Genomic DNA, 72,089 nt, shown 5'->3' with positions numbered 1-72,089 from the left:
TGCTGGTTCAAAGGGCCAAAAGGTTTACTCCTGCACCCATTTTCTGGGTTTCTGGGTTTCTACGAGTCAACTGTTCAAGACTCATTCCAAGGATTTCACAGACTTTATGGTGACCATGTTGATGGAAGAACCACTCTTTACATGAGGCCACAAATTTAGAGGTGACCAGAGGAATGCAAGAGAGCCCCTTAAAGAGAGGCCGGTGCTCTAGTGATATTTATGTCTCATCCACATGCTCTGAAGATGATCTGTACATTTATTACATCATTGGTTGTGGACCTTACCCTGCATAATCAAAACAGCAATAACAATCAAACAATCACAAGGTAAAATAAAACATTGCTCTGCACAAATTGGCTGATGCATTCCTTATGATATACAGTGACTAAGCAATGTCTGGGGAGGAAGATTGCAACCATCACATGGTCCGCCCTGTTTCAACGAATGTAATCAGTCAAATAAGATCAAATAGAACAAGTTGTCCTACAACTTTAGACTGTGCAACTTTAGGCTGTACAACTTAAGAAGAAGCAATGACTACTAGTCTTTGGCAACAAAACAAACGGCTGGAGGAACTCAGCTGGTCAGGCAGCACCTGTGGAGGGAAATAAACAGATGGCTTTTTGGATTGGGGCCCTCCATGAATTAGAGGGGTGATAGCTGGTAGAAAGAGTTTAGGGGAAGAGTTGGAGCAAGAGGTGGCAAGTGACAGGTGGATCCAGGTGAGGCGGGTTCAATGGCAGGTGAGCCAGGCAGGGGAGAGAAAGGTGATGAGGCTGGAGGTGATGAGTGGAATTCATTGCCACAGATGCTGTGGAGGCCAAGTCAATGGATATTTTTAAGGCAGAGATAGTTAGATTCTTGATTAGTACGGTTGTCAGGGATTATGGTGAGAAGGCAGGAGAATGGGGTTAGGAGGGAGAGATGGATCAGCCATGATTGAATGACAGAGTAGACTTGATGGGCCAAATGGCCTAATTCTGCACCTATCACATGAACATGAGTGGAGAAGACACAAGGGTGTGAAGACAGGAAGTTGATTAAAAAAAAGATGGTAGGGAATGAAATTTAGAACCAGAGGAAAGGATGGTGGTGGAGGTGAGAGAGTGACTACTTGGTTCACTCACCTCTGCGCATCCACCCTTCCCCTCCCTCCTCCCCAGACACTTTCCCCTGCACCCGCAGAAGATACATCACCTGTCCCTACACCCTCTCCTTCACCTCTATTCAGGAATCCGGACAGCCTTTCTAGGTGAGACAAATGTTAACACATGTAGAAACAAGGAACCGCAGATGCTGGTTTGCGAAAGAAGATTGCAAAGTACTGGAGTAACTCTTCACCATTATCTGCGATATTACTATACTGACCCCAACATCACCCACCCATATTCTCCAGAGATGTTGCCTGACCTGCTGAGTTAATCCAAGTTCAAGTTCAAGAGAGTTTATTGCCATGTGTCCCAGATAGGACAATGAAATTCTTGCTTTGTTTCGGCACAACAGAATATTGTAGGCATAAATAAATACAGAACAGATCAGTGTGTCCATACACCATTGAATATATATATATATACTAGACCAAGTGCAGACCCGTTGGGTCTGTACCCCCAACGTGCGGTTGTGGGGGGGGGAGGTGGCATGCAGCGTCACACACACTAACTATCCCCCCCCCCCCCCGCACTCACGCTAATTACCCCCCTTGATATTATATTAATATTATTAATTTGCTCCTTTTATCCCATAAACAACCTATCTACTGACGCATAGGCCCCGACTTGCAGTCACACCTAGAGAGGGGGGTGGGGGGGAGGTGGGGGGGGGGGGGGGGGTGGGGGAGGAGGGGAGGAGAGAGAGAGGGTGAGGGGGAGAGAGAGGGGGGTGATGCGAGGGGAGTGAGGGGGAGAGGTGGGAGCAGGGAGGGGGAGGGAGGGTGGGGAGAGGAGGGGAGAGGGGGGGGAGAGGGGGCAGGGGAGAGAAGAGGGGGGGAGAGGAGAGGGGTGGGAGATAAGAGGGGGGGAGAGGAGAGGGGGGGAGAGGAGAGGGGGGGAGAGGAGAGGGGGGAGAGGAGAGGGGGGGGGAGGAGAGGGGGGGAGAGAGGAGAGGGGGGGGGAGAGGAGAGGGGGGGGGAGAGGAGGGGGGGGAGAGGAGAGGGGGGAGAGGAGAGGGGGGGAGAGGAGAGGGGGAGAGGAGAGGGCGGAGAGGAGAGCAAGGGGGGGGAGGGAGGGTGGGAGAGGAGAGGGGGGGAGAGGAGAGGGGGGAGAGGAGGGGGGGGAGGAGGGGGGGAGAGGAGAGGGGGGGGGGAAGAGGAGAGGGGGGGAGAGGAGAGGAGAGGGGGGGGAGAGGAAAGGGGGGGAGAACCTAAAAAAACATTTTAGAACCAAAAAAGACACATTCTGCAAGCATTGTAGAACCAAAAGAGACACTTTTTGCAAATATTTTAGAACCAATAAACACTTTTTGCAAACATTTTAGAACCGATAGACACATTCTGCAAGCGTTTTAGAACCACTAAGGACACTTACATTTGAGTAGACATGTGTTCATTGTTATTCACAGCTCAGAGAAACGTGACCCTCTGCCTTCCTCCAGCTTGCAGACACTGATTGAGGCACACCACTTCCTGGTTTTATAGTCCCTCCCCCCTGCCGCCAGCAGGGGCAGCAGAGAGAATGGGGAATTTTGTAAAATCATTAATATCTCTGTCATTTTTCATCGACGGGAAAAATCCTCGGCACACATACGGCGGAGGGGGGCTCTGAGCAAGGTGGCCAAAAATGACGGCCGAAGGTGTCGGCGTTCCCTCGGAAATCGCAGCACAGATGGCCAAAACCGGTCAAGAACAGACTTTTAGTAATATAGATATAGCACTTGTCTATAGTCTGAAGAAGGGTTTCGGCTCGAAGCGTTGCCTTTTTCCTTCGCTCCATAGATGCTGCTGCACCCGCTGAGTTTCTCCAACTTTTTTGTGTACCTTCGATTTTCCAGCATCTGCAGTTCCTTCTTAAACACTATATATATAGCACGTTGTGTCCTTTTGCGTATTGACTATATATGCAGTTCTTTGTTTCTACCTCTTTTCATTGAGTCCGAGGTAGGGTCCCAACCTGAAACATCACCTATCTAACTTTTCCAGAGGTGTTGCCTGACCCGCTGAGCTTCTCCAGCACTTTATGTATTTTTTGGTAAACCAGCATCTGCAGTTCCTTGCAGCTACAGACAACTCCTTAGCCACCTCGGGAACTGAAGCCTATCTTTCCCAAACTACTCTTTCAATCATGACCCGATCATTTAATTTATTCAGAAGAAGCGTATTGGCCCGAAATGTCGCCTGTCCATTCCCTCCATAGATGCTGCCTGACCTGCTGAGTCACTCCAGCACTTGGCATTTTGCTGATTTATTTCATTGCTGTTTCCTCTTCTCTGATCTGTTGCCTCCTTTGCCAATGAGCAAGTATTGTGAGGTATAATCTAGAGATTATCGTCACCAATTGTTTTAATTTAACAGCACTCCAGATACTTTTGTTTAGCAGGAACCCCTACCACCACCACCTTCCTTTCTTTCTTATTTTAGTGAAATAAAAAGATTTTATAAAGTGTTAATTCTGTTTATTCTTCTCTTCACAAGTGCAATCTGAGAAGAACGTTTCCATCATTTTGTGTTATTTTTTCTTTTAGAAATCTTTGATTTACTGACACATCTTTTCACACATACACGTTTCAGTTGATCAGTCATACCAGAACAACACAGTATTTCATTGACAGTTAACTGACTTGCAAGAATTAAGCTTGAATTTCATCTTAACTTGCTTTAGTTTAATTTAGAGATACAGTGTAGAAATAGGCCCTTCGGCCCACCGAATCCATGCCGGTGAGCGATCACTAGTTCTATCTTAGACACTAGGGACAATTTACAAAAGCCAATTAACCTACAAACCTGCACGTCTTTGGAATGTGAGAGGTAACTGGAGCACCCGGAAAAAACCCACACGGTCAAGGGAGAACATACAAATTCCATACGGACAACACCTATAGTCAGGATCAAACCCGTGTCTCTGGTTTCTCCCCATATCCCTTGATTCCGTTGGCCCTAAGAGCTTTATTTAACTCTCTCTTGAATACATTGAATACAATACTCTCCGATTCAAAGCCACAACACTACATCTGAGCCAATACTGATACCTACAAATACCTTTGAAGTGCAACTTCAGCTCAAAGTGAAATATGTAGTGACTATTAAAAGAGACAGAAGGTAATAGAACAGACAAGACTAATGTTAGTATTTTTAATATGTAGGAAGGAACTGCAGATGCTGACTTAAACCAAAGATAGACACAAAAGGCTGGAGTAGCGCAGCGGGTGTTCAGCATGGACGAGTTGGGCCGAAGGGCTTGTTTCTGTGCTTTATGACTCTACGAATCTAAAAAACAATCATAAACCAATTGTATTAGTTGATAAGCATCAATCAAGAAGTGCATGGAATATAACAGGCTGCACTACTTTGCTTTATCTTGGTCCTATGCCCTTTGATTCATTCAATCCCATCAGTTGAGCCTGGCCCATTAAAAGAAGTTAACACTGATACTGGCAAACCTGTGGAAGAAGTAATGCAGAGTAAACACATGCACTCTCCCATCCTAGAAACATAGAAACATAGAAAATAGGTGTAGGAGTAGGCCATTTGGCCCTTCCAGCCTGCACCGCCATTCAATATGACCATGGCTGATCATCCAACTCAGTATCCTGTACCTGCCTTCTCTCCATACACTCTGATCCCTTTAGCCACAAGGGCCACATCTAACTCTCTCTTAAATATAGCCAATGAACTGGCCTCAACTACCTTCTGTGGCAGAGAGTTCCAGAGATGCACCACTCTCTGTGTGAAAAATGTTTTTCTCATCTCGGTCATAAAGGATTTCCCCTTTATCTTTAAACTGTGACCCCTTGTCCTGGACTTCCCCAACATCGGGAACAATCTTCCTGCATCTAGCCTGTCCAACCCCTTAAGAATTTTGTAAGTTTCTATAAGATCCCCTCTCAATCTTCTAAATTCTAGCGAGTACAAGCCGAGTCTATCCAGTCTTTCTTCATATGAAAGTCCTGACATCCCAGAAATCAGTCCGGTGAACCTTCTCTGTACTCCCTCTATGGCAAGAATGTCTTTCCTCAGATTTGGAGACCACAACTGTACCCAATACTCCAGGTGTGGTCTCACCAAGACCCTGTCAAGATCATGTCAAGACCTCGATTGGACCCCCAAAATAGATACATAAGCACATGAATATGCAGGGAATGGAGGGATATGTATCACATGAGGACAGTGGCAGAGGCCCGTGTCCGATCATGACCACGGGTTACTGCCTGTACGGAGTTTCTCTGTTCTCCCCGTGACCACGTGGGTTTTTTCGGGTGCTCCAGGTTCCTCCCACATTCCAAAGATGTACAGGTATGTAGGTTAATTGTAAATTGTCCCTCGTGTGTGGGATAGTGCTAGTGCACGGGGTGATTGCTGGTTCGCGCAGACTCGATGGGCTGAAGGGCCTATTTCTGCGTTGCATCTTTGAAGAACTACAGAAGGAAGCTGTTTAATTTGGCATCATGTTTGGCATCATCATAAGTGGACTTTGATCAGGTATATTCCCCAGGTCAAAATGTAGGCTGTGTGTATCAAAATCAAATTTCCTATTGCCGAGATTTATTTTTAAATCTAACAGATCAAAGAAAATAATTTTACAATCTAAATACAATATAACCATCTGTAAACATTTCTTGAAAAGGTCAAGAAACCCTTGGCTCATTCTACTTCCATGGCATTTTATCAGTTAAGAATTGCGGAAGGATAAATACCTGAGAAAAGGAAATCAAAGGGCAGTCACGGTGGGGCAGCGGTAGAGTTGCTGCCTTACAGCGAATGCAGCGCCGGAGAACAAGGTTCGATCCCGACTACGGGTGCTGTCTGTTCGGAGTTTGTACATTCTCCCCATGACCTGCGTGGGTTTTCTCCAAGATCTTCGGCTTCCTCCCACACTCCAAAGACGTACAGGTTTGTAGGTTAATTGGTTTGGTAAATGTAAAAATAAATCGTCTCTAGTGGATGTAGGATAGTGCCGGTGGGCCGAAGGGCCTGTTTCCGCGCTGTATCTCTAAATTAAACTAAACTAAACAAAGCTCATATACACAGAATTATATTGAGATGTAGTTAGAACAGAAAAATGATCTGCAACAAAATTACACTGCTGCCTGTGTTCCATATTGGTTGATAATCCAATTAAATTGAATCTTGCAGTATTGCAGTGTTTTTTTTTTGCAGTTTTCAAGGGAAGGAGAATTAAATGAGTGTTGTAAACTGGTCAGGGATAAGTTACAAAAGGGGATTTCTGTCATAAAGGAAACCAGTACACAAAAGGTGAAAAGCTCCATGCAATCAGTTAAGCAATCAAGGGCCATAAATCTGGCATAGCACTGCAGCAGAGTTATACCCTACTGTAGCAGACACCCAGGTTTGATCAAGACTGCTGGTGCTGTCTGTATGGAGTTTGCATGGGTGCTCTTGTTTCTTCCCACATTCCAAAGACATACAGGTTTGTGGGTTAATTGGCTTCGGTAAAGATTGTAAATTGCCCTCATGTTTAGGATAGTGTATGGGGTTCGCTGGTTGGCGTGGACTCAGTCCATGCCGACCAGCAATCACCTTAGTATGTGGGAGTGTGGGAGGAAATCGGAATACCCTCAGAGAACCCACGCAGTCACTGGGAGAAGGTACAAACTCAGCAGAGACAGCACCCGCAGTCAGGATCTAATCTGGGTCTCTGGTACTGTAAGGCAGCATCTCTACCACTGTGCCGCCCCCTTGATGGCACAGTTGAGGGAGAGTAAGATGTGTAGAGAAGTAAAGGGACTTGGATGTCTTGTTGAACAGATCTACAAGATCCTGTGTACATTTACAAGGAGCATATATAGAAGGCAAAATAGAGACTATCTACCAGAGTGATACTGGGACATAATGAAATTAAATAATGAGGAAAGGCTTTCTTTTGTTCCCTTAAGTTTGAGATGTGCTTCAATCTAGTCAAGCATTAAGAATGTTTTATTGTCATACAGTATACAAATGAAATTCTTACTTGTAGCAGCACAACAGAATATGTAAATATAGTACACAATATTCACTGGAATTTAGAAGGATGATAAGGTATCTTATAGAAACATATAACATTCTTAAAGGAGTGGACAGGCTAGATGCAGAAAAAATGTTCCCGATGTTGGGGGAGTCCAGAACCAGGGTTCACAGTTTAAGAATAAGGGGTAGGCCATTTAGGACTGAGATGAGGAAAAACTTTGTCACCCAGAGTTGCGAATCTGTGGAATTCTCTGCCACAAAAGGCAGTGGAGGGTAATTCACTAGATGTTTTCAAGAGAGAGTTAGATTTAGTTCTTAGGGCTAAAGGAATGAAGGGGTATGGGAAAATAGCAGGAACGGGGAACTCATTTTGAATGATCAGCCATGATCATATTGAAAGGCGGTGCTGGTTCGAAGGGCCGAATGGCCTACTCCTGCACCTATTTTTCCACGTTTCTATGTTTCAATGTAATTATCCAGAAAAAAAAAGTTTAATGTGTATGTGTACCCATACTCACAAATACATATATATATAGATTATATATATACACACACGCACACATACATACACACAAAAAAAAATAATAGTGCAATAATAGCAATAGTCTATGTTGTTCAGAGATTATTTGAGGTTGTTGTGTTTTATAGTCGAATGGTTGGAGAGAAGAAGCTGTTCCTGAACCTGGACGTTGGTTTTCAGGCTAGAAAAGTACGTAAAGTATTTGAGAGGATTGATACACAAACCCGCTCATGAGGGAGTTATTCACCTCATTGTGCCTTCATCAGCTCGTTGATCAGCTACGAGTTTAACCCTACATTCTTGATTCTTTCCAATACTTTACGGGGTTTCACTTTAAATAATCACCCATTACCCGTATGAAACCCACGTCAGTTTCCACCACCCATTCAGAAAATGCACTTTAGAACAAAATAATATTCTGCGGAAAATTTGTTTCCCCCTCCCCCTCTGGCTTATCACTGATGACCTCGAACTTCTGTCCTTAAGTTACTGATCGTTCTGCCATTTCTTTTCTTATTTACTCTTTTAAAACTCGTCCTCGTTTTAAACACCTTTATCAAACCTTTCCTTAAACATCTCTGCTCCAAGAACAATCATAGAGACCGTAAAGACAAGGACCTTTGAATTATCTTTAATCTGATTTTATCTTGCATTATCTGATGCATCATCGCACTTAATTGGACTTTATCTTGCACTAGGGATGCATCATTGCACCCACCTTGTTTGTCGTCTTCATTTCTGCCATACTTCACCTCATTGATGAAGAGCAGCCACAGGGGATCCCAATCCTCTACAGAACTGACGGTGGGCTCTTCGACCTTAAGCAGTAACACCGCCATCATGGAGCTTCAGTACGCGAACGAGTGCGCCATTGCAGCACACTCTGCAGAAGACCTCCAGGGCATCCTGAATGCCTTTGCCAAGGCATACAGAGCCATGGGCCTAGCCTTAAATATCAAGAAGACCCAGGTCCTACATCAACCTCCACCCAACCAGCCAAAAAAATCAAACTCGTGGTAAGTTCATCACGAGAATTTTTTTACTCGTGGACATCTTTCACAGTGTTGAAAAAACTTCACGAGTTACCGCGTTTCCCGAGCACCTGCCATTAGCATTACGAGCCTCTACAATACAATACAATACAATACAATTCAATTTATTGTCATTTGACCCCTTGAGGTCCAAACGAAATGCCGTTTCTGCAGCCATACATTACAAACAAATAGACCCAAGACACAACATATTTTACATAAACATCCATCACATTGCTGTGATGGAAGGCCAAAAAAAACTTTCTCTCCACTGCACTCCCCCCCCCCCCCGATGTCAGAGTCAAAGTCAAAGCCCCCGGCGGGCGATGGCGATTGTCCCGTGGCCATTTAAGCCACGCCGGGTGATGCAAGGCCGCACACCGGGTTCTTGATGTTAGAGCCCCCGGCGTGCGCTCGCAAACTCCCGCGGCCATTCCAAGCCGCGCGGGGCGGTGCTGTAAGGCCCCGCTCCAGGAGCTCTTCAATCCCGCAACTCGGGCGGGAGAAGTCGCCGTTGCGGGAGCCCTGAAAAGCGGACTCCCTCCAGGGACCCGCGGGCTCCCGGTGCCTCCGTCCGCCAAACCCGCAGTTGCAGCCACCGAATCTCCGGGGGTCGGGCCGCAGCAGCGTCCACCACAGCTCCACCCTCTCCGGACTCGGCCAGCTCCGCGACGGTGAGGTGAGTAGTTGGCACCAGAGTCCCCGGTCTTCCTGTTGGAGGCCGCTCCTCGTTGCAACCCCAACGACAACGGAGACCCGACAAAGTAAAGGTCGGGTCTCCCGTGCAGGGAGAGATTTAAAAGTTACCCCCAACCCCCCCACATCACCCCCACCCCCCCACACACATACCCCAACAAAAATAACAAAAACTACATTAAAACATAGACATAAAATAATAAAAACGCAGACGGACTGCAGAGGCCGCTGCAGACGAGAGTCGCGCCGCCTACCGCTCTATGAGACGTCCACAAGCTCCTACGTACCTGCTACGTACCTGCTACTTACATTCTCCGAGTTCGAATCAGGGGAAAACTCGGGAGAACTCTTGAATTACCTCGTACATTGGGACAGGGGCTTAACTGTGCCTCTCAAACTTTTATATCAGCCAAGGCTCCGTGGGGGAGGACCACAGTCTAAGGTCCTGCCGCTGCTGGACATGGGGGGCAGGGTGTGGTGGAGACACCCCTCAAACATAAGGGAAGGGATTCCATGATAGTGGGCCACATGAGTGGCAAGGGGGGGGGGGGAGGGGGGGGAGAAATTTGTAAAATCTGGGTAATTTGTGTAAACAGTATTGAATGTTTGTATAGCCTCCGAGAATGTCGGATACATTTTTTGCACAGTCCCTGTATTGTATATATTTATTACTGGAATAAAGTCTATTTTGAAATTAAGGGAAAAAAATATCCGTGGTGTACGACTACAACTCTATGGGGCGGCACAGTGGTGTAGCGGTAGATTGTTGCCTTACTATTGGTACTAACTTTGGATGGTCAGCCATGATCATGTTGAATGCGGTGCTGGTTCGAAGGGCCAAAAGGTCTACTCCTGCACCCAATTTCTGGGTTTCTGGGTTTCTATGAGTCACCTGTTCAAGACTCATTCCAGAGATTTCACAGATTTATGGTGACCATGTTGATGGAAGAACCACTCTTTACATAAGGCCACAAATTTAGAGGTGACCAGAAGAATGCAAGAGAGCCCCTTAAAGAGAGGCCGGTGCTCTAGTGATATTTATGTCTCATCCACATGCTCTGAAGATGATCTGTACATTTCTTACATCATTGGTTGTGGACCTTACCCTGCATAATCAAAACAGCAATAAAAATCAAACAATCACAAGGTAAAATAAAATATTGCTCTGCACAAATTGGCTGATGCATTCCTTATGATATACAGTGAGTAAGCAATGTCTGGGGAGGAAGATTGCAACCATCACATGGTCCGCCCTGTTTCAAAGAATGCAATCATTCAAATAAGATCAAATAGAACAAGTTGTCCTACAACTTTAGAATGTGCAACTTTAGGCTGTAAAACTTAAGAAGAAGCAATGACTACTAGTCTTTGGCAACAAAACAAACGGCTGGAGGAACTCAGCTGGTCAGGCAGCACCTGTGGAGGGAAATAAACAGATGGCTTTTTGGATTGGGGCCCTCCATGAATTAGAGGGGTGATAGCTGGTAGAAAGAGTTTAGGGGAAGAGTTGGAGCAAGAGGTGGCAAGTGACAGGTGGATCCAGGTGAGGCGGGTTCAATGGCAGGTGAGCCAGGCAGGGGAGAGAAAGGTGATGAGCGTAACCGAGGCTGGAGGTGATGAGTGGAATTCATTGCCACAGATGCTGTGGAGGCCAAGTCAATGGATATTTTTAAGGCAGAGATAGTTAGATTCTTGATTAGTACGGTTGTCAGGGATTATGGTGAGAAGGCAGGAGAATGGGGTTAGGAGGGAGAGATGGATCAGCCATGATTGAATGACAGAGTAGACTTGATGGGCCAAATGGCCTAATTCTGCACCTATCACATGAACATGAGTGGAGAAGACACAAAGGGTGTGAAGACAGGAAGTTGATTAAAAAAAAGATGGTAGGGAATGAAATTTAGAACCAGAGGAAAGGATGGTGGTGGAGGTGAGAGAGTGACTACTTGGTTCACTCACCTCTGCGCATCCACCCTTCCCCTCCCTCCTCCCCAGACACTTTCCCCTGCACCCGCAGAAGATACATCACCTGTCCCTACACCCTCTCCTTCACCTCTATTCAGGAATCCGGACAGCCTTTCTAGGTGAGACAAATGTTAACACATGTAGAAACAAGGAACCGCAGATGCTGGTTTGCGAAAGAAGTTGCAAAGTACTGGAGTAACTCTTCACCATTATCTGCGATATTACTATACTGACCCCAACATCACCCACCCATATTCTCCAGAGATGTTGCCTGACCTGCTGAGTTACTCCAAGTTCAAGTTCAAGAGAGTTTATTGCCATGTGTCCCAGATAGGACAATGAAATTCTTGCTTTGTTTCGGCACAACAGAATATTGTAGGCATAAATAAATACAGAACAGATCAGTGTGTCCATACACCATTGAATATATATATATATACTAGACCAAGTGCAGACCCGTTGGGTCTGTTCCCCCAACGTGCGGTTGTGGGGGGGGAGGTGGCATGCAGCGTCACACACACTAACTATCCCCCCCCCCCCCCCCGCACTCACGCTAATCACCCCCCTTGATATTATATTAATATTATTAATTTGCTCCTTTTATCCCATAAACAACCTATCTACTGACGCATAGCCCCCAACTTGCAGTCACACCTAGAGAGAGGGGGGGGGGGGAAGGTGGTGGAGGAGGGGAGGAGAGAGAGAGGGTGAGAGTGAGGGGGAGAGAGAGGGGGTGCTGCGAGGGGGGTGAGGGGGAGAGGTGGGGAGCAGGGAGGGGGAGGGAGGGTGGGGAGAGAAGAGGGGGGGAGAGGAGAGGGGGGGAAGAGGAGAGGGGGAGAGGAGAGGGGGGAGAGGAGAGGGGGTGGAGGAGGGGGGGAGAGGAGAGGGGGGGAGAGGAGAGGGGGGAAGAGGAGAGGGGGGGGAAGAGGAGAGGGGGGGGGGGGGAGAGGAGAGGGGGGGAGAGGAGAGGGGGGAAGAGGAGAGGGGGGGGAAGAGGAGAGGGGGGGGGGGAGAGGAGAGGAGAGGGGGAGGGAGAGGAAAGGGGGGGAGGACCTAAAAAAACATTTTTGAACCAAAAAAGACACATTCTGCAAGCATTGTAGAACCAAAAGAGACACTTTTTGCAAATATTTTAGAACCAATAAAAACTTTTTGCAAACATTTTAGAACCGATAGACACATTCTGCAAGCGTTTTAGAACCACTAAGGACACTTACATTTGAGTAGACATGTGTTCATTGTTATTCACAGCTCAGAGAAATGTGACCCTCTGCCTTCCTCCAGCTTGCAGACACTGATTGAGGCACACCACTTCCTGGTTTTATAGTCCCTCCCCCCTGCCGCCAGCAGGGGCAGCAGAGAGAATGGGGAATTTTGTAAAATCATTAATATCTCTGTCATTTTTCATCGACGGGAAAAATCCTCGGCACACATACAGCGGAGAGGGGCTCTGAGCAAGGCGGCCAAAAATGACGGCCGAAGGTGTCGGCGTTCCCTCGGAAATCGCAGCACAGATGGCCAAAACCGGTCAAGAACAGACTTTTAGTAATATAGATATAGCACTTGTCTATAGTCTGAAGAAGGGTTTCGGCTCAAAGCATTGCCTTTTTCCTTCGCTCCATAGATGCTGCTGCACCCGCTGATTTTCACCAACTTTTTTGTGTACCTTCGATTTTCCAGCATCTGCAGTTCCTTCTTAAACACTATATATATAGCACGTTGTGTCCTTTTGCGTATTGACTATATATGCAGTTCTTTGTTTCTACCTCTTTTCATTGAGTCCGAGGTAGGGTCCCAACCTGAAACATCACCTATCTAACTTTTCCAGAGGTGTTGCCTGACCCGCTGAGCTTCTCCAGCACTTTATGTATTTTTTGGTAAACCAGCATCTGCAGTTCCTTGCAGCTACAGACAACTCCTTAGCCACCTCGGGAACTGAAGCCTATCTTTCCCAAACTACTCTTTCAATCATGACCCGATCATTTAATTTATTCAGAAGAAGCGTATTGGCCCGAAATGTCGCCTGTCCATTCCCTCCATAGATGCTGCCTGACCTGCTGAGTCACTCCAGCACTTGGCATTTTGCTGATTTATTTCATTGCTGTTTCCTCTTCTCTGATCTGTTGCCTCCTTTGCCAACGAGCAAGTATTGTGAGGTATAATCTAGAGATTATCGTCACCAATTGTTTTAATTTAACAGCACTCCAGATACTTTTGTTTAGCAGGAACCCCTACCACCACCACCTTCCTTTCTTTCTTATTTTAGTGAAATAAAAAGATCTTATAACGTGTTAATTCTGTTTATTCTTCTCTTCACAAGTGCAATCTGAGAAGAACGTTTCCATCATTTTGTGTTATTTTTTCTTTTAGAAATCTTTGATTTACTGACACATCTTTTCACACATACACGTTTCAGTTGATCAGTCATACCAGAACAACACAGTATTTCATTGACAGTTAACTGACTTGCAAGAATTAAGCTTGAATTTCATCTTAACTTGCTTTAGTTTAATTTAGAGATACAGTGTAGAAATAGGCCCTTCGGCCCACCGAATCCATGCCGGTGAGCGATCACTAGTTCTATCTTAGACACTAGGGACAATTTACAAAAGCCAATTAACCTACAAACCTGCACGTCTTTGGAATGTGAGAGGTAACTGGAGCACCCGGAGAAAACCCACACGGTCAAGGGAGAACATACATATTCCATACGGACAACACCTATAGTCAGGATCAAACCCGTGTCTCTGGTTTCTCCCCATATCCCTTGATTCCGTTGGCCCTAAGAGCTTTATTTAACTCTCTCTTGAATACATTGAATACAATACTCTCCGATTCAAAGCCACAACACTACATCTGAGCCAATACTGATACCTACAAATACCTTTGAAGTGCAACTTCAGCTCAAAGTGAAATATGTAGTGACTATTAAAAAAGACAGAAGGTAATAGAACAGACAAGACTAATGTTAGTATTTTTAATATGTAGGTAGGAACTGCAGATGCTGACTTAAACCAAAGATAGACACAAAAGGCTGGAGTAGCTCAGCGGGAGTTCAGCATGGACGAGTTGGGCCGAAGGGCTTGTTTCCGTGCTTTATGACTCTACGAATCTAAAAAACAATCATAAACCAATTGTATTAGTTGATAAGCATCAATCAAGAAGTACATGGAATATAACTGGCTGCACTACTTTGCTTTATCTTGGTCCTATGCCCTTTGATTCATTCAATCCCATCAGTTGAGCCTGGCCCATTAAAAGAAGTTAACACTGATACTGGCAAACCTGTGGAAGAAGTAATGCAGAGTAAACACATGCACTCTCCCATCCTAGAAACATAGAAACATAGAAAATAGGTGCAGGAGTAGGCCATTTGGCCCTTCCAGCCTGCACCGCCATTCAATATGACCATGGCTGATCATCCAACTCAGTATCCTGTACCTGCCTTCTCTCCATACACTCTGATCCCTTTAGCCACAAGGGCCACATCTAACTCCCTCTTAAATATAGCCAATGAACTGGCCTCAACTACCTTCTGTGGCAGAGAGTTCCAGAGATGCACCACTCACTGTGTGAAAAATGTTTTTCTCATCTCGGTCATAAAGGATTTCCCCCTTATCCTTAAACTGTGACCCCTTGTCCTGGACTTCCCCAACTTCGGGAACAATCTTCCTGCATCTAGCCTGTCCAACCCCTTAAGAATTTTGTAAGTTTCTATATGATCCCCCCTCAATCTTCTAAATTCTAGCGAGTACAAGCCGAGTCTATCCAGTCTTTCTTCATATGAAAGTCCTGACATCCCAGAAATCAGTCTGGTGAACCTTCTCTGTACTCCCTCTATGGCAATAATGTCTTTCCTCAGATTTGGAGACCACAACTGTACCCAATACTCCAGGTGTGGTTTCACCAAGACCCTGTCAAGATCATGTCAAGACCTCGATTGGACCCCCAAAATAGATACATAAGCACATGAATATGCAGGGAATGGAGGGATATGTATCACATGAGGACAGTGACAGAGGCCCGTGTCCGATCATGACCACGGGTTACTGCCTGTACGGAGTTTCTCTGTTCTCCCCGTGACCACGTGGGTTTTTTTCGGGTGCTCCAGGTTCCTCCCACATTCCAAAGATGTACAGGTATGTAGGTTAATTGTAAATTGTCCCTCGTGTGTGGGATAGTGCTAGTGCACGGGGTGATTGCTGGTTCGCGCAGACTCGATGGGCTGAAGGGCCTATTTCTGCGTTGCATCTTTGAAGAACTACAGAAGGAAGCTGTTTAATTTGGCATCATGTTTGGCATCATCATAAGTGGACTTTGATCAGGTATATTCCCCAGGTCAAAATGTAGGCTGTGTGTATCAAAATCAAATTTCCTATTGCCGAGATTTATTTTTAAATCTAACAGATCAAAGAAAATAATTTTACAATCTAAATACAATATAACCATCTGTAAACATTTCTTGAAAAGGTCAAGAAACCCTTGGCTCATTCTACTTCCATGGCATTTTATCAGTTAAGAATTGCGGAAGGATAAATACCTGAGAAAAGGAAATCAAAGGGCAGTCACGGTGGGGCAGCGGTTAGAGTTGCTGCCTTACAGCGAATGCAGCGCCGGAGAACAAGGTTCGATCCCGACTACGGGTGCTGTCTGTTCGGAGTTTGTACATTCTCCCCATGACCTGCGTGGGTTTTCTCCAAATCTTCGGCTTCCTCCCACACTCCAAAGACGTACAGGTTTGTAGGTTAATTGGTTTGGTAAATGTAAAAATAAATCGTCTCTAGTGGATGTAGGATAGTGCCGGTGGGCCGAAGGGCCTGTTTCCGCGCTGTATCTCTAAATTAAACTAAACTAAACAAAGCTCATATACACAGAATTATATTGAGATGTAGTTAGAACAGAAAAATGATCTGCAACAAAATTACACTGCTGCCTGTGTTCCATATTGGTTGATAATCCAATTAAATTGAATCTTGCAGTATTGCAGTGTTTTTTTTTGCAGTTTTCAAGGGAAGGAGAATTAAATGAGTGTTGTAAACTGGTCAGGGATAAGTTACAAAAGGGGATTTCTGTCATAAAGGAAACCAGTACACAAAAGGTGAAAAGCTCCATGCAATCAGTTAAGCAATCAAGGGCCATAAATCTGGCATAGCACTGCAGCAGAGTTATACCCTACTGTAGCAGACACCCAGGTTTGATCAAGACTGCTGGTGCTGTCTGTATGGAGTTTGCATGGGTGCTCTTGTTTCTTCCCACATTCCAAAGACATACAGGTTTGTGGGTTAATTGGCTTCGGTAAAGATTGTAAATTGCCCTCATGTTTAGGATAGTGTATGGGGTTCGCTGGTTGGCGTGGACTCAGTCCATGCCGACCAGCAATCACCTTAGTATGTGGGAGTGTGGGAGGAAATCGGAATACCCTCAGAGAACCCACGCAGTCACTGGGAGAAGGTACAAACTCAGCAGAGAAAGCACCCGCAGTCAGGATCTAATCTGGGTCTCTGGCTACTGTAAGGCAGCATCTCTACCACTGTGCCTCCCCCTTGATGGCACAGTTGAGGGAGAGTAAGATGTGTAGAGAAGTAAAGGGACTTGGATGTCTTGTTGAACAGATCTACAAGATCCTGTGTACATTTACAAGGAGCATATATAGAAGGCAAAATAGAGACTATCTACCAGAGTGATACTGGGACATAATGAAATTAAATAATGAGGAAAGGCTTTCTTTTGTTCCCTTAAGTTTGAGATGTGCTTCAATCTAGTCAAGCATTAAGAATGTTTTATTGTCATACAGTATACAAATGAAATTCTTACTTGTAGCAGCACAACAGAATATGTAAATATAGTACACAATATTCACTGGAATTTAGAAGGATGATAAGGTATCTTATAGAAACATATAACATTCTTAAAGGAGTGGACAGGCTAGATGCAGAAAAAATGTTCCCGATGTTGGGGGAGTCCAGAACCAGGGTTCACAGTTTAAGAATAAGGGGTAGGCCATTTAGGACTGAGATGAGGAAAAACTTTGTCACCCAGAGTTGTCAATCTGTGGAATTCTCTGCCACAAAAGGCAGTGGAGGGTAATTCACTAGATGTTTTCAAGAGAGAGTTAGATTTAGTTCTTAGGGCTAAAGGAATGAAGGGGTATGGGAAAATAGCAGGAACGGGGAACTCATTTTGGATGATCAGCCATGATCATATTGAAAGGCGGTGCTGGTTCGAGGGGCCGAATGGCCTACTCCTGCACCTATTTTTCCACGTTTCTATGTTTCAATGTAATTATCCAGACTCACAAATACATATATATATAGATTATATCTATATATATATATACACACACGCACACATACATACACACAAAAAAATAATAGTGCAATAATAGCAATAGCCTATGTTGTTCAGAGCTTATTTGAGGTTGTTGTGTTTTATAGTCGAATGGTTGGAGAGAAGAAGCTGTTCCTGAACCTGGACGTTGGTTTTCAGGCTAGAAAAGTACGTAAAGTATTTGAGAGGATTGATACACAAAACCGCTCATGAGGGAGTTATTCACCTCATTGTGCCTTCATCAGCTCATTGATCAGCTACGAGTTTAACCCTACATTCTTGATTCTTTCCAATACTTTACGGGGTTTCACTTTAAATAATCACCCATTACCCTTATGAAACCCACGTCAGTTTCCACCACCCATTCAGAAAATGCGCTTTAGAACAAAATAATATTCTGCGGAAAATTTGTTTCCCCCTCCCCCTCTGGCTTATCACTGATGACCTCGAACTTCTGTTCTTAAGTTACTGATCGTTCTGCCATTTTTTTTCTTATTTACTCTTTTAAAACTCGTCCTCGTTTTAAACACCTTTATCAAACCTTTCCTTAAACATCTCTGCTCCAAGAACAATAATAGAGACCGTAAAGACAAGGACCTTTGAATTATCTTTAATCTGATTTTATCTTGCATTATCTGATGCATCATCGCACTTAATTGGACTTTATCTTGCACTAGGGATGCATCATCGCACCCACCTTGTTTGTCGTCTTCATTTCTGCCATACTTCATCTCATTGATGAAGAGCAGCCACAGGGGATCCCAATCCTCTACAGAACTGACGGTGGGCTCTTCGACCTTAAGCAGTAACACCGCCATCATGGAGCTTCAGTACGCGAACGAGTGCGCCATTGCAGCACACTCTGCAGAAGACCTCCAGGGCATCCTGAATGCCTTTGCCAAGGCATACAGAGCCATGGGCCTAGCCTTAAATATCAAGAAGACCCAGGTCCTACATCAACCTCCACCCAACCAGCCGTCTACCCAGCCCACTATAAAACTGGGCGACACCACTCTTGAAAATGTTGACCATCCCCCAGCCTTGGCAGTATTCTTTCCTCAAAAGCTGACATCGACTCTGAGGTCAACCATCGCCTGAGTTGTGCCAGCGGAGCCTACTCCAGACTCAGGGGAAGAGACTTTGAAGACCGAGACCTAAAGGCTCAAACATAACTGCTGGTCTACAGAGCGAATGTCCTCTCCACCCCGTTGTATGGAGCCGAGTCATGGACCACCTACAGCAGGCACCTGAGAGCCCTGGAACAATATCATCAAAGATCCTTACGAAAGATTCTGAGCTGGGAGGACAAACGCACCAACATCAGCGTTTTGGAGGAAGCCAACATGACCAGCATCACCACCACAATAATAATAATAATAATAATAATGGATGGGATTTATATAGCGCCTTTCTAATACTCAAGGCGCTTTACATCGCATTATTCATTCACTCCTCAGTCACACTTGGTGGTGGTAAGCTACTTCTGTAGCCACAGCTGCCCTGGGGCAGACTGACGGAAGCGTGGCTGCCAATCTGCGCCTGCGGCCCCTCCGACCACCACCAATCACTCACACACATTCTCACACAGGCAAAGGTGGGTTAAGTGTCTTGCCCAAGGACACAACGACAGTATGCACTCCAAGCGGGATTCGAACCGGCTACCTTCCGGTTGCCAGCCGAACACTTAGCCCATTGTGCCATCTGTCGTCTGCAGCACCAACTTCGATGGACTGGCCATGTCATCCACATGCCCGACACACGTCTCCCTAAACAAATCCTGTACTCTCAATTGAAGGAAGCCCCCGGCGGGCCAAAGAAACGCTTCAAGGACAATATCAAGAACAGTTTGAAGAAATTCCACATCACATCGAGCAACTGGGAGAACATTGCACTGGACAGGCATTCCTGGAGGGAATCCGTGCAGGAAGGAGCTGCACGTTACGAAATAGAACTACGCTGTGTCGCTGAGACAAAGCGACAGCATCGTAAGGAGAGAGAGAAGGGGGCTCGAAGACCACCAACTACCGCTAGTCTCCACTGCCCACGTTGCACCAAGGTGTGTGGATCACGGATCGGCCTCTACAGACATCTGCAGACCTACAAGTAGCCAACCCTATGGAGAGGAGAGGACAGTCATACTCGTTCAGAGTGACCGCTGACGATGTACTCTTTATCCTGTATCTGTATACTGCGGACGGCTTGATTGTAATCATGTATAGTCTTTTCATCGACTGAAAAGCTTTTTGCCGTACCTCGGTACATGTGACAATACTAAACTGAACAGTGGAGATTTCGCACCCCACAGCCTTTCCTCACCCTGTCCCACCTATATCCCTCTCTCTGACTTTACATTTCACTCCTCTTTTGCTCGTCTTCTCTCCTTATCTGGCACCCTGTTGACCTCTTGTCTCTTTTGTATTCTTTTGTCCCCTTTTCATCTCTAGTCACCTATCACTTGTGTAGGAAGGAACTGCAGTTGCTGGTTTAATTCGAAGAGAGGTACAAAAAGCTGGAGTAACTCAGCGGGAAAGGCAGCATCTCTGAAGAAGGGTCTCGACCCGAAACATCACCCATTCCTTCTCTCTGGAGATGCTGCCTGTCCCGATGAGTTACCCCAGCTTTTTGTATCCACCTATCACTTGCCAGGCTTTGTCCCATCTTCACCTCTTTTCCAGCTTTCTCCCCCCTACTACAATCAATCTGATCCAAAACAAATCGCGACTCAAAACATCACCTATCAGCGTCTTCCAGAGACCCCTTGGCCACCAATAAACCATTCTACATTTTCTTGAACAGCTTCTGCTTTGATCTGTCATTTTCACACCTTGCTCTTCCACATCACTACTTTCCCTCCCCCCTGACTCTCAGTCTGAAGAAGGGTCTTGTCCCAAAATGTCACCCATTCCTTCTGCCTGCCTGTCCCGCTGAGTAGTGACAGCATTTTGTGTCTATTTTCAATGCTACCTGATCTGCTGAGTTACCTCAGCACTTTGTGTTCTACTGTGGTCAAGAGTTTATGATCCTATCTGTTGGTATTTTTCTCTCATTCATTATCTAAAGTACTGGAGGGTGAATAATTACTTAATGCTACTCAGTGCTTTGTTAACCAAAATAATTCACAGAGCTAACCAGTATCTCTACTGTCCATCTCGTACCAGGCAAACAGGAACATTTGGTTCTGAGCACTGTTGTAACATACACATAGTGACCAACTTGACGTATCATACAATTCTTAAAGGAGTATACAACCAGTATTATATAAACCACCTACTATGCACCATGCACCATTATAGTTCTCTTGTCTTGGCAGGGAACTTATTCAACACCTAATACCTTTGGTTCAGGCTCAATGTAGTTTCTGTACATAGGTTCTCTAATTTCTTGTATTTGCAGTTGTATAGGGCTCTGGTAAGACCACATCTGGAGTATTGCGTACAGTTTTGGTCTCCTAATTTGAGGAAGGACATCCTTGTGATTGAGGCAGTGCAGCGTAGGTTCACGAGATTGATCCCTGGGATGGCGGGACTGTCATATGAGGAAAGATTGTAAAGACTAGGCTTGTATTCACTGGAGTTTAGAAGGATGAGGGGCTATCTTATAGAAACATATCAAATTATAAAAAGGACTGGCCAAGCTAGATGCAGGAAAAAATGGTCCCAATGTTGGGCGAGTCCAGAACCAGGGGCCACAGTCTTAGAATAAAGGGGAGGCCATTTAAGACTGAGGTGAGAAAAAAAGCTTTTCACCCAGAGAGTTGTGAATTCCCTCCATCTCCCTGCTTGGGCATGTACCTGCCGAAATGCCATTTAAATGTTTCCATAGCTTATGCTCCTACCATCAGTCCTGGCAGCGCGTTCCAGGCATCTACCACTCTCTCTACAAAATTCTTGCCACGAAAATCTCCTTTAAACTTTCCCCCCTCTCACTTTAAACCTATTCCCCTAGTTTTTGACATTAACACCCTGGGTAAAAGACTTTGACTTAAATTTTATACATTTCTATCAGGTCACATTCAGCCTCAAATGTGTGAAAGCAAACAATCTTCCACGCATAAACCTTTTCACCCAGAGAGTTGTGAGTTTATGGAATTCCCTGCCACAGAGGGCAGTGGAGGCAAAATTATTGGATGGATTTAAGAGAGTTAGATAGAGCTCTAGGGGCTCGTGGAATCAAGGGATATGGGGAGAAGGCAGGCACAGATTATTGATTGGGGACGATCAGCCATGATCACAATGAATGCTGGCTCGAAGGGCCGAATGGCCTCCTCCTGCACCTATTCTCTATGTTTCTAATCCAAGTTAGTCCAATCATTCCTTATAGCCAACACCCTCTAATACAGGAAGCATTCTAATTAAACTCTTCTGCACCTTTTTCAAGATTGGTTCTATGATATCCCACTTTTGCATCAACTACCTACACACTAGGGGCAATTTTACAGAGGCCAATTAAACCTGCAAACCTGCATGTCTTTGGGATGCAGGAGGAAACCAGTGCACCCGGAGAAAACCCACAGTCACAGGGAGAACATGCAAACTCCACACAGACAGCACCCGTGATCCAGATCTAAACCGGGTGGTCTCTGGCACTGTGAGGCAGCAGCTCTACAAGCTGCGCCACAATGCCGCCCTTGCAAGCCTTCACACCACTACACATCTTTGCGCACAAAATTGTGAAAGTGTAATAATGGGTTTGGCAGCCAAATGAACAGAATAACAACATTTTGGCAAACTATTTTTTTTATTGCTGGTCATTTTTCGAAGTTAATTGCACATGGCATTTAGCTCTCACTGACCGTGACTCCACCAAATACAAGTCCCACAGTCACCACCATGGGGAATGATTGTGGTTCAGTACATTGGCAATACATCAAACCTGTTTAAAAGCAGTGCTGCTGTCTTTCCAATTAACATGTGCCCATGAATGTGAATAAAAATACATGACGAACAATGAAATGGTTGTCATTCAAGACCATAATGCCATATGCAATTTCATGCACAGCCTATATACAACAACATGAAATGGAAATTAAAATTACAATCATAAATATAGTACATGATGTGATCGTCACACCTTCCACACATAAGGGTCACTACACCCCCTTCTGGCCTGTAACAAGTATTTTCATCTGTAATCTACCAAACAGATACATGGTATCTAATTTACAGTGAAAAAATAATTTGCTTTGTGATTGACACATTTTATACTTGGTCACAGATTAGAGAATAATCTAAATGCTTCTGAACACAGCATTAAAACATTGAAATTAAAGTTAGGGCTTTATACAACAATCTTCAGACTTGGTGAAATGTTATTCTCTTTAGACTGTGTTTTGATTCATACGTTGTACTGTGGACATATTTCATTATAATACATATCAGTAATGTTATCTTGCTTTTGTGTGGTTCATTGCAATTATCTGTGAAGAAAATACATAAGCCAACATAATCATCGTGGTGAAGATAGACACAACATTCTGGAGTAACTCAGCAGGTCGGGCAGCATCTTTGGAGAAAATGGATAGGCGACGTTTCGGGTGGGGCCCCTTCTTCAGACCGACTCGAAACGTTGCCCATCCATTTTCTCTCGAGATGCTGCCTGACCCGTTGCGTTACTCCAGCATTTTGTGTCCATCTTTGGTATAAACCAGTTCATTTTTATTACATATTTAATCGTGATGGCCTTTGATTTCCACTCCTGTGTGGAATAAAGATAAAAATAACTTCCTGCACATCAATAAGTTTGGTGACTTTTCCACTTGCAAAATTGCAAAGCTTTCTCCTGGTACACATATTGCATTGTGGCATGTTGGAGCATCAGTGATAGCCAATTACTTAGCAGCATAAAGTGTCTTGTTATACTGTTGAATAGAATTAAGCTTTGAGTCGCACCAATGCAATAGTTTAAAAGCACAGTAATATATAGAAATGTAATTGCCTGGTAGCATGTAGAAACATAGAAAATAGGTGCAGGAGTAGGCCATTCGGCCCTTCGAGCCTGCACCGCCATTCAATATGATCATGGCTGATCATCTAAATCAATATCCCATACCTGCCTTCTCTCCATACCCCCTGATCCCTTTAGCCACAAGGGCCACATCTAACTCCCTCTTAAAACTAGCCAATGAACTGGCCTCAACTACCTTCTGTGGCAGAGAGTTCCAGAGATTCACCACTCTCTGTGTGAAAAAGGTTCTTCTCATCTCGGTCCTAAAAGACTTCCCTCTTTTCCTTAAACTGTGACCCCTTGTTCTGGAGTCAATGTCAATTAGTCTGTTAGGTCCAAGCTTTCAATTTTCTTATTAGCCATAACTAGGATGGTGAATCTGTGGAATTCATTGCCACAGAAGACTATTGAGGCTGTCAATTGATATTTTTAAGGTGGAGATTGACAGGTTCTTACTTAGTATGGGTGTCAGGGGTTATGGGGAGAAGGCAGGAGAATGGGGTTGGGAGGGAAAGATAGATCAGAGTAGACAGAGTAGACTTGACGGGCCAAATTACCCAATCTGCTCCTGTCACCTATGAACTTATGATCGAGTTCGTGAATCAGACCAACATAATATTGACAAGGGACAAATTGGCTTTGTTTCCTGGAAAAAATGAGGCACAAAAGGTCACACTTGAGAAGAAATCAGAGGAGCAAACAAGGTCTGTTTTCCACATGCTGCCCCCCCCTCAACCTCCCCTCTGCCCCTTGTACATTTTCATGCCATTATTTAAGAAATAGATGAAGAAATAAGAAATAATCCTCCAGGACAAGGGGTCACAGCTTAAGGATAAGGGGGAAATCCTTTAAAACCGAGATGAGAAGAACTTTTTTCACACAGAGAGTGGTGAATCTCTGGAACTCTCTGCCACAGAGGGGTCGAGGCCAGTTCATTGGCTATATTTAAGAGGGAGTTAGATGTGGCGCTTGTGGCTAAGGGGATCAGAGGGTATGGAGAGAAGGCAGGTACGGGATACTGAGTTGGATGATCAGCCATGATCATATGAAGTATTTTCAGCTAAATCAGTGATATTTGTTAAATAGGTGCACATTAATGTTAAAAAAATATGGAAGTATTAATGGAGGGAAAATATCAGAGAATGGAGGATGAACAGGAGAATGGAACTAGGCAATGTTTCGGGTCGAGACCCTTCTTCAGACTGAAGAAGGGTCTCGACCCAAAACTTTTCCTATTTCCTTTGCTCCATAGATGCTGCCTCACCCGCTGAGTTTCTCCAGCATTTTTGTCTACTTTCGATTTTCTAGCAGTTCCTTCTTAAACAGGAGAATGGAACTAATTGGTTTGTTCTTATAAAAAGCTGTAGAGGAACAATGTGGCTAATTGTTTTCTCTTGTGATGCATGATTCTATGCAATTCCCTCAGGCTATTTTGTTATGTTACACAATAATGCTGAGATATATATCTTTCTGCAAGTTAATGGCACCGTTTCTCAGTTCACTACCTCCACCAATATAATCCCTTCAATAATCGAAGCTTCCTCTGCGTTTTTTGTTCCTGTTTCGATTTTAGTGGGGGAATTTGTTTCCCCGAGGACGACTCAGCAAGTCGGTCTGTTGGCCGAAATTTCAGCATCAAAGATTCCTCTTTGAAACCACTGCTCAATTCTTGCGGCCTTGCTTTATATGTGCTGCGTTTGACTTCCTGGGGAACATTGCATATAACGTTTGCAATACACCGTCATTCTGCGTAACTTCTGTGTGGTCCAATAGCGTTTTGATCGACGAACCTTTAACGTGTTTGACACCAGTAGCCATGGAGATAATAGAATCATTTTCTTCATAAATCTGGTCAGTTGTTGGTTGGGGCAGGAACAATGCAACCGGATAAATACCAGGGACTAAATGTTACGTTCTGCTTATTGACCTCGCAATATTTTCAACGTGAATTCATATCCAAGGAACATGGCTGCACTCATAGGGAATCCCCGGATAGCATTCACAGCTGTTCCTCTGAAAAATACCTAGCAAATAAAACAAACATTAATATAGAAGTAAATTCCCACGCACAGTAATTGTCACATCTGCATGACATCTATTTACTTGGTTATTTTCAATGATGACTATGCATTCTTGTATTTGCAATATCTCCATCCAAGATAACTAACTACCTGCTCCATAAGGTTGCCTGTCCATTCCCTCCACAGATGCTGCCTGATCCATTGAGTTACTCCAGAACTTTGTGTTTTACTCAAGATTTCAGCGCCTGAGTTCTTTGTATGGTATGGTCTGGTATTTATTTGACACACGGACCGAGGCACAGCGAAATTCATTTTTGTATACAGTTCAGTACAAGTATCACTATATATAAGCACTTCGATGCATATAATAGATAAGCATGTCAGATACAGTACAAGTGTATAGCAGTAGTACACTGAGACAGTGTACCAAGTCACCAGTTTGGCACCATTTTTAAGTTCCTTTGTGCTCCATAATGAAGCCATCAACAGAAAGCTGGGATCGCCTTCCCTGATACCTCTCTGTTCTGGGCTTACACTTGGCGACAAGCAGTATTTCACTGATGCAGTGGACTGCAAATTTGTTCCTTGGCCACAATAATTCTCATATTGTACTGAGTGGTCCAACTTAGCATGCCAAAGTAATGTGTGCTCCTTAATTTTGATTGGATATAGAGTTATACAGTGTGGAAACAGGCCCTACGGTCCAACGTTTTTATAACACCCAAAATAAAAAGCAGACAACTTGCTGTCCAACAACACTGTTGGAGGCTGTGTGGGAGTACGGAGGCAGACCACTCGCTTATTTTCTGGAACTAAAGATAAGGCCATACTGGGAAAATGTTAATGCAGTTGTAAAAAATATCTTGGGCTATAAAATCGCAAATACTTGCCCTGTGATGTATCTGGGGCGTATTAAAGATATTGTAAAAATAGAAGATACATATTTGATTAAAGTTTTGCTTGCAGCAAGTAAGAAGGCCATTACCAGGCAGTGGCTTAATGAAAAAAGTCCAAAGCAGGAACAGTGGTTAGAAATTGTGCGAGACATCTTTAATATGGAGAAATTGACATATTCCTTGAGAGTCAAGGAGAATTCATTTGAGAAGATCTGGGAAAAATGGACCGTTTATTTGAGCCATGACACCAATTAGATAAATGCCGAGCTAGATATGGGAAGATTGCGTTATATAGAACTAGATGGTATGTTTGTATGAATATTGAATTATCTCCAGATAACTGATCAATGTAATGTTTTTTCTTTTTTAATTTTGTAAGTGAACCACACGGTCTTATTCCAATTTTTTATTCATTTACTTCTCTTTTTTTTCCCCTATCTACTTCTTTTTTTATTTTGATTGCTGTTTTTCTTATTTTGTTTTATTTATGGTGATGGTGTTGCACTGTTTTGTATATATCTCTGAAAAATCTATAAAAATGTAAGTGAAAAAAAACAACAAAGTAATGTGTGCACCTTAATTTTGATTGGATATAGAGTTATACAGTGTGGAAACAGGCCCTTCGGTCCAACTTGCCCGTGCCAAGCAACATGTCCCATCTATGCTAGTCCAACCTGTTTGCATTTGGCCCATATCCCTTTAAACCTATCCATATCCCTTTAAACCTATCCATAAAAGTTTCTTAAACATTGTGATAGTACCTGCCTGAGCTACCTCTCTGGCAGCTCTTTCCATAGATCCACCAGCCTTCATGTCAAAAAATTGCCACTTGGGATTCTATTAAATCTTGGCCCTCTCACCTTAAACCTATGTCCTCTGGTTCTTCATCCCCTTACTCTGGGTAAAATACTGTGTGTTTACCCTATCTAATCCTCTCATGATCTTATACACCTTTACAAGATCACCCCTCATCCTACTGTGCTCCAAGGAATAATGTCCTAGCCTACTCAACCTCTCTGCACTCTTTCCAGTTTAACAAGAAAATCTTTGTCTTAAATGTACTTAACGTACATTAACGTACTTAATGTACTAAATGTCATCGTTTTTTTTAATTAATTCTCCTCTGTTGCGGGAATCTTTATTTATCCCCTAACCTTTCACCCACAAAACATGACATTGGAGCTCTGATAGAAAGAGATGATATGAGCCACCAGTTCCCTTAAATAGTGCCAGCACTCAATGTAGAGATTAACATGACGTGATGATAACATTCATTATTGATCCTTGAACTGGGCCAACATATTTGGTGCATATATTTATTTTAAAAGGATCATTTACCTCCCCTTTATATCAAACAATTACAAGATAAGAACAGCAAATTCCCAAAATTGGTGCCAGTTCTGCACATTTATTTTTTTTATTTATTTTTTTTTAAATTTTATTAGAAGCAGACATATTATGAAGTATAGTTACATATTATAGTAAAAAGACTTTTCATATACATCAGTCATACATTATTAAAATTTTCAATTATCAATTACTTCTGCTTCCAGTGTTTTTATTTTTTATAGAAAGAGAGAGAAAGAGAGGGTAGAAAGTTACAAATTTAAAAAAACAGAAAAACAGAGGAGGTGGAATGGGTTACCTGTAATACGTCAATGGAGATAGGTTCGTAGATTATAAAGTATAGCTTTTCATCTGATCCTGAGTTCAAGTTTCAGTTGGGTCCTCGTGCTGTGCCAATCTATCCCTTCAGATAGTTAATGAATGGAGCCCAGATTTTATCGAAAATATCTTGTTTGTCCATTAAGACAAGTCTAATTCTTTCTAAGTATAGGGTCTCCGACATTTCCGTAATTCCACCTATTAATTGTGGGGGTTGTAGGGCCTTTCCAAAATTTTAATATTAATTTTTTCCGATTATTATACTGTAGTCGAGGAGAATTTATTTGGTTGTTGTGAGTGTTAAACTTTGTTCTGATATTCCAAGTATTATTAATTTTGTGTTTAGGTCCAGTTTTGTATTAATAACTTCTGAAGTTATTTAAAAAATATCAGTCCAGAAATGTTTAAGTTTTATACAGTTTGCAAACGTATGTGTTAAATTAGCATCTAGATGTAGACATTTATCACAAATAGGAGAGATTTGTGGGAAGATTCTATTTAGTTTTATTTAGAGTAGTGAAGTCTATGTAAGACCTTGAATTGTATTAAAGTATGTCTGGCATTTAATGAACATTGATGTATTTGTTGTAAACTTTCGTCCCACATATCTTTCGAAATAGGGTGACCTATTTCATTTTCCCATTTGCATCTATATGGTTCGGTCGGTGGTACCCTCGTTGTTTATTAGGGTGTTATAACTATAAGCTATTAGTTTTTCAGGATTAGGATGCCTTGTTCAAACATTCATCAAGAATTTCTGATTCCCTACTCCTGTAGACTTGTGTATCTAGAGTAACTTGAAATGAAAGAAAAGTGCCTTTCCCATAAAGATGTCCAATATTTTTGATTCCATAATTTTTCCATTGTGTGAAACCTTTGTCCATAAAGGATGATTTGAATAAAGGATTATTTACAATGGGAAGGCATAGTGGTATATTATTCAATTTTAAATCTTTTTTTATTTGTTTCCAAATTCGCATTCCACTATGTATTATGGGGTTTTCTTTATAGGTTTTTTTGTGCAGTTTTGTGGGGGCAAATATGATCGGACCTATTTCAAAAGGTAGACAGTCTTCCTTTTCCATCATTAACCAATCTGGTTGTCGATCCATTTCTTCCAGCCAGAAATTCATGTTTTTAATATGGACTGCCCAAAAATAAAATAAGAAATTTGGCAAAGCCAAACCTCCATTTATCTTTGACTTACATAAATGTTTTTTACTTATTCTATGATTCTTATAATCCCAGACAAAACTTGTAACAATGGAGTCGACATTTTTGAAAAAAGTTTTTGGAATATATATTAATTGAAATAGGTACTGCAGTTGCGGTAAAAAAATCATTTTTATAGCGTTAATTCTCCCAAGCATAGAAATGGGGAGTGTTTTCCAGTATTGAATATTCTTATGTAGTTTATTCAGTAAGGGTGGGAAATTTAGTTTAAATAAAGAGGTATATGTCTTAGTTACATAGATTCCTAAGTATTTAAATTTATCTTTAACTATTTTAAAAGGGGATTGTTGTATTGTATGTAAATTGAATTTTGTTATTGGCATGATATCACTTTTATTCCATTTAATTCTATATCCCGAAAACTGACCAAATTGAGTTATTAGATTTAATAAGTTTGGAATACTAGTTTCTAACTTTGTAATATATATTAGTACATCATCTGCATATAAGGAAATGTTATTCCTTGTGTCTCTAGTATTGTATCCATATATTCCTGGATGGTTTCTAACGCTTTCTGCAAGGGGTTCGATTGCAAGAGCAAATAATAGTGGGGATAGTGAACATCCTTGTCTACAGCCTCTAGAGAGATTAAATTTAGTTGATAACATTTTGTTTGTTAATATTCTGGCTGTTGGATTAGAATATAACAATTTAACCCATGTACAGTACTTCTCTCCTAGTTGAAATTTTTCCATTACCGAAAATAAATATGGCCATTCTACCTGGTCAAATGCTTTCAGCATCTAACGAAATAATTGCTAGATCTGCATTAGGAATTCTATTGGAGTATATAATATTAAATAATCTTCTCAAATTATAAAATGAATAACGTTTTGGGATAAACCCTGTTTGGTCGGGATGTATTAATTTACTGATCACTAAGCTCAATCTATTAGATAAAATTTTAGTTAATATTTTCTGATCAGTATTTAAGAGGGCTATAGCTCTGTATGAACCTGGGTCTTCAAGATCCTTGTCTGTTTTTGGTATGAGTATGATTGTAGATTCATTTAGAGTTTCTGGGAGTTTCTGTTGAGTGTAGGCGTATTTGTACATTGTCTGTAGGCGTGGGGAAAGCAAATCATAAATTTAGACCAGAATGCAGCCTTTCCGTTTTTTAAGGACTTTATTGATTCTTCAATGTCTTTTATCGTAATTTCAGCCCCTAGTAATTCTCTCTCTTTCTGATCTAGACCCGCAAACTTACAATTCTGTAAAAATGTTTCCATTCCCGTTGATTGTTCTGTATTTTTAGATGAATACAATTTTTGGTAGTATTGTAGAAATCTATCATTAATATCTTTAGGCAGTGTTAATGTTTCTCCATTGTCTGTTCTAATTTTGTATATTGTTTTTCCCCCATCCAATTTACGAAGTTGACGCGCTAGTAGTTTTTGTGGTTTATCACCAAATTCAAAATGTAATTGTTTTGTATGTTGATAAAGTTTTATAACTTGGCCTGAATATATCTTGTTTCATTTATATTTCAGTACTGCAATCTGCACATTTTTAAGTGGGATCCACAAGAAACTGCAGATGATGGCATCTTGAGCAAAAAAAAACCCCCCCAACCTACTGGAGGAATTCAGCAGATCAGGCAGCATCCGTGGAGGAATATGGACAGATAGATGACTTTTTGAGTGGAGACCCTGTTTCAGACCTCTCCAGCGTACATTTTCAATGTGTGATTTATATGGAAGGTTGTTATTGAGGTGAATGGAAACGGGGAGAGATATGGAACATGTTAAAACATGCCATAAGTAATCTCCGGGTTGATTAGCAATCACTGGGAAATTGGCATGGAGCTTCCTGGGCTGTGACCTTAATGTAACAGATCGGACACAAAGTACTGGAGTAACTCAGCGGGTAAGGACCCTACTTCAGACACTTCCTTTTAAAGAAGCATCCCAACCCAAAACGTCACCTATCCATGTTCTCCAGATACGCGGCCTGTCCCACTGAGTTGCTCCAGCACTTTGTGTCCTTTTGTGTAAACCAGCATCTGCAGTTCCTTGTTTCTACTTAACCTAACTGAGGTTGGTCCAATTAATCCATGTCATCCAATGCACAGCAGACAATGAAATCTAGCTGTTAAAAGGACCAACTACCACAGTTAACTAAACTGTCTGAAGAAGGGTTTCGGCCCGAAACGTTGCCTATTTCCTTCGCTCCTATTTCCTTCGCTTTGTTGCCTATTTCCTTCGCTGCATCCGCTGAGTTTCTCCAGCATTTTTGTCTACCTACAGTTAACAAAACAATTAGCAAGCCCCTCAACAAGCGGGCGATGTGAATTAGTGTCTCCATGGATATATTACACACTGCTTTTGTCCGATTCTTTCTTCTATACTCCATGTTTTGATCACGATGATTACTGGTCAAGATCGCAGCATGTGATCAAGTATTATCTTTCTGCTGACTGGTTAGCACGCAATAAATTCTTGTTCTCATACAACAGATTTTTGATTAGTTGTTTAAGAAGGAATTGCAGATGCTGGAAAATCGAAGGTTAAGGAAATAGGCAAAGTTTCGGGTCGAAAACTTTCTTCTGTCTGAAGAAGGGTTTCGACCCGAAACTTTGCCTATTTCCTTCGCTCCATAGATGCTGCCTCACCAGCTGAGTTTCTCCAGCATTTTTGTCTAGATTCTTGATTAGTACCTGGTGTCAGGGGTTATGGGGAGAAGGCAGGAGAATGGGGTTAGGGGGGGAAAGATGGATCAGCCATGACTGAATGGCAGAGTAGACTTGATGGGCCGAATGGCCTAATTCTATTCCTATCACTTACTATCTTATGAAAAAAGCTTTTGACTGCACCTCGGTACATGTGAAAATAAACAAAACTCAACTAAACTTGTTGAATCCACAACCTGCTGGGGTTTGAAGCCACTTACAGCATGGGACCACATCATCATGTGGACGATTAGATTGGGCAGACACACAGAATCTCTTGCCCAGAGTAAGGGAATCAAGAACCAGAGGACAAAGAGGGGAAAGACTTTATAAGATGCTGAGGGGTAAATTTTTCCCACAAAGGGCGGTGGGTGTATGGCATGAGCTGCCATGGGAGGTAGTTGAGGCAGAGACTAACGCAACGTGTAAGAAACATTTAGACTGGTACATGGCTAGGACAGGTTTAGAGGCATATGGGCCAAATGCAGGCAGGTGGGAGTAGTGTAGATGGGACATTGTGGGCAAGTTGGGGAAAGGGGGCCTGTTTCCATGCTGTATAACTCCATGGATAGATTACACACTGCATTTTCCAGATTCTTTATTCTCTGCTCCACTTTTGATCACAAGGAATACTGGCAAAGATCGCAGCATCGTGATTAATGGCTCTTGGATGAATCCACCGCCTGCTGTGGCTATGTGCCACTTGCAGTGTAGGACCACAGCTTTATGCGTGGGATCGTTGAGTCACACTGCAGTGTCCCTCCCACTTCACATCCCATTTCCCTTCACCTCCTCCCTCATCCCCCATGGCTGCCTCCCTGCTGCTGTATTCAGCGTGGCAGCAGCACAAAAGCTATCGCAGAGATGAGGGAGGAGGTGAAGGAGAATGGGAATTGCAGGGAGACGCTTCAGTCAGTGACTCACATCCAGGCGATCAGTGTGGCATTCACACTGGACATGCGAGTCTACAACACCTCCTGTTGCCATAGAGGGAGTGCAGAGAAGGTTCACCAGACTGATTCCTGGGATGTCAGGACTTTCATATGAAGAAAGACTGGATAGACTCGGCTTGTACTCGTTAGAATTTAGAAGATTGAGGGGGGATCTTATAGAAAATTACAAAATTCTTAAGGGGTTGGACAGGCTAGATGCAGGAAGATTGTTCCCGATGTTGGGGAAGTCCAGAATAAGGGGTCACAGTTTAAGGATAAGGGGGAAATATTTTAGGAACGAGATGAGAAAAACATTTTCCACACATAGTGGTGAATCTCTGGAATTCTCTGCCACAGAAGGTAGTTGAGGCCAGTTCATTGGCTATATTTAAGAGGGAGTTAGATGTGGCCCTTGTGGCTAAAGGGATCAGGGGGTATGGAGAGAAGGCAGGGATGGGATACTGAGTTGGATGATCAGCCATGATCATATTGAATGGCGGTGCAGGCTCGAAGGGCCGAATGGCCTACTCCAGCACCTATTTTCTATGTCTATGTTTCTATGTTCTGGAAACACCAGTAATGTTTCATAACATCATTCAAGATTTGGACTGTTTTCATTTTTTTCCCCACAAGGCTTTTTAGCAGTACAGTGGGTTACAAGTTCAGGTGCTGGCACCCATTACCCGCAGTGTCCATTTAATGCACCAAATAACTTCATGAGTTCTAGGAGCAGAAGTAGGCTATTTGGTCCATCAAGTCTACTCCACCATTCAATCGTGGCTGATCCATCTTTCCCTCACAACCCAATTCTCCTGCCCTCTCCCCATAACCCCGGACTCCTGTACTAATCAAGAATCTGTCAATCTCCACCTTAAAAATATCCATTGACGGCCTCCACAGCCTTCATTGGCAATGAATTCCGCAGATTCATCACCCTCTGACTAAAGAAATTCCTCCTCTTTGCCTTTCCAAAAGTACATCCTTTTATTCTGAGGTAGACAAAAATGCTGGAGAAACTCAGCGGGTGAGGCAGCATCTATGGAGCGAAGGAAATAGGCAACGTTTCGGGTCGAGACCCTTCTTCAGACTTTTATCCTTTTATTCTGAGGCCATGACCTGTGGTCCTAGACACTCCCACTAGTGGAAACATCCTCTCCACATCTACTCTATCCAGGCCTTCACTATTTAGTAAGTTTCAATGAGGCTTCCCCCTCATCTTTCTACATCCTTCTAGGATTTATCTTAGCTCTTTTGAAAAAGAAAGGATAAAAAAAAAAAACATTCTTGAACTCCAAAATGATCTAAAGCCGCAAGTTCCACTTACATTTAGCCCTTCCGTCCGGTAACTCTTTTGAATACAGTGTAATATTCCCTTGTACTTTGTCTCGTTAACCCCATCGGCTTGAAGACGACTTTTGACCACATCCATGGGAGTTGCAGTGCCCCATGAAATTGTTCCTGCAAAAGAGAATTTCAGTCTATAGTCCAGAAGTGACTGCACTAACATGTAGCTTGAGAGACGTGAGAAATAGAATATCTCTCTTCAATCGCACGGTTAACAGCACGTGACCAGATATGAAAAGGTGCAACAGGGTGAAAACAGTGAGTTATGCTTTTGTAAAATCAGTCAACCATGTATACTCTGGTTACTATCCCCTGCTAGGTAGTGTCTACCACTTGTTGATGACACAAAGCACTGACCTAATGACTCCTCTCCCCCCCACCCACCGCCCACCCGTCCATTCCTGCTGTTGCAAGTTGCCAGACTGGAAGAGACGCAAACAAACTGGAATCACCAAGGTCATCTATCGAGTCGGTTACAGTGTGTGATCACAAATTTGGCAAGGGATGGATTGCAAAAGAGATTAATTGCACTGGTGGGCAGCATCTACTAATGTCACAAACGTCCAAAAGTTAAACACAGTAGTTACTGGAACTCCAAAAGGGGGAAAAAAAAATTGCTGAAAATACTCAGCGGGTCAGGCAGCATGCATGGAGAGAAACAAAGGTAATGTTGATGACATTGAAGCTTTGAAATGGTTTGACCTGCAGGGTATTCCTGGCATTTTTAGTTTCTACTTAACTAAAGGAGACAAGAAATGAAGGATATTAAGTTGATTTTAGTTTAGTTTAGCGATTCTGATTCACTAACTCGGTCATAAGTTCATAAGTCATAGGAGCAGAATTCAGCCATTTGGCCCATCAAGTCGACTCCGCCATTCAATCATGGCTGATCTATCTTTCCCTCTCAACCCCATTCTCCTGCCTTGTCCCCGTAACCCCCGACACCCTTACCGATCAAAAGTCTGTCAATCTCCACCTTAAAAATATCCATTGTCTTGGTCTTCACAGCCATCTATGGCAACAAATTCCACAGATTCACCACCCGCTGACTTAAAAAATTCCTCCTCTAAAGATACTCCCTTTTATTCTGAGGCTGGAAGAGTTTCTCAGGCAACTGAACCGTCCTCTCATCAACTAGAGTGCAGCCCTGATCACCCATCTACCTCATTGGAGACCTTCAAACTATCTTTTATTGGACTTTATTAGACTTTATCTTGCACTAAACATTATACCTTTTATCCTGTATCTGTACTCTGTGGACGGCTTGGTTGTAATCCTTTATAGTTTTCTCGCTGACTGGATAGCACACAGCAAAAAAGTTTTTTCTCTACCTCGGTACAAGTGACAATAATAATAAACTGAACTTAACTAAACTAAAAAAACTACTTACTGGTATGAAACAAAAGCATTGTCAACAGTGCTCTGTTAAGTTACATGTTTTTTACCATTGGTTAAATCCAAAACAGATTTCTCTCTTGGCAGATCGAAAACATTTACTTTTCAATCACAACTTAAACTTAACAGCTGTTTCAAATTTAATATTTTCACAATGCAATTATTAGTAGCACGAAGGAAGTTTCACAGTCACCTAGCATAGAAACAGGCCCTTCAGCTCCATTTACCCATGCCCACCATGCTGACTATCCATACTAGATACAAAATGGTGGAGTAACTCAGCGGGTCAGTCTGAAAAAAGGTCTCGACCTGAAATGTCACCCATTCCTTTTCCCTACAAATGCTGCCTGATACGGTGAGTTACTCCAGCATTTTATGTCTATGGCGTAAACCAGCATCTGCAGTTCCTTCCTACACACACTGACTCTCCAAGCTGGTCCCATTTGCCTGCACTTGCCCCATATCCCTAGTCGAAATCTTTTCTATCCATGTAGACTATTAATAATATCTGCTTCCAGTTCTACGTGGAATTTGCTTCGGTTAGATTTAAAACATATTTTTCTGAATCAGATTCAATATTTCAATATGGAAACAGTTTTATCAGTAACTCTTTTCCAACAGTGTACGTATTAACTAGAGTTGAAAAACATTTTTAAATGCTATTAATAATTTAACTAAAAGAATTTGTACATCTTAAAAGTCAAATATTTAAAAATTCCAGCATTTGAAAACAGATCATTGCGCAACGTGAGTAAATATCTATGTTTAGCTGTTCTTTATGCCTGTACAGTTCAGTAAAGAACAGACTCTCCACCCCCATCCCATCCCATCGTACACTATAAACTTGACCTCATTACCTTATCTGGAATACATGATGTACACAAGGTCACGGGACATACATGCACAACTACATTATAAATTACCAGGTGGCACTGTACATGGCAGTCTCGCCAACAGCCTGTCTAGTCCCTTTCTTCTTTTGCCGTTTTTAGCCTGTGTTTACTTGTATGTCTAATAGGCCTTTCTCACGGGGCGACTTGACGCAAGAGGTAACCAGAGTTGAACATCGTGGGAACCTCGTACGATGACCGTACGGCATTCGTGGACCACCGTGGCGCTAACGGCAGGTACTCGTGTAACTTGTCGATTCGGGAGAAAATTCAAGCAAGCTTGAATTTCTCCAAGAGTGACTTGTACACTTGTGGTTGAACATTGAAACCTTATATGGACGTAGTGCCAGTGCGATATCCGTAATAACTCTTGCGTGTACCGTGGGAACTCCTGCGAACGGTGAACCCGGAAGCTGGACAGAGGGGACAGAAGGTGAGTTTTAGTTTATTTTAGTTGTTGGCCACTCACCATTTGGTGTGACATCTAGAGTCCTTATGTTAATGTGTGTTTTTTCCTCTTGGGCATTACTTTGTTTCTGTTGGAGGCTCCACATTTTATTATAGCCTGAAGTGTGATAAAGCTTTTAACTCAGCAGTTTGATTGTCAGTGCTTGTTTACCTCATTGTTAAATACATATATTTTTTACTATCAGATTGATGTCTGCAATTCTTCATTAACACATCACTACAAGATGAATGTCTCTAATGTTATAATCCCTCTCATGCTGAAACACAAAATAGTTGAAGGGAGGTGATATAATCACATTTTCATTAAGTTTCATTTTTGAGTGTTCATGTCCCTCAATTGCTGAGCTATTTAAACGTTTGAAAGTTTCACCTCTCAGTAGATAATTAAATAAGACAATCATCACGGTCAATGTGAGACAAAGTCTTTATTCCTATTTGACAATATAAAAAGACGACTTCTTGCACATATTGAGAGAAGGTGCATCACACCAAACAACATTTGTCTGAAAAAGGGCTTCGCAAACATGAAAATCAACAAATGAGGCATGCTAGATTTTTTTAAACAGATTCTATTCATTAACCTCTGCAACAAGCCTAAACTCAGGCAATAAAAGGGACAATGCAATGTGCTAAATGGCAGGTTTTGCGGACGACCATCTTATAGGAAGCACTTTTCAGAGGACAACACTAGAAAGTGAAACAAAGAGAAGTAAGCAGGATTACAACGGGACATTATTATCAGCTTATTTTCTATGCATGTCTGCTAACATGCAGTAGTGTTCCTGTGGTCGGCTACCCATCAATAGAGCTGTCCTGCCACGGCACACTCCCCAATTGTGAATTGTAGTAAGCTCAGAGATGGCCTCTTTGCTCTTTCCCACTGTATGTGCCCGAGTTACCTTTGAAACGCTGCAGTGGGACCATTTCCGCCTTGGTTGCACCACTTCTCCATGTACCTAGTGTTATTCCCCCTGTGTCACTGTCCACTAGGTCACCGTCTTGGATGGCTGTTGCTGATCCTGCAGCTGCACCTCTCATTCGGATCAGGTTGTGCAGAACACATGCTGCATATACTATAGTCTCAACATTCTTGGGCTTCTGCTCCATTGTCTTGAGCAAGCATCTAAATCTGTTTGCCAAGATGCCAAAAGAATTTTCTACAACCCTCCTAGCCCTTGACAGCCTGTAATTGAAGATCCTCTGTTCCCTAGTTAGATTCCTCTGTGGATATGGCTTCATAATCCAGGGCCGTAGTGCAAAGGCTTCGTCAGCAACCATCGCATATGGGATGTCCGGGCTGTCTTCTCCTGGCAGAGGTTCTGGATCAGGCATGCCTGCTGTTCCACCTTCCATTTTCTTTCCAAGCCAGGTTTCTTTCCAAATCCGGCCATCACCAACACTTCCAGGTGTGCCCACATCCACATACAGGAAGTTGTAGTTATGATCAACCACCGCCAAGAGTACAATTGAGTGGAATTTCTTGTAATTGAAATAATTTGAGTGGACCTCTGGGTGGACAACGAATTGCCACATGCTTGCCATCCAAAGCCCCACATGTGTGAGCAAAGTTCCACCTGTTTTCAAACCCCAGCGCCACTCTCTTCCACGCATCTGGTGTACTGTGGCATTCCATCACTTCAGCTGCATAAAATTTGATGATCGCCTCACAGGTTTCTCAGACAATACCACAGATGGTGTTGGTGGCGACAAGAAAGTTGTAAGAAAGACTTTTATAAGAATCGCCTGAGGCCAAGTAGCGGAGGGTGATTGCTATGCGCAACCCTGGTTCTAGTGCTTCTCATTACAGTGTCAGTCTTCTTCAGCAGAGGTCCCAAATTATTCTTCAGCTCATTAAAGAGCTCGGGTGGAATTCTGACAAAGTTTGTGAATGCACTTTTATCCTCTTTGCACAGCACATTAAGCAGTTTATCATATTGTCCAAATAGAGGTCTCCGTTGAAAGATGGGCTTCACCCAGTGAGACTTCCTCTTAATTCTCTTTTTAATTAATCTCACCCTTCTGCCTTCACGCAAGCGTCCTCGATTCACATAGAGGGCTGCTGCATACAGCGCGTCAATGAAAAACACCACCATCCTGTACTCGAAACTACTTAGTACAGGCATGTCTCCAAATGAGCCAATTCAACCAAGGGAGGATATTTATAGTGTGTGAAAAAAAAAGTGACATCATTTGTGCCACGTGATGATTTATCAACACTTCACAGTTCACAATGTTCATTCAAGATTTAACGGGAAAGCTCGGGAGACGGACAAGTCACTCGCACAAATAACAGAAATGCCGAGTACCCGTGGGAACTCTTTATCTACCCCCCGTTATATCGTGTGATATCGTGCTAGACCACGACCACTTCACTCTGGTTACATCTTGCGTCAAGTCGCCCCGTGAGAAAGGCCTATTAGTGTGCTTTTAGTTTTGTATCATGTGGGGGGTTGGGGGGAACTTTTTTAATATCTCTTTCCTCGATGGAGATGCGATTTTTTCCGTTCCGTATCTCCGCCCGCACTGCAGCCTTAACATCGTGGAGCTGGCGACCCCTTTGTGAGGGGCCGACTTCGGGAGCTCCAACTGCAGGAGCTTCGACTGCACCGATCGCGGCAGCTTCCATGCTGGGGCTTCGATCGCCGACTGCGGGAGCTTCGATCGCCCCAACTGCAGATGTTTCGATTACCCCGACAGCGGGAGAAAAGGAGGAAAGAAGGTGTAAGTTACTTGCCTTCCATCACAGTGGGGAATGTAAGGTCGTCGAAAAAACAAGATGGGCGTGCTGCCTGAACTGGTGAGGACTCGGAGGGAGTGCCGTGAGTGCCGTGATCTCAGTGTTTGCGGGGACATCGAGACAGGGACTGCGGAGAGAGTGACAGCGGTCGGTACAACTCTGGTCACATCACAGTGAAGGAGCGTGTGTGTGTGTGTGTGTGTGTGGCCCGGACATTGAACTGATGGTCGTGGGTCTCCGCTTATGCTGTGTACCCTGGGGATTCTCACACTCCACTGTGGTTGCTGTTTAAGTCTATGTTTAATCTTGATGTAGTTATGTATCTTGTTGCTTTTTAGGTATGACTGTATGGCAAATTAAATTTCACTGTACCCCAGTACACCTGGCAATAAAGTACCCATGAACCATTGAATTAAAAGAATCCTGCCAATGAATAATAATTCATGGCAGCCCTGCATAACCTGTGAAAGGAATTGGAGAATAAATTAATGGATGTTCAAAGAGTGCTAGGAGCATATCTGGGACCTTTTAATGGATCACAAAATTTTCATAAGGAAGGGTCATCATTTGGTACCAGTGGACTGAAACTTTGTATGTTAGGTTTAGTTTTGTTTATTATTGTCACGTGTACTAAGGGACAGTGAAAAGTTTTTTTATTGCTTGCTATCCAGTCGGCAAAGACTATACATGATTACAATTAAGCCGTCCACATTATACAGATATGGACAAAGGGTATATCGTTTAGTGCAAGATAAAGTCCTGTAACGACTGATTAAATATAATTTGAAGGTCTCCAATGAGGTAGATGGGAGGCCAGAACCACTTTCTGGTTGTTGAGAGGATAATAATAATAATAATAAATTTTATTTAATGGGCGCCTTTCATACATCTCATACAAGATGGCTCCTCCTCCAACTGGATGGTTCAGTTCCTGATAACAGCTGGGGAGAAACTGCCCCTGAATCTGGAGGGGTGCGTTTTCAAACTTTTGTACCTCTTGCCTGATGGGAGAGGGGAGAAGAGGGAGTGACCTGGTCATTGATCATGCTGAGGCAGCGTGAAGTGTAGATGGAGTCAATGGAAGGGAGGTTGGTTTGTGCGATGGAGTGGGCTGTGTCCACAACTCTCTGCATTTTCTTGCGGGTACTGTCCGATTCACTTTTGCACCATTGGACTTTGTGAACAGAACGGGTGCGCTACAATGCTGGGAACTATATTGTGCTCTCTGTAGCTTCTCCTTTACTCTCCCCTTTGTATTTATGTTTGGCTTGATTCTATTAATGTACAATATTTAGTTTAGTTTTGTTTATTGTCACGTGTACCGAGGTATAGTGAAAATATTTAGCTGCGTGCTATCCAGTCAGCAGAAAGGCAATACATGATTACAATCAAGCCATCACAGTGTATAGACACATGACAAGGAAATAACATTAGGCCAGCACAGTCGGATCAAGGATAGTCCAAGGATCACCAATGAGGTTCAGCACTGCTCTCTGGTTGTGGTAGGATGATTCAGTTGCCTGATAACAGCTGGGAAGAAGGATAGCACACAAAACAAACCTTTGTCACTTTATTTCAGTACACCTAATAATAATACATCTAAGCCCAAAAATGGTATTCACCATTTACAGGTACAGATCCTTCATCCAAAAGCAGATACAAAGGGATCCCACAAAAAGAGAGCATTAAGATGGGCAGGTTTCCTTAATATTGGCCATAAGCCCGTAACTCAAAATTGCTTGTACCCTAACATTAACTCTGTGTGGAACTCATTGCCTGTGGAAGCCAAGTCAGTGGATATTTTTAAGGCAGAGATAGATAAAGTCGTGATTAGAATGGGTGTCAAGGGTGATGGGGAGAAGGCAGGAAAATGGGATTGGGAGGCAGAGATCAAGCTTGATTGAATGGCGGAGTAGACTTGATGGGCCGAATGGCCTAATTCTACTCCTGTATCTTGTGAACCTGTGTGATGGTGGCAATAGATGGTGGTGAGGCGCGGACCAGATTCACATCTCTCCTGACTATTATTTGAACTGAATGTTACTAATGGAGAGATTTCACCCCCTGCCCCCTCCCCCAATCTTCCACAATACCTTAAATTGAGGGATGGGGCTTGTGGGATCAATAATTCTCTAATACCTATCTGACACAGGTAAATGTTGTGCCGACATCCATATAGAGAGTCAGTAGCGCCTTCTACTTTGTGGGGCTTAGAGTTAAGCTTAATTCTATCCATATAACAATAGATTGCCTATAAATGTTCACAAGTTCAGCCATTAACAGAAGGAGGTAGGTTAATGTTTGAAGTGAGATCGAAAGGGTATAATCTAAATGTTCAACCCCCTTTCACTTTTGGTTTCCAATTTAACTTGTGTACCTCCAGTACTTTTATATTTTACTTTAGAAATATTCAATTTCAGGTCTCTCTTTTCAATTCTCTCGTCATCTAATACTTACACACTTGCACATTATCCGGCTGATATTACATCGTTGGATAAATCCCACGCAAACCTACTATTGCCAACCCAGAAGATGTTGGCTACCTTAACAGAGACCAAGTGGGTGGTGAATTTGTGAAATTCATTGGCAGATGGTGGTGGAGGCCCAGTCATTGGGTATTTTTAAAACGGGGACTAATAGGTTCTTGATTAGTAAGGGCGTCAAAGATTCCAGGGAGAAGACAGGAGAATGGGGTTGAGAGGCAAAAATAGATCAGCCATGATCGAATGGCAGAGCAGACTCGATGGGCTGAATGGTCTAATTCTACCCCTATTGTCTTATGATCTACTATAAGCAATAGTCCATGTCATAAAGCATAATGGAAACATAATGAAAACTTCAGAATACTACAACATAGAAGAATGATATATGACTATTGTTACTCATCTAGCTCTTTGAGAGAGCTACGTAGTCAGACCCACTCTCATGCTCCTTGCTGTCACAGTCTGCTTGGTGTCACTTAAATTATATATATTTTTTTTTCTCTTCCCCTTTTTTTTACATATTTCTTTTTTTTCTATTATTTTTATATGGTTAAATTTAAAACAAGAAGTTGTACACAAAATGTATTATGTTAGATACCATGGTTTATACGATTGTACATTGCTTCTAATAAAAATATATTTTAAAAAAATTAAAAAAATTAAACAATTATATTTTATGGATGGGGAATGGTCTGAGTAAGTAGTTATGGAGTTAGCATTGTATTTTTAGCATGCCTTCATTTTATTGTCAGTTTCACAGATATTTTTAGAGTTTAGAGGTTTAGAGATATGACATGGAAACAGGCCCACCAAATCCATCGATCACCCATTCATACTAGTTATACACCGCCCAATTAACATACAAATTCTCCACAGGGAGTACCCGAAGTCAAGATCGATCCTGGGTTTAGTATAGTGTATCGATACAGCGTGGAAGGGCGTGGAAACAAGCCCTTCGGCCCACCAAGTCCGTGCCGAACAGCGACACTAGCACTACCCTACACATTAGAAACATAGAGACATAGAAAATAGGTGCAGGAGTAGGCCATTCGGCCCTTTGAGCCTGCACCGCCATTCAATATGATCATGGCTGATCATCCAACTTAGTACAACAGAGACAATTAGAGACAATTTCCATTTTTTAACAAAGCCAATTAACCTACAAACCTGTATGTCTTTAGAGTGTGGGAGGAAACTGGAGCAACTGGGTAAAACCCATGCGAACAGGTGGAGAATGTACAAACTTCAAAGACAGCACCCATATTCAGAATCGAACTTGGGTCTCTGGCTCTGCAAGACCGCAGCGCCACCGTGCAGCGTCATGTATGTACAATGTTTAGTTTAATATAGTTTACAGATACAGCATGGAAACAGGCCCTTCGGCCCACTGAGTGCGCTGTCCATCGATCACCCGTTCACACTGGTTCCATGTTATCCCGCTTTCTCCTCCACTCCCTACACTCTAGCGGCAGTTTGCAGAGCGTCAATCAACCTGCAAACCCACACATCTTTGGGATGTGGGAGAAAACCCACACGGTCACAGGAAGGATGTGCAAACTCCACACAGACAGCACCTGAGGTCAGGATCAAACCCAGGTCTTTTCCTGCAGTAGCTCATGCCACAGATGTGAGCTTTTGTTCAAGCTCAATAGTACAAGGCAAAACCTGAATTACAGATCTCCTGTCTGTCTAGGAGCTATGATATATTCAGTCCTAATTACTGTAGACACTGCATCATTATCTTCCCTTCCCTCCTCTCTGGTGAGTTTTGAATAACATAGAAACATAGAAAATAGGTGCAGGAGTAGGCCATTCGGCCCTTCGAGCCTGCACCGCCATTCAATATGATCATGGCTGATCATCCAACTCAGTATCCTGTACCTGCCTTCTCTCCATACCCCCTGATCCCTTTAGCCACAAGGGCCACATCTAACTCCCTCTTAAATATAGCCAATGAACTGGCCTCAACTACCTTCTGCGGGAGAGAATTCCACAGATTCACCACTCTCTGTGTGAAAAAGGTTTTCCTCATCTCGGTCCTAAAAGATTTCCCCTTTATCCTTAAACTGTGACCCCTGGTTCTGGACTTCCCCAACATCGGGAACAATCTTCCTGCATCTAGCCTGTCCAACCCCTTAAGAATTTTGTACGTTTCTATAAGATCCCCCCTCAATCTTCTAAATTCTAGCGAGTACAAACCGAGTCTATCCAGTCTTTCTTCATATGTAAGTCCTGACATCCCAGGAATCAGTCTGGTGAACCTTCTCTGTACTCCCTCTATGGCAAGAATGTCTTTCCTCAGATTAGGAGACCTAAAGGAGAATAAGTATCTGAAGAATGGAACTTTTTGTTTAATTTATAGGTACAGGTCGTTCGGTCCAGTGATCCCCGCACCAGTGATCCCCGCACACCAACAGCATCGTACACACACGGGACAACTTACAATTTTACCAAGCCAATTAACGTGGAGCGTGGGGGGAGACCGGAACACCCAGAGAAACCCCATGCAGGTCATGGGGAGAATGTCCAAACTCCGTACAGCCAACACCCATAGTCAGGATCGAGCCTGTCTCTGGCGCTGTAAAGGGCCTGTCCCACGAGCATGCGACTCCATGCGGCAAGCGCGACCTAACGTGGTCGCTTGAGCCGTACGGCTCGCAGGGCCGATCCCACTTTGATCACCGGAGCCGTATGGAGTTGTGCGGAGCTGGTCCCCACATCGCGCGGGGCTCCGAAAAACTGACCGTGTTCAAAAAATCCACGCGGCAACGGCCTGCCGGCCCGCAGCCGCCTCGATGCCGTACGCACCGCCTCAATGCGGTACGTCACGCGTGAACTTCCCGCGGACTTCGCTCGAACTTCATGTCACTCACTCGACCTCCGCGCGGCCCCCGCTTCTGGTTTGGTCGCGCTTGCCGCATGCAGTCGCATGCTCGTGGGACAGCCCCTTTTAGGTCGCGCTTGCCGCATGGAGTCGCATGCTCGTGGGACAGGCCCTTAAGGCAGCAACTCTATCGCAGCGCCAATGTGCCGCAGGGATATGGACAAATTAACTCGCAGTGGTATGAATCTATATTGTCCACAAATTTGCCAATGAGTAACTCCAGGGATTTAAGATAGTGTGGCTGCCTCAAAAGTCACAGAATCAAAAATATGACTTATTTTCTTCAGCACAAAAAAATGAACACGGACATTGAAGATTGTACCTGATTGATTACGAGGTATTGGAAGATTAAAAATATTCTAGAATATCACTGTTTCATTGTGGTTTTATTCTTTGTAATTTGTAACTATTTTGTAGACTCACGGCTAACTGTTTCTTCTCCCCAGGAAATATTCTTTTGAAAATTGGATACAACGTTAAATATAGACCCATGCTCTGCCATTAATACACTTCCAAGGGCCTCAGCACTTCAAATATTCTGCTGAGGTTTCAGAAATTGATAGCCCTGCCTCTAACTTTCTCTCCGGCATATGGTGGCATAAAACGGGTTCTTGATATTTACCACACATAACTTAACTTTATTTCAGAAATTCATAACCTCTGACTGTAGCATTGTTTCATTATCCTTTATTTCCCACGACAAAACTCTGATCTCTGATCAAAGAAAGGCACATGGCGCTGGAACAACTCTGCGGGTCAGGCAGTATCTCTGGAGAACATGGATAGGCAATGTTTCAGGGGGGGGAGTGGGAAAGAAAGCTTGTAGAGGGGAGGGTCAGGGCAAAGCGTGGCTGCTACTAAGTGAACACAGGTGAGGGGGTTCTCTGATAGGCAGATTGTTGGACGCGGGCCAGAGAGATGAACATAGAACAATGAGCCCAAAAGGAAAAAGAGTTGTGGATTGTGAAGCTCGAGGATACAAAAGTTGCAAATTGTGAAGCTGGAGGAAGGAATGTAGGGGGGAGGGGAGAAACTGATGCAATGTCAGCCACGGTTCAGGGAAAGGGAGTGAGGGCGGAAGGAAAAATGAAATAAGCTTTGGGATCTTACAACCCAATGGTATGAACATTGAATTCTCCAATGTTTCGTAACTTTGGCAAACACCCCCCTTCCCCCTCCACTTTCTCCTCCACCTGCCACCTCTTTCTTCCCCCACCATCTCAATCCCCTACTGTGAACCCCAGCTGATCTCTCTCCCTCCTCTTCTGCCTGCATTCCTTCCTCCAGCTTCACAATTCACAACTCTTTATCCCCCTTTTTGGCTCACATGTGTCACTTCATCTAACCTTTGTCCAACAATCTGCCTTTCAAAGAACCCCCTCACCTATTACTGACCACGCTTTGTCCTGCCCCTCACCTGCTCAAGCTTCCATCCCCATCCTCCCTCCCGACCCAAAACGTCACCTATCCGTGTTCTCCAGAGATACCGCCTGACCTGCTGAGTCACTCCAGCATGTTGTGTTGAGCTTTGATCATTTCAACTGAGTACAATTGTAAATTTAAAAGTTTGGTTAATGTTTATCTGATGTCCTAACTCGAGCAATGCTGCTAAATTGCTGGATGTTTGCCAGTCAATGGCTTTGTGCCAATCTTGTTCTGAGCTGCTGCAAAAACTGAAACACTACAATTCTTTCTGGATTTCCATTCCCTAGCTTTGTGGGTACAGTGGCGGAGCGGTAGAGTTGCTGCCTTACAGCGCTTGCAGCGCCAGAGACCTGGGATCGATCCCGACTACGGGTGCTGTCTGTACGGAGTTTTGTACGTCCTCCCCGTGACCGTGTGGGTTTTCTCCGAGATCTTCGGTTTCCTCCCACGTCTCAAAGACGTACAGGTATGTAGGTTAATTGGCTTGGCGTAAGTGTAAATTGTCCCTAGTGTGTGCAGGGTAGTGTTAATGTGTGGGGATCGCTGGTCGGTGCGGACTCGGTGAGCTGAATGGCCTGTTTCCGCACTGTATCTCCAAAACTAAAACAAAACCTGCACACGTGACTCTACAGGTAGGGATCTTGAACTAGTTGCTAAGTGTGCATGTATAAAATAATCTCATGAGGTCATAATACTCCAAATGTGACCTAACCAAAGTCCTATAGAGCTGCATCATGCCACACAAGTCATCTGAATATATTCATGTACAGTATATTTGATGTGATTGAATAGCATTCAAAACAAAGCCTTTCACTGTACCTTGGTGCACATGACAATGATAAACCTAAACCATAACACAGGTGGTCTGAGACACAAGCATGGGATACTCAAGATAACAGTAAAAATTATATTACATAGTTTATTAAATTATGCAACTAGTTTTCTGGGACCTTGCATGTTCAAAATCAATTCTTGCTTTCACTCTTAAAGTATATTGGGTTGTCATAAGGACATAAGTGATAGGAGCAGAATTAGACCATTTGGCCCATCAAGTCTACTCCGCCATTCAATCATGGCTGATCAATCTCTTCCTCCGAGCCCCATTCTCATGCCTTCTCCCCATAACCTCGGACACCCGTACTAATCAAGAATCTATTTATCTCTGCCTTAAAAATATCCATTGACTTGGCCTCCACAGCCGTCTGTGGCAAGAAATTCCACAGCTTCACCACCCAGGGTTTCCCGGGATACACCCACACAGCCTGAAATGCAGGCTGGTGTCAAGAAAATCGTTACACAGTCCACAACAGCTGCACCTCACACTGTATAAACTACAATGGTAATGTAGAGATAAATAAATAACTGTCGGTTTTGTCCACAGTGTATAATAATGTAGCCAGAAACAACATTCAATGGGGAATGGGGATCATGACTGAAACCTCCTTGTGGCGATCCCCGGAAATGACGACATGATGCACTTTGTGATGCATCAGGCGACCAATTCTGTCAACATGTTGGACGACAGCGGGAGCCAACAGCGAGCTATGCGTCGTCTGACACACGAACGAACGAACGGTGGGGAATTACATTTTCAGGGCGGCACAGGGCCTCAGCGGTAGAGTCACTGCCTTGCCGCGCCAGAGACCCGGGTTCGATCCTGGCTATGGGTGCTATCTACACAGAATTTGTACTTTTCCCCTGTGACCCCGTGGGTTTTCTCCGGGTGCTCCAGTTCCCTCCCACACTACAAAGGCGTACAGGTTTGTATGTTAATTGGCTTTGGTTGAATAATTGCAAACTTTTTGTTGCTTTGTTGTGCAGGATAGTGTTTGTCCATAGTGGGTAAGATAGAACTAGTACAGGATGGTCGTTGGTCGGCACGGACTCTGTGGGCCGAAGGGCCCGTTTCCATGATGTATCTCAAAAGTAAAGTCTAACTCTGTAAATCGTGTCAACAGCACATATTATTCTTGTCACTAACATCTGGGTACTAACCAATCTGTATCAATGAATACCTGAAAAACCATTGAAGACTGATTGCTTTTCTGTGCTCAAAACTGGACGAATTAAATGGTTCCTCCTGCTTTAATAAATATACAAATAAAATAGATTAATTCAATTAGAACATCAATACAGATCAGAAGAGCACAACATCCCTTCAGTATCCAATGTGTAGATAAAAATTAACCATGAGCGGAATGAAGGTCAGATTTCAAGCTGAGCTCCTCCCAACCAGCAACCAGAACTTTAGTGAATGATCTTACAAAACATCAAAGGAAAACAGTGCACGATCACTTAATTGCAACAATTTGGGGAATTTTTCATCAAAGCGTATTGCATGGTCTCAAGAACCCCAATGGTAATAAAATCAAAATCGGCTTTTTTTTTTGTCACATACGCTACGGAAATAGGTGTAAGATGTCTCGATCCACTTCCATAGAGCTGTACCAAACACCTTGGACTAGAAATGGTATTCCATTGTGCAATGTTACATGTAATGGGATACAAATTCACTTCAAAGCCAACTGCTTAGTTTACTCTTATTCCGTTTGGAGATACAGCGCAGAAACAGGCCCTTCGGCCCACCGAATCCACACCGACCAGCGAGCCCCATTACACACGCCAGGAACAATTTTACAAAGCCAATTAGCTTACAAATCTGTACGTGTGTTTGGAATGTGGGAGGAAACCACCGGAGCTCCCGGAGAAAACCCATGCAGGTCACAGGGAGAACGTGCAAACTTCACACTGACAGCACCCATTAGTCAGGATTGCGGTATCAGGTGTGCAGCTGTGTGCAACATTTGACTGGGGGGGTCACCGTTCCAATGTTCAAAACCGTTTCGGCTTAACAAACAGTAGAGACCTTGAACACAGCACCAAACCTTAACCAGTGGGTGAAGTGCTCTTGTGGCATCAGAACATAGAATAGTACAGCACAGGAACAGGCTCCTCAGCCCACAATGTTTGTGCCAAGCATGATGCCAAGTTAAACTGATCTCATCTGCCTGTACATCCCTCTTATTCCGTGTGCTTCCATGAGCATATCCAAAAGCCTCTTAAATGCTACTATCATGTCAGCCTCCACCACCACCCCCACTCAACCCGCATATCTCCATTAAACTTCTTCCCACTCAACTTACAGTTGTGCTTTCTAGTATTGGACATTTCCACGTTGTGAAAAAGGTTCTGACTGTCTGCCTTACTTAGACTTCTCATAATTTTATATATAAACTTTATATATTACTTAAAGGATCTGCACTACACTTTTTTTTTAAATTTCAAAAATAAACTTTATTCAGAATAAAAAATATATACAAAATAAAAACTGCAAAAATACATCATACATTCTCAGTGTCTAGACATTCGATGATGTCGTGTTCAGTAGCGTTCACCCTTGCTATTCATTTGGCAGCCTAGGTTGATATCCGCTCCCTTGTTTTAGGGGTGTCCACACCGGACTCTGTCCCCCCCAATGTCCAGCAGCGGAAGGACCTTAGAGTGTGGTCCTGTCCCACAGAGCCTTGGCATTGGCTGCACCAAGCTTCAGTGCGTCCCTCAGCAGCTACTCCTGTAGACTGGAGCAGGACAGACGACAACGTTTCCTGATGGACCTCTCCCTTGTGTAGGGTGATCAACATGTTTTGGGCAGACCAAAGAGCATCTTTCACCAAGTTGATGGTTTTCCAACACCACTTAATGTGTCTAACCATGGGAGAAACAGACCCTGTGATACTTGTGTCATTGAGGATGGCCCGAGTTGGTTTATCTCACAATTAAGCCCTATCTATCTAACGGTGGGTGGTCCCATCTCCAACAGCCATATCTCAATGGCCATCATCGATGAACGATGCACATCCCCATCGCACCCTGACCATTGAAGGCCAAATCTGCGTTCCACATTAGGCTCGCCTGAATACCAATTGCCCTTTGAATTGAAGCTTGGATGGGACCCCAACAATGTTATTTTACTTCGGAGTCACGTGAGTGACTACATGAAGAACCCGTCCAGCACGCATGCGCGACATTGCGTTCACGCAGGCAACAGCGACGCAGCGGGAGTCAGGCGCTCCCACTACAGTTTAAAAAGACGGACCGTCAGGTAAGTTTATTCAGAGGTCGTTTTTTTCCGGAAAAGAAGGGTTTTGTTTTGTTTCAACAGGGAGAACATGAACAAAACAAGACTATCCAAGGAATCTGCCCCCCGTTCGACTCCAACGGAGGAGCGTTCCATCAGTGGGGGGCAAGAAGCGGTAGGCTAACCCAGCGATCTGCCATCCCCGACACCGAGCCGAGCCCAGTCCTGCTAGCGCAGCCTGAGCAGCGGGCTGGATGTAAAGCAGCACGGAAGACCAACCGGCTGGTGGTATCCGATTCTTCAGACGGGGACGTCTCACCGCCCGCTCGGGGCAGAGACAGCCGCATGAGCCGCATGGAACGGCTCGTGGAGTGTATGCTCCAGCGAGACATGCTTCATGAGGGGCAGTCTCGCAGAGGGAGTTCAGGCACTCCCACCACAGTGCCTCACGCACCAGCCATCGCTTCCCCCTCATCCGAGGGCAGCTTTGGCGACCAGGGCTGGGCTGGTCAAGAAGAGGGGTCACTGGCCGAAGATGTCGGGAGTACGCTTGGGGTACAGGAACAGGAAGAGCTGCTGTGTGTGGTAGACCGCCACGTGGCAGCTCCACGTGCAGGACGGCCATTAGAGCCAAAACTGGCGGCCAGCATTAACTACCTGTCCTTCAAGCCCCTACAAGAGCAGGTAGTTAATGAGGCCCTAGAGCTATATTCGGCCCCTGAGAATTGCACCTCGCTCAACGTGCCGGCTGTCAACAGCCAAATCTGGGGGCACGTTGGGCCAAATATCCGCAATCAAGATCTCAAACTACAGCGGATCCTCAGGCTCCTGACGTCAGCCATCACTTCATATGCTCGTTCTGTGGATGGGACAGAAATGACTACGAATTAGCAGGATACACTCGCACTGCTGTGCAATACCCAGTTTGAAATTAGCAACCTCCGCAAGGAGATTATAAGACCTGCCCTCAACCCGAAATTCGCGGGTTTGTGCAAAACGCCGACCACAGAGCCAGAAATACTGCTCTTCGGGAAAAACCTCTCCAAGAAAGTAAAGGATATGGAGGAGGAGTCCAAAACATTTGGCCTCATGAGGGCAGGCCCCGGGACGAGCAAACCCACTAAACCCAAGCGGCAGTACCCCACCACGTCCACCAGTCGACGTCTACCCTATGGGACTGGTGAAAGCTCGGGGTCCGCACATCAACAGCATTCGTGGATACAAAATAGAGTTTACTCTAGAAAACTTGCCACCAGTTCAGCATTCACCCCAAAGGGTCTTTTCCCTCTCAGTTAAAGAAAAACGAGAGGGACAAGCTGAACTGGTGAGGCTAATCACAAAGGATATCATTGATAAAACCAAACATGAACCCTTGGAATTTGTCTCTAATATATTCACTAAAACTAAAAAAGATGGTGGATGTCGCATCATCATTGACTTAACTTCACTAAAGATGTTTGTTAAGTATGTACATTTCAAAATGGAAACGTTTGTAACTGCCAAACAACTGATTTCCAAAGGACACTTCATGGCAAGCATTGACCTTAAAGATGCTTACTATTCAGTACCCATTCATAAGGATCATCGCAGATACCTGAAATTTACCTGGATGGGGCAGCTATGGCAGTTTAAAGCGTTGCCTCACGGTTTAACATCAGCCCCAAGATTATTCACCAAGATACTAAAGCCAGCCTTGGCAATATTAAGAAGACAAAAACATATTGTCATGGCATATCTTGATGATATCTTAATAGTAGGCAAAACCATGGAATTGGCTATATCAGCTGTGTCAGCTACCAAACAATTGTTTGAAACCTTGGGATTTGTCTTACATCCAGATAAATCTAAGTTGAAGCCATCCACAACCATGGACTATCTGGGCTTCACAATTAACTCAGTCCACATGTCTGTAACTTTGCCAAAGACAAAAACAGCTGAATTGGCACAAACATGTAACAATTTAACGGTCAACGATCAACCAACCATTTGACAAGTGGCGAGAGTAATTGGGAAAATGGTAGCAGCATTTCCAGCTACACAATTTGGACCTTTGCACTTTCAAAACTTACAAAGAGCAAAAGTGCAGGCACTAAAACGACATGCAGGTCACTTTGACCGGATCATGAAATTACCCACTGAAGCAATATCAGAGCTACAGTGGTGGCTAGAGAACATTTGGCATAGTTCCAGCCCTATCATCATCGTTAACCCTACATTAGTTATCCAAACAGATGACAGTGCTCAAGGCTGGGGAGCAACTAATTCCATATCCAGCACAGGTGATAGATGGACTAACCCAGAGTCATTGTTACTACTTACACTGGGCATAAATTATCTAGACATGTTGGGTGCATTTTATGGATTAAAAGCATATTCAACAAATATGCATCACTTGCATGTTCAGTTACAAATAGATAATACTACGGTGGTGGCCTATATTAACCATATGGGCAGCATAAAATCGATATCATGCGACAAATTGGTCAACACAATCTGGCAATGGTGTGTCGACAGACATATTTGGCTATCAGCAACTTACCTGCCGGGTTAGCTAAATATAGTGGCAGACACCAGGTCATGCAAATTCAATGACAACACCGAATGGATGTTAAATCCCAAAGTATTTGCTAAAATTACCAAGCAATATGGTATGCCAGATATCGATCTATTTGCATCCAGACTAAATCACCAGGTTCCTATGTATGTCGCTTGGGAACCAGACCCTGAGGCAGCAGCGGTAGATGCGTTCGCGCTGGACAGGGGAAATTTCTTCTTTTATGCATTTCCTCCCTTCTGCCTCAAGAGTCGGGTACTACGCAAAATACAAATGGACTCTGCTTCAGGTATTTTGATAGTACCCGACTGGCCTACTCAGCCATGGTTCCTAGTGCTCCTCGACATGATCGTCGAGACCCCTATGGCTTTTTCCAGTAACCCAGAATTGCTAACTCACCCAGTATCTGGCACAAGCCACCCATGCCATGATAAAATCAAACTCCTGGGTTGCAGATTTTGAAAAGGCCTTTGCTGGGCCTGGGATTGTCAGAAAACACCATCAACACCATGACAGCATCCCACCGTGTATCCACAAGGAAACAGTACTTATCTAGTATCAAGAAGTGGGAGAAATACTGTTCGGATACAGGAACCACCTATTCAACCACAACAGTCACCAATGTACTGGAGTTCCTGGCAGGCCTTTACCACAATGAAGGACTCAGCTAGAGCGCCATCAACACAGCCAGAAGTGCTCTGTCTGTCTATTTAATACAGGCACCAGGACAACAGGCAATGGGGTCCCACCCGCTGGTGGTCAAACTCATGAGGGGGATATTCAACTCTAACCCCCCTAGACCTAGGTACACCCATATCTGGGATGTCAGTGTGGTCCTGACATACCTCAGGGGATGGTCACCAGCCAGGTCCCTCACGCTGGAACAATTAACTCTCAAGACGATCATGCTGATGGCACATGTGTCAGCACAAAGAGTCCAGTCACTTCACCTTTTACGACTGGACAACATGATCGTAACTCCAGACCATGTCTCATTTACTATCCAGGGGCTGGTCAAACAGAGCAGGCCTGGAACATCTAATCCAGTCATGGAATTCTGGGCCTACCCACCAGAACCATGGTTATGTGCCATGACCCACCTACTGTACTATATAGACACAACTAAAATCCATCGAGGGAGTGAAAAAGCCTTATGGGTCAGCCACAAGAATCCTTATGATCGGGTGACGAGCCAAACCATTTCTAGATGGCTCAAGCAGGTGCTGAAAGCTGCTGGTATAAATACTAATATGTACAAATCTCACTCCACCAGGGCAGCATCCACGTCGGCGGCTAAGAGAATGGACGTACCAATAGACCACATCCTGGCAACAGCGGGGTGGTCTGGGGAAATAACGTTCAGAACTTTTTATAATAAGCCATTGGCAAAACCTGCTTTATTTGCAGAGAAAATATTACAATCTGCAAAATATATAATATAAGCCCGGGGGAGCAATTTGTTTTTGTTATTGTTAATAAATACCATTATTGTTTTTACAAACAGATTCATTGGTTGATTAAGATAACACACTTCCTCCCTCAAGTGACTTCGGCAGTGAGTGAAGTATGAACTGTTACACGGTTTAAAATCACAGAGCTTTAAAATCTTCACGTAGTCACTCACGTGACTCCGAAGTAAAATATTAAGATTAAACAAGAACTTACCAGTTTGAAGTTTGATCTGTATTTTATGAGGAGTTACAATGAGGGATTAAGTGCCCTCCGCTCCCACCCTCAATAATAGAGATCAAACTGGTATCTAAGCTCTCCTTTTCTTTACTATGTTTATTTCAATTACTGTGTCTGTCTGTGATTCCACACCGCTGCTTTGAAGTATGTCGCGCATGCGTGCTGGACAGGTTCTTCACGTAATCCCTCATCGTAACTCCTCATAAAATACAGATCAAACTGCAAACTGGTAAGTTCTCGTTTAATCTTACTATTTTGGTGCATGCTTTTACCTGCAGAAAAACAACTAGCACTACAGGAAGTTACAGGAATTCCTTTTCTGACCTTATTGCTCCCCAAGCAATGACCCACCAACGGAAACAGTATGAAGACAGACAAAATATGCCGGAGTAAATCATCGGGTCAGGCAGCATCTCTGGAGAAAACGAATAGGTGATGTTTCGGGTCGAGACAGTGAGTCTGATAAAGGGTCTCGACCTAAAACGTCACCTATTCCGTTCCTCCAGAGATGCTGCCTGTCCCGCTGAATTACTCCAGCATTTTATGTGAGTCTTCTATGTAAACCAGCATCTGTAGTTCCTTCCTACACAAGGGAAATGGTACCCTGTTTTCTCAATAGTCTTTGCAAAAATATAGGAGTTCCTAAATAGATGCATTATAGGCACAAGCTTACACTGAAAGCAATCTTACCTGCCACGCCACCAGCCAGACACACAGATAATAGATTAGGCGTCGTACTCCCCTCGGGCATCATCCAGTCACACAGCAACATGTAGGGGACAAAATACAAACAATATCCCGGAATATCTCTGAGATACATGGCTCCAACACCTCGGTACAGTCCAGAAATCCCTTCGTTCCGCAGAATTCTGCTGATGCAGTGCACAGGGCCCCTGTACAGAGGCTGAGTGTTCACTGCAATCGAGTGAATGGAGCCAGCGCCAATCAAGTTTAATTTAGCTGTGGAGATGTAAAACATACTTAGTCGAGTCCCAAAACAAAATTGTCATCAACAATAAAAAGCTGTAGAAAACATTATAACAAAGGCGAGACACAGAAATATTAGTGCCCATGGCAATATTTAACTTTGCTGAGATTAGAGATGCAGCGTGGAATCAGGCCCTTCGGTCCACCGATTCCGCGATGGCCAGCGATCACCCGTACACTAGTTCTATCCCACACAATAGGGTCAATTTTACATAAGCCAATTAACCTACAAACCTGCACATCTCTGTGATGTGGGAGGAAACCTGAGCACCCGGGGAAAACCCATGCGGTCCCAGGGAAAATACACAAACTCTGTACAGACAGCACCCATAGTCAGTATTGAACCCAGGTGTCTGGTGCTGTAAGGCAGCGAATCTACCACTCTACCACTGTGCCACCTTAATCATAATAATATATAATACTTAATAATATATTTTGATTGAAAGAAGAACAGCTTATTAAACGTGGTTTTCCTGTGTAAAAACACATTTATGAGGAATGATTCAAACCTCACCGACGAATGAATCATGATAATTAGTTGGTATTCAGAAAGAAACAAAAGCTGGAGTAACTCAGCGGGACAGGGAGCATATCGGGAGAGAAGGAATGGGTGACGTTTCAGGTCGAGACCCTTCTTCAGACTTTGGAAAGGATGGAAGTTTATCAAAAAAGTTGAAGATCAAAATAAGGGGTTTAGAGCATTAATGACTGTGACTATTGCCAGAAATAAAAAAAAAAGACTTGATGCACAGCGGTATAGATTTAGATTTATTATTGTCATGTGTACAGTGAAAAGCTTATTTTGCATGCTGTCAGATGACACTATATATAAACACATTTAAGCCAAACTCAAATATGATGGCTAGAGTGAAGGAAATAATACATAGTGCTGAATATAGTTCTCAGCATTGTAGTGCAACAGTTGCAAAGAAGTAACATTGAAATCGTATATAAAACACATTAAAGGGGCATTTAGAATGACATATATCACATAGGTTTCTGAGTGTGTGGGAGTGCATTAGGGCGGGCAGGGAGATTGTGGGACATAGAGAAAAAAGCAAGAAACTAGATGATTGAGAGTATTTAGCGAGTATTTCATTGGCAAGTAAAATCCAAGTGTCCAGAAACGCATAGGGAAAATGAAAATTGACACAGACAGTAAAAAATGCTACAAGTTAAATGCATTGCATTGCATAGACGTGTCAGAAATGCGATGCAATGCACCTCCAGATTCAGGCACAGTTTATTTCCAGCTGTTATCAGCAACTGAACCATCCTATCAACAAGTAGGGAGCGGTCCAGAGCGGAACCTCACTGGAGACTCTCGGACTATCTTTATATGGGGTTATCAAAAAATGGTGTAAATACCATGAGGAGACAAAATATGATATTGCCTTTGTGTAGGAAGGAACTGCAGATACTGGTTTAAATCAAAGAAAGACACAAAATGCTGGATTAACTCAGTGGGACAGGCAGCATCTCTGGAGAGAAGGAATGGGTGACGTTTCAGGTCGAGACCCTTCTTCAGACTGATATTGCCTTTATTAACTGATGTGTGAGGGACCAAAGCAAGTCAGTTATTTTTCCTAAATATATAGCCAGGCCTTGGAAGAACTTGTTTTTGATTCCAATGTTGCACATGCGCGTTGTCCTCAAGCTGGAAAGGGTGTAGAGATGATTTACAAGGATGTTGCCAACTCGAGGGCCTGAGCTATAGGGAGAGGTTGTGCGGGCCAGGACTCGACTCCTTTTGATTATTGCATTATTGAGAGAAGGATCAGTCTGAAGAAGGGTCTCGACCCAAAACACCATTCATTCCTTCTCTCCAGAGATGCTGCCTGTCCCGCTGAGTTACTCCAGCATTTTGGGTCTATCTTCGATTTAAACCCACATGGTACAGCAGTTGCACCGCAGCTGACAGGAAGGCACTACAACGGGTGGTGAAAACCGCTCAGCACATCATCGGTGCCCCGCTCCCTGCCATGGATGCCCTCCACCGAAAACGGTGTCTGAGACGGGCCGGGAAAATCATCAAGGACCCCTCCCACCCTAACCATGGACTGTTTGCCCTCCTCCCATCAGGGAGGTGGTACAGGAGCCTCAGGTCTCGCACAAGCAGGATGAGGAACAGCTTTTTCAATAACACTATTACACTGCTGAACTCAGAGTCCCGTCACTAGATATCTCCCATTTGTATACAGTATTTGCCTATGTACCAGTTTTTTTTCTCCTAATCCATCCACATTCCACACATTGTTAACCAGTACTCTTTTACTCTATTGTATGCTTATTCTGTATTTTTATTTTCTACTTCTACTATCTTGCACTATGACTATGACTAGACGCTAAACTGCATTTTGTTGTACCTATACTTGTATCTGTGCAATGACAATAAAGTTGAATTGAATTGAATTGAATCTGCAGTTCCTTCCTACACATATGATTATTGTATCATCTATTTCACCTATAATGTCGAAGAAAATAAAATTGTATTCAGTGTAGAAGCAGGCAAGGAAATTAAAACAATGCAGATAGGGAGAGTGAAATGTGTAAGAAGGAACTACAGATACTGGTTTAAACCTGCTCTCAAGAGATGCTGCCTGTCCTGCTGAGTTACTCCAGCTTTTTGTGTCTAACTTAGGGAGAGTGAGATAGCTAAATCCAGCAAAAAAAAACATGAAGTTATCTGTTGTCCATCCATATTATTTGAATAAAACTATTAAATGAAATAGGCAACGTTTCGGGTCGAAACCTTTCTTCAGACTGAAGGAGTCTGAAGAAGGGTTTCGGCCCAAAACGTTGCCTATTTCCTTCACTCCATAGACGGTGTTGCACCCGCTGAGTTTCTCCAGCACTTTTGTGTACCTATTAAATTAAATGTTCGTTTGTTTATGTAGAACATGCACTTTTTAGAATGTTAACAAAAACAAGATGTTACTGAAGGTAAGACAATTTATTTTCTAATTCTCTTTACATTCCTATAATTCACAGTTTATACATTTGGACATAAACAAGTCTAATGATACATGTGAATCCAGGAAACTAAGATGAGATCAGTTGCCAAAAATGATTGCAGCAGAAAATAAAATGACTCAGAAAGACACTGTTTGCAGATTTAAAGATACCAAATAAACAAAACATATATAAATAACAGCAACTGCTGTGTATCCTGGTAAAATTTAATTGCACCTTGTGTTACTTTTAAAAGGGAGGATTCGATTATGAAAAATACTGTCATAACAAATAGTGCTCTCCATACTGGTACACGTGTAGGAAGGAACTGCAGACGCTGGTTTAAACTGAAGGTAGACAGAAAGTGCTGGAGTAACTCAGCGTGACAGGCAGCATCTCAGGAGGGAAGGAGTGAGTGCCGTTTAGAGTCGAGATCCTTCTTCAGTCCAACATCTCTGGAGAGAAGGAATGGGTGACGTTTCGGGTCGAGATCCTTCTTCAGATTGAAGGGTCTTGACCCGAAACGTCACCCATTCCTCCTCTCCATAGATGCTGCCTGTCCAGCTGAGTTACTCCCAGCACTTTGTGTCTGTCTTCCATACTGATACACTGTGTGCATATCTATTATATGGATTGGTCGAACGAGCTGCCAGAGGAGGTAGTTGAGGAAGGTGCTACCACAAGGTTTAAAAAACATTTAGACAAGCACATGGATAGGACAGGTTTAGAGGGATATGGGCCAAATGCAGGCAGGAAGGACTTGTGCAGATGGGACATGTTTGTCGGTGAGGGTAAGTTGGGCCAAAGGGCCTGTTTCCACACTGTATGACTCCATGACCTCTGTATCAATACACTATATTGCATAAAGTCATGACCGGAATTGATAATGTGAATGCACAGTCTTTTACCCAGTTAGAAAAATAAAGAAGCAGAGGCCATAGCTTGAAGGTGAAAGAATTAATAGGTAATCGAGGAACGACTTTTTCCACTCAGAGGATGGAAGGTATATGGAATGAGTTGCCAGAGGAGGTTGTTGAGGAGGCACTATAGCAGCATGTAAATGACAATCTGATAGGTGCGTGGTTAGGAAAGGTTTGGAGGGATATTGACCAAATGCTGGCAAATGGGATTGGCTTAGATGGAGCATCTTGGTTAGCATGGACGAATTGGATCGAGGACTAAATGGTTCGGCAACTTGAGTACCCAGGATCGAAGAAGACTGCATAAAATGGTGGACACTGCCCAGCCCATCATGGGTGCGGACCTCCCCAGCATCAAAGGGATTTGCAGCAGTCGCTGGCTCGAAAACGCAGCCAGTATCATCAGAGACCCACACCATACTGGCCACGCTCTCATTTCACTCCTGATATCAGCTAGAAGATACAGGAGCCTGAAAACTGTAACATCCAGGTTCAGGAACAGCTTCTTCCCTACAGCTATCAGGTAATTAAACACTACAACCTCCAAATAATCTCTGAACTACAAAGACTTGGGGACATTGGTTTGGTCTTTTTGCACTATTATTGATTTTTGTTTGTTTTCATGTGTATGTATGTGTATATGAAATATATGAAATAAAGGTTCGGTACACCATATATACATATGTACTGAATGTGTAGGAAGGAACTGCAGATGCTAAACTGAAGATAGACACAAAAAGCTGGAGTAACTCAGTGGGACATGCAGCATCTTTACAGAGAAGGAATGGGTGACGTTTCAGGTCTGAAAAAGGGTCTCGACCTGAAATGTCACGCGTTCCTTGTCTCCAGTGATGCTGCCTGTCTCGCTGAGTTACTCCAGCCTTTTGTGTCTATCCATGTATATACTGAACTTTTTTTCTGTTTATTATATTGTTTACAGAGCACTATGTTTACATTGAAGATAGACACAAAAAGCTGGAATAACTCAGGTGGCCAGGCAGCATCTCTGGAGAGAAGGAATGGGTGACGTTTCGGGTCGAGACCCTTCTTCAGACATATGTTTACATATTCTGTTGTGCTGCTGCAAGTAAGAATTTCATTGTACTATCTGGGACATACAACAATAAAACATTCTTGTCTCTTGAGGGGCCTGTATGACTCTATGTCTCCATTGCCATAGAGAGCCCCGTGCTTATTCCATAAAAATGAACTTGTGCAGTCCTTACCTGACCCCACCGTCTGAGTCTGCATCTGCAGTCTGATCTTGACCAGGTCCACTGGGGCACCGATCGCGACTGTGACCAGACCCACCACCGCGCTGGCAGCAGCCACATCAGACAGGGCTGGGCCTCGGCGACTCTCTTCACCATAGCGATACTCGCAAATGGCCCTCTGCGCATTGCCATAGACACCCAACGCCACTGAGTTGTACACCGCGACGCTGGCTAACGGGAAAGATAGGCCTTTGAAGAAGCCAGCAACCTGGAAAGAGATTACGGTGTTTAGAAACATAGAAAATCGGTGCCCTTCGAGCGAGCACCGCTGTTCAATATGATCATGGCTGATCATCCAAAATCAGTACCCCATTCCTGCTTTCTCCCCATATCCCTTTGTTTCATTAGCCCTAAGAGCTAAATCTAACTCTCTCTTGAAAACATCCAGTGAACTGGCCTGCACTGCCTTCTGTGGCAGAGAATTCCACAGATTCACAACTATCTGGGTGAAAAGGTTTTTCCCCATCTCAGTCCCAAATGGCCTACCCCTTATTGTTAAACTGTGACCCCTGGTTCTGGACTCCCCCAACATCGGGAACATTTTTCCTACATATAGCCTGTCCAATCCATTAAGAATTGTATTTGTTTCTATAAGATCCCCTCTCATCTTTCTAAATTCCTATGATATAAGCACAGTCGATCCATTCTTTCATAATTGTTACAATTTTTACAGTGTAAACAGCAATATGCACCCGTTCCTTTATGATCAGTTAAGGAAAATAATAATTATTATTATTATTGTTATTTTTAGATAATGTGATATTTAAATAACATGATCTTTTGTAAAAGGAAAACATGTCTTTATCTAATAATAATGAGATAAAGCCTAATGGGCCTGTCCCACTTTGGCGAATATTCAGCGGACTGCTGGCGACTGTCAAGATGCCGTTAGTCGCCTGAAAAACTGGGAACTGGAACGGCGACTGTCAGACTGGAACACACAGACAAACACATCGCAAAGGCGGGGGCAGGGCAAGCGGGGGGAGCGCTGACTGAAATTCACACGGTGCAAAGCCAAGGTGATACAGATACAGAACAGAAAGGTTGGCGCTGTAATTAAGACGGCTAAAGCACAGTGTACGGTAAGTCCTTTAAAAGAAGGGGGGGGAGGGGGGAAGAAGGAGTGGAGACAACTTTTAAGAAGCCAGCAAATTAATAAGCCAGAGATACACATCTGTGAAGCCCGGCGGACATTTAACATTACCGGTCGGTTTTCCTTGGTTCTGAAAACTCCTGCTTATGTTTATTTTCCCCAATGAGCCAATGAAAATGACCGGTCAGCAAAGGCGATTAACTAAAACTACTTATGACTACCTACGACTACCGATAACTACATGACGACTCCACTACAACTGCACCTATGACTACAGGATTATCCATTATCTCCATGGCGAAAAACTTGCGGCGACAATACTGAGGCCGCGACTAGTTCCCAGAATGCGGGAACTTCTCGCAACCATGAAGAAGACTCGCCAGAGATCACCAGCGAACATGTGGCGAGCGCAGAGTCTCCTGCACTCCCCTAAAAAGTTGCCTAGGTGGGACAGGCCTGTTAAGTTTTCACTTTAAAAACCACCTTATTTAAATTTCCCATTATTATATAATACTAATAATATAAAGACTTATATGTTCATTTTTAAATATCACATTATTTGCATAAAACATTATCAAATAATAATAATAACAACAATGATAAAGACTTACATGTTCATTTTTAAATATCTTCAGCGCACATTGGACTGTGTTACTGTAGCCATGTCCGGCTTGCAAGCGGGTCTGAAAAATAATTAACTTTGAGGCGTAAATGAGGACACAGCAGGTAACATATAAAGTGTTTTCGTGAGCTGTTCTTTGAATGTTGGTGCTTTGGCGACTTCAAAGGGGATCCTGTTGAGATACCAAGTTAGCGTCTCCGTGTTTCCCCCACACAGTTCGAAAGCCTTGCTCGGCGTTAGAAATACAAATGGAAATTTACCTTGACGGTGTCGAGGGGGTGGCCAACGATCACGCTCGCCGCTCCTACCACGAAAATAAAAATCGTCTGAGTCACAGTAAAAATTTGAAACCTTCCTTCCACTACAGTAAAACGGAGATTACACTTCAAAGGCACCTCAGTGGCTGTGAAGCAATCGCTTTTCCACATCCCGAGGCCTTTAAAAAATGCTATAATACAAACAAGTCATAGAGTTATACAGCACAGAAACAGGCCCTTCGGCCCAACACATCCATGCCGCCCAAGATGCCCCATCTACGCGAGTCCCACATGCCCATGTCCTTCTAAAATGTTCCTGTCCAACACCACTTTTAGGGAACTGTGTACTTGAGCTTGTTGATCCCTTTGCTCTACAACACTCCCCAGGGCCCAACTGTTAATTCTGAAAGACCTGCCCTAGTTCGACTTCACAAGGGATGCCATTTGCCAATCCCCACCACTTGCCCAAATGATCAAGATCCCTCTCTAATTCTTGCTAATCATTCTCACTGTCTACGATACCACCTGCAAAGTTACTCATCATGCTTTATATATTAGCACATATAGCATATCTCAACAATGGGCCCAACACAGACCCCTGAGGCACACCATTAGTCACTGGCGCCCAGTCTGAAAAATTAAATTTCCACCATCACCCTCTGCTTCCTACCACTTAAACCAATTCTGATTCCAGTTTTCCACCCTTCCCGAGGTCATCTGTTGCCGGCTCTGTTTTGTTCTGGCCTTCTCTACCTTTCAGTCTGAAGACGGGTTCCAACCCGAAACGTCACCTATAGCTTTTCTCCAGAGGTGCAGCCTGACCTGCTGAGTTACTCCAGCACTTTGTGTCTATCTTCTGTATCCAGTTGATTAGCTCTCCCTGCATCCCATGCAATCTAACCTTCCAGGGCATACCTTCACATAGTGACTTATCAAAGGCCCATATAAACAATGTCTACGATCTTGCCCTCATCAACCTCCTTAGTAACTTCTTCAAAAACCTCAAAAATTCATGAAACATGATTTCTCATACACAAAACCATGACGATTTTCCCTAATCAACCCATCTTTCCAAATGTATGTATATCTTATGTATATATCTTAGCCATAAAAATCCCCTCCTGGAACTTGTCTACCAGAGAAGTTAAGTTACTGCTCTATAGTTCCTAGACTTTTCTTTACAACCTATCTTAAATCAAGCACACGTTAGCCATCTCCAGTCATCCACACCTCACCCCTATATAACAAAGATTAATGTATCTCAGCCAGGACTCCCACAACTCAAGAGTTAAGAGTGCTTTATTGTCATATGTCCTGAAATGGAACAATTAAGTTCTTATTTACAGCAGCTCAACAGATATGTAAACATAGTACTCTAGCTTCCCACAGTGCCCGCCTGGATATACCAATAGAAACAAGGAACTGCAGAAGCTGGTTTACGAAAAAAGACACAAAATGATGGAGTAACTCAGCAGGTCAGGCAGCATCTCCGGAGAACATGGATAGGTGACGTTTTGAGTTAGGGCCTATCTTCTGACCCGAAACTTCACCTATCAGGTCAAAGAGCATCTCTGGAGAACATGGATAGGTGATGTTTTGGGTCAGAAGAAGGGTCCCAACTCAAAACGTCACCTATCCATGTTCTCCAGAGATGTTGCCTGACTTGTTGAGTTACCCCAGCACCTTGGAGATCAGGCCCTGGAGATGTATCTACATTCATACATTTTAGGACATCCAGCACCTCCACTGACATCACCATTAACTTTTCAATGTACCCCAATCCTTCCTTTCATGTCTTTCTGAACGGTAAAAGCAGAAGATAAATATTCAAGGCCCATGTCCCTTGGGTCCACACATGGCTCACGCTGGCGTCTCAGGGTCTATATTCTCCCTCTTCCTTTAATATCTGTATACAATCTCTTTGGACTTTCATTAATCTTATCTGCCAGAGCTATCTCATACCCCATTTTGCCACCCCAGTTTCTTAAATATGCTCCTCAATCCTCTATACGCCTCCAGGGATACACCTGATCCAAGTTGCCTATATCTGACACTTAACTCTGTGTAGCAAGGAACTGCAGATGCTGGTTTAAATCGAAGATCGATGCAAAATGCTGGAGTAACTCAGCATCTCTGGAGAGAAGGAATGGGTGACGTTTCGGGTCGAGACCCTTTAACTCTGCTTTACCGACTCGAAGAAGGCTGGTGCCCCTACACGCCACCTCTCCATTCCTTCCACAGATGCTGCCTGCCCCACCGCGTTACTCCAGCACTTTCTGTTTTGCTCAATATCTCTACTTATCCGAGGTTCGTTGCTCCTGCCCGCCTTGCCCTTGCGCTTGGCTTAACAGAAGCACGCATGCCCTGAAGTCTCACTATCTCGCCTTTTAAAGGGGTCATCTACTCTCCGGACTTGGCTTTCGCCGCAAACATCCTACTCCAAGCAACTTCTACAAGTGTGGATTGAAATTTATTTGCCACCTAGACCAAAGCTCTTAGAGCAGACCTAGACGACGTAAAAACCAGACAAAGAAACTTGACACCGAAGTGACCGCTTGGAAATAAATTAACTTGAGCCAAAAGTCACCAGAAGTTCCAACTAATTCCATCTAATGATGGAACTAGATTAATGACGACCTCATTAATTTAATTTGGCATCGTACTTTAGATTTCTGTGCACCACTACAGATTGCATTACAAGCTTTGCACAAGGCTGTTGCTTTGTACCCTCACTGTTGTATTTATTACTGTACAGACACCACATGTTTCACGCGGGGGTTTTGTGCTTAAAAATCTGCACGTAATACAAAAAAACCCATAGAACTGTAAAAAAGGTGCTGTTACCTCCGATCCATCCAGCGATGAAATCGTCGAGCTGAACGCTAGCCATTTAACGCCTATCACAGGGTGTCTAAGCGGCGACCTGGCTGAATAAGGGAACTGGATGAAATTCACCGGCTGCCGCCACACTTTGCGCTTGCTCCCCAGTCTCACTTTTTCTTTGCAGAGACTCGGCTCCGGGCAGCAACGAGACAGGACGGTCTGTGGGCACTCTGGCGCCGCCTCCACTGACTGACTGAGTCGGAGATTCAACATCGCTGGAGACCGGGCGGAGAGAGCTGGGGGCGGGAGCCCGGTTCGGCTTCCAGAGAGGGTCCAGTGGGAAGAGAGGGCTCGGGTGATACAGACTAAAGTGGGAGGGAGGGAGGGAGGTGACGGAGGGCGACTGGCACATGTATTTCAAACCCGCCTTGTGCTCACATTCCCAATACAAAATGCCACTAAATCTTTCTGCATTACCCCGAAGCAGCCTCTTCTCTCACATCACCCCACTCCCCCAGTCTCCAAACACTGCCTGCCCCGCTGTGTAACAACGCCAGCATTTCGTGTCTATCTTCGGTGTAAACCAGCATCTGCAGTTCCTTCTTACACGAGTGATATTTCACTGGTTCCTTATGTGGATGAAACTTACAACAAATTATTCAGATGTTCAGCCACCTTTATTTCCCCAACGTGTTCGAAGCTTATGGATAGGTGTGGGGTCCGGTTTTATTCATGAGCAAAATAGCTCCTCTACCCTTAAATCCTGCACGGTCGTTTTTCCCCCCGTACTGCATCTGTTGTGGATGAAGGTAAAACGAGCACTGGAACAATGCTGTTGATGTTTCTGCATGGTCGTCCACAGAGCATTGATTTCCCAAAACGCCATCCAGGAAACTGCAACTACAGAAGGACTTTTTCCAGCCATGACATGTGTCGTGTTGTTTCCAGTTGAATGTTAAAACGCATCGTTCAATCTGCTGGAGGAACTCCGCCGGTGAAAGTAGCGAGTCAAGAGTGGTCATATATGGGGCAGGGATTTAGATTCTTAGATCACTGGGATCTGTTTTGGGGTAAGGGGGAACTGTACAAAAGGGACGGATTGCATCTTAACAGGTGTGGGACCAGCATTCTGGCAGGCAGGTTTGCCACTGCTACACGGGTGGTTTTAAACTGAATAAGGGGGGTGGGGTGTCGAATGGGATAGTGGAGGATGGAGTTAAAGGGAAAGGGTTTCTTAAATGTGTGAGCGTAGAGACAGAGGGGTGTAAAATGAGGGTAGAAGCAATAGGTAGCAAGGTGAAAAGTAAAAGTGGCAGGCAGACAAAACCAGGGCAAAAATCAGAAAGGGCCACTTTTCAACATAATTGTATAAGGGGTAAGAGTGTTGTAAAAACAAGCCTGAAGGCTTTGTGTCTCAATGCAAGGAGCATTCGTAATAAGGTGGATGAGTTGAATGTGCAGATAGCTATTAATGACTATGATATAGTTGGGATCACGGAGACATGGCTCCAGGGTGACCAAGGCTGGGAGCTGAACATCCAGGGATATTCAATATTCAGGAGGGATAGAGAGAAAGGAAAAGGAGGTGGGGTAGCGTTGCTGATTAGAGAGGAGATTAACGCAATGGAAAGGAAGGACATTAGTTTGGAGGATGTGGAATCGGTATGGGTAGAGCTGCGAAACACTAAGGGGCAGAAAATGCTGGTGGGTGTTGTGTACAGGCCACCTAACAGTAGTAGTGAAGTTGGAGATGGTATCAAACAGGAAATTAGAAATGCGTGCGACAAAGGCAAAACCGTTATAATGGGTGACTTCAATCTACATATAGATTGGGTGAATCAAATTGGCAGGGGTGCTGAGGAAGAGGATTTCTTGGAATGTATGCGGGATAGTTATCTAAATCAACATGTAGAGGAACCAACGAGAGAGCAGGCTATTTTAGACTGGGTATTGAGTAATGAGGAAGGGTTAGTTAGCAGTCTTGTTGTACGTGCCCCCTTGGGCAAGAGTGACCATAATATGGTTGAGTTCTTCATTAGGATGGAGAGTGACATTGTTAATTCAGAAACAATGGTTCTGAACTTAAAGAAAGGTAACTTTGAGGGTATGAGACGTGAATTGGCCAAGATTGACTGGCAATTAATTCTAAAAGGGTTGACGGTGGATATGCAATGGAAGACATTTAAAGACTGCATGGATGAACTACAAAAATTGTTCATCCCAGTTTGGCAAAAGAATAAATCAGGGAAGGTAGTGCATCCATGGATAACAAGGGAAATCAGGGATAGTATCAATGCGAAGGATGATGCGTACAAATTAGCCAGAAAAAGCAGCATACCGGAGGACTGGGAGAAATTCAGAGACCAGCAGAGGAGGACAAAGGGCTTAATTAGGAAAGGAAAAATAGATTATGAAAGAAAACTGGCAGGGAACATAAAAACTGACTGCAAAAGTTTTTATAGATATGTGAAAAGAAAGAGATTAGTTAAAACAAATGTAGGTCCCTTGCAGTCAGAAACAGGTGAGTTGATCATGGGGAACAAGGATATGGCGGACCAATTGAATAACTACTTTGGTTCCGTCTTCACTAAGGAAGACATAAATAATCTGCCGGAAATAGCAGGGGACCGCGGGTCAAAGGAGTTGGAGGAATTGAGTGAAATCCAGGTTAGCCGGGAAGTGGTGTTGGGTAAATTGAATGGATTAAAGGCCGATATATCCCCAGGGCCAGATAGGCTGCATCCCAGAGTACTTAAGGAAGTAGCTCCAGAAATAGTGGATGCATTAGTAATAATCTTTCAAAACTCTTTAGATTCTGGAGTAGTTCCTGAGGATTGGCGGGTAGCAAATGTAACCCCACTTTTTAAGAAGGGAGGGAGAGAGAAAACGGGGAATTACAGACCAGTTAGTCTAACATCGGTAGTGGGGAAACTGCTAGAGTCAGTTATTAAAGATGGGATAGCAGCACATTCGGAAAGTGGTGAAATCATTGGACAAAGTCAGCATGGATTTACAAAAGGTAAATCATGTCTGACGAATCTTATAGAATTTTTCGAGGATGTAACTAGTAGCGTGGATAGGGGAGAACCAGTGGATGTGGTGTATCTGGACTTCCAGAAGACTTTCGACAAGGTCCCACATAAGAGATTAGTATACAAACTTAAAGCACACGGCATTGGGGGTTCAGTATTGATGTGGATAGAGAACTGGCTGGCAAACAGGAAGCAAAGAGTAGGAGTAAACGGGTCCTTTTCACAATGGCAGGCAGTGACTAGTGGGGTACCGCAAGGCTCAGTGCTGGGACCCCAGCTATTTACAATATATATTAATGATCTGGATGAGGGAATTGAAGGCAATATCTCCAAGTTTGCAGATGACACTAAGCTGGGGGGCAGTGTTAGCTGTGAGGAGGATGCTAGGAGACTGCAAGGTGACTTGGATAGGCTGGGTGAGTGGGCAAATGTTTGGCAGATGCAGTATAATGTGGATAAATGTGAGGTTATCCATTTTGGTGGCAAAAACAGGAAAGCAGACTATTATCTAAATGGTGGCCGACTAGGAAAAGGGGAGATGCAGTGAGACCTGGGTGTCATGGTACACCAGTCATTGAAAGTGGGCATGCAGGTGCAGCAGGCAGTGAAGAAAGCGAATGGTATGTTAGCTTTCATAGCAAAAGGATTTGAGTATAGGAGCAGGGAGGTTCTACTGCAGTTGTACAGGGTCTTGGTGAGACCACACCTGGAGTATTGCGTACAGTTTTGGTCTCCAAATCTGAGGAAGAACATTATTGCCATAGAGAGAGTGCAGAGAAGGTTCACCAGACTGATTCCTGGATGTCAGGACTGTCTTATGAAGAAAGACTGGATAGACTTGGTTTATACTCTCTAGAATTTAGGAGATTGAGAGGGGATCTTATAGAAACTTACAAAATTCTTAAGGGGTTGGACAGGCTAGATGCAGGAAGATTGCTCCTGATGTTGGGGAAGTCCAGGACAAGGGGTCACAGCTTAAGGATAAGGGGGAAATCCTTTAAAACCGAGATGAGAAGAACTTTTTTCACACAGAGAGTGGTGAATCTCTGGAACTCTCTGCCACAGAGGGTAGTCGAGGCGAGTTCATTGGCTATATTTAAGAGGGAGTTAGATGTGGCCCTTGTGGCTAAGGGGATCAGAGAGTATGGAGAGAAGGCAGGTACGGGATACTGAGTTGGATGATCAGCCATGATCATATTGAATGACGGTGCAGGCTCGAAGGGCCGAATGGCCTACTCCTGCACCTAATTTCTATGTTTCTATGTTTCTATGTACCCCCACAACAGGGACAGTGACATTCTTGATAGACACAAAATGCTGGCCTAATTCAGCGGGACAGGCAACATCTCTGGAGTGTAGGAAAGGGTGACGTTTTGGGTCGAGACCCTTCTTCAAACAACTAGTTTAGTTGAGTCTATTGTCACGTTTTGTTGCATGCTATCCAGTTGCATGCTATCCAGTTAGCGGAAAGACTATACATGATTACAATCAAGCCCTCCACAATGTATAGATAGAGGAAAAAGGGAATTAAGTTTTGTGCAAGATAAAGTCCTGTAAAGTCCAATTATAGATAGTCCAAGAGTGTCCAATGAGGTAGATTGGAGGACCGCTCTCTAGCTGTTGATGGGATGGTTCAGCTGCTTGATAACAGCTTTGAAGAAACTGTCCCTGAATCTGGAGGTGTTCGTTTAAGTTGGTGTAAGTTGGCATATTCGGCTCATCCCATTTGCCTGCATTTGCCTTTCAGCTCTCTAAAATCTTCCTATTTGTAGATTTGTCCAAATGTCATTTAAAAGTGCTAATTGTATCAGCTTTTATAGTTTCTTCTGGCAGCTCATTCCAGATAAGGACTGCCCTCTGAGTGAAAAAGTTGCCCATGAGATCCCTCTAAAATCTCACCCCACAACATAAATGTTTGCCCGCTAGTTTTTGCATCCTCGACACTGTAAGCATTCACTTTATCCGTGCCCCTCATAATCTTGTACACGTGATCCCATTCTTCAGTCTGAAGAAGGGTCCCTACCCGAAACGTCATCTTTTCTCCAGAGGTACTGCCTGACCTGCTGAGTTACTCCTGCACTTTGTGGCTATCTTTTAATACAATATAATTCACCTGCTTTCTAAGACAGTTATTTTTTTATTGTGTTTTGCACTCTTTGTTTTTTGCATTCTTTTTCGTTTCACTGGTAGAATACGTGTATAGGTTATAAATATTTTTTTATGATTTATGTTTTTTTGTGTTTATCTGAGTCCATGTGCCTGTGATACAGCTGTGGAAAGATTGTTCATTGTACATGTACAGTACCTCACTCACTGCACTTGTGCATTTGACAATAAACTCGAGGTGGCTTGACTCAACATTGGGATTCAGCCAACAGATCCTTAAGCCTTGACCAAGAATATCCAAGTGTTTCTTTTTGACATCACAAATGGAGATTTTCCAACCACTTCTTAAATAATTCATAATATTTTTTTTAATTACGAGCATAACTGGCAATTAATTCAGAACAAAGACAAAGTAAAACACGGTGGTGCAGCGATAGAGTTACTGCCTCACAGCGCTTACAGCGCCAGAGACCTGGGTTTGATCCTGGCTATCATCTCTGTACAGAGTTTGTACATTCTCCCGTGACCTGCGTGGGTTTTCTCTGAGAACTTCGGTTTTCTCCCGCAGTCCAAGGACATACAGGTTTGTAGGTAAATTGGCTTGGTATAAATGTAATAAATGTCACTTTTGTGTGTAGGATAGTGTTAATGTGCGGGCTCGGTGGGCCGAAGGGCCTGTTTCCGTGGCAGCATCTATGGAGCGAAGGAAATAGGCGACGTTTCGGGTCGAGACCCTTCTTCAGGCTGAGATGTAGTACTATCTCAGCTCTACATGTCTTCTGCTGCTTTTGGGCTCAGTATTTTCTTATCTACATATGCAATGGATAATGAAAGCAACTGAAGATATACTGGGTGCTATTAACACCTTGGTCTAACCCTGACTGCAAAATACTTCTGAACCTTACAGCTGGTGAAAGGTTGAGTAATCCATCACACATTCTTCTAACTGCTTCCTTCTGAATGAACGTTAAGGTTCTATTTCAAGAAAGAGACACAATTGCTGGAGTAACTCAGTGGGTCAGGCAACATCCCTGGAGAACATGGATAGTTGATGTTTTGGGTCCG

The 72,089-nt window shown here is 43.6% G+C and overlaps 1 protein-coding gene across 4 annotated transcripts; it reads right to left on the bottom strand.

Moving 5' to 3' along the window:
- Window positions 1-24,821: 24,821 nt before the first annotated feature.
- Window positions 24,822-66,246, bottom strand: slc25a48 (solute carrier family 25 member 48). 4 transcript variants are annotated; one of them, XM_033029335.1, is made up of 8 exons: window positions 65,908-66,241; window positions 63,067-63,110; window positions 62,804-62,867; window positions 62,718-62,725; window positions 61,044-61,299; window positions 55,649-55,918; window positions 34,336-34,469; window positions 24,822-25,620 (listed from the first exon to the last, which is right to left on the bottom strand). In XM_033029335.1, the coding sequence occupies exons 1-8, from the start codon at window positions 65,951-65,953 to the stop codon at window positions 25,516-25,518; spliced, it is 927 nt and encodes a 308-aa protein (XP_032885226.1). In that variant the 5' UTR covers window positions 65,954-66,241; the 3' UTR covers window positions 24,822-25,515. The 4 variants fall into 4 exon arrangements, with proteins under 4 accessions (XP_032885226.1, XP_032885225.1, XP_032885228.1 ...); XM_033029334.1 differs by lacking the exon at window positions 62,718-62,725 and having other exon boundaries at window positions 62,796-62,867; window positions 65,908-66,240; XM_033029337.1 differs by lacking the exons at window positions 55,649-55,918; window positions 62,718-62,725 and having other exon boundaries at window positions 62,796-62,867; window positions 65,908-66,246.
- Between the last annotated feature and the right edge of the window lie 5,843 nt (window positions 66,247-72,089).

Source organism: Amblyraja radiata, chromosome 11 (assembly GCF_010909765.2).
Source record: "Amblyraja radiata isolate CabotCenter1 chromosome 11, sAmbRad1.1.pri, whole genome shotgun sequence".
NCBI classification, from domain to species: Eukaryota; Metazoa; Chordata; class Chondrichthyes; order Rajiformes; family Rajidae; genus Amblyraja; species Amblyraja radiata.
The sequence above is the reverse complement of the archived record's forward strand: the minus strand, read 5'-3'. Positions and strand labels throughout refer to the sequence as shown.

Coding starts and splice junctions, on each gene's coding strand:
- slc25a48 (XM_033029335.1), bottom strand. CDS start 65,953: ATGGCTAGCGTTCAGCTCGACGATTTCATCGCTGGATGGATCGGAG. Junction 55,919..61,043: donor GACTCAGACGGTGGGGTCAG/GTAAGGACTGCA, acceptor ACATCTCCACAG/CTAAATTAAACTTGATTGGC. Junction 34,470..55,648: donor TCTGGCTGGTGGCGTGGCAG/GTAAGATTGCTT, acceptor TCTCTTTTGCAG/GAACAATTTCATGGGGCACT.